We start from the raw sequence: 65,172 nt of genomic DNA, 5'->3' as shown, positions 1-65,172 counted from the left end.
TTCCCGGACCATGAAAGATGGACCACAGAAGCTAGCTTCATGATGAACCAGGAGGACCACTACTGCAATTTGATTTGATTTTTATTTTTCTTTTTCTTTTCTTAAGATGAAACTGCATTTCGAAGTTTCCAACGGTGGATCACAGATCTGTTGTCACATCAATCGTTGTATAGAAAAAAGAAAACCAATGAGACTAAGCTCCATAAAATGCCATTCATGGTCCTTGTACATTGCATCTCCATCTCTTCTCTCTGGTTGCCTCTTTCCTTCTTCTTACTTAGTTCATTAACACATTACTTATCAGAGTTCATTAATTTACTTGATGGGTTTTACCCATTTCTTTGATGTGTCCTCTTATGAACCAAACCCAGATATTGTCCATGAAATGTAGTGAGATATTCACATTTACAGGTATTTTTCATCAGAAGCTCATGTTTCTCTACAACCAGGCATTGCCTAATTGGTTTCATATACTCCCTCGTAAAGCTGCAATAATAAGGCTATGTTTAGTATGTATTCTCGGAATTTGGATCTTTTTGACTCATAATATATTCAATAATTTATATCAAACACAAAATTCTTCATCCTTGGTAGTAAGAAACTTTCTCCAAAACTTGGAAGGGTAAAGAAAAAACGTGAAATCCGTTTGAGACTTGGGACGTGACCCACCATTCGATTATCAATCAAAATTATAAAAGAAATATTACAAAAATTATTGTGTGATTTAAATAAGTTGCTGAAACTTCTAGGAAGGTGTCAAATATCCTTAAATATAGGAGAATCCTTCAAATAATATAATTGATACATTAATTAAATTATTAATCTACTAATTTACATTTACTTGTGGGTGGGTAAAAAAGAAGTATATATAGAGCCATTGTAGCATTAGAATAATTGATAATTTGTAGCCTAACTTCTAGGGTTTGTACCTTCCATTGGTTGAAATAAACACAAATGGAGATTAGGTTTTAAAAATAAGAAAAGGAAAAACCAACCAATCACAATGCATTCCATCTATTATTATTGATGATGGTTGCTTTAATTAATATATGGTGGGGCTTAAGGTTTTGCTATTTATAGTACTATGTTAATAAAATTCTTATATGTGCAGGAGAGAGAGAGAGAGCATTAATCTCGTGTTGTATCCTCCAATAATATGAAGATTAAAAATAGAGAATATATAATGTGGGCCTAGCTAGAGAGTTATGTTTACGATACAGAAAAGATATGAGTTTGAATAAGAAATTAGAAGATATTCATCACAAAGATTTGTCATTTATTAAGACTTTGTATATAAAAATGTATTAATGTATGAATATTAAAGTCTTATCCCAAGACATGTCTGGTACCTACGAACACATATAGTCCCATTCTTTGACATCGATATCTTTTAGTATCACTTGGTATTAATAAATTGGGTCTCAATCTTTGTTTTGCACACAAAATCATTGTTTTTATTCATATTTCTAAGGGGAAAGTGTGAACCCTTATCAACATTTTTCTCGCTCTCTCTCCATATGAGATATCACCATTCAATCGGTATTCCGACTATGGGTTGAAGCAATTAATGCACTATTGATTTGTGGTTTAATATCCCATGAACAGTGAGATTTCATGTGAAAGTCACTAAGTTGGAGAAGATCTCCACTTTTGATTATTTGAATTTTGAATTAACCAAAAGAGGATTTTATGAGCTGATTTGGATGTTTATGGACTCACGGTGCATGCCATGGGGCCTAGATAGGTCCAACAAAATTTTTAGGAGGAGAAATCAAATTAGAAGTTGTTGGATCCGATCCCTAATTAAAAAAAATTGGCCGATTTCTAAGGTTCAAGTTGATTGTAATTGATTTTAATGTATTGACTGACTCTGACAATAATGGAACTAATAGAGTCCAATCCCACTTCCTGGAATCTTACTATTTTTTTTAAACGAAAATGTCCCCATAATTATTTAGAGTGAGAATAGTCCCTCAAGGCCCCTTTTGCCGTTTCTATTCCGGAGAAAGTGAAAACTCTAGAGAATAAACAAGGATGATACCAAAAAGAATCAATAGTCTTCTATTTTTGCTCCTCCCAGTAAAGTTTTACAACAATCAGGGAAACTTGATGGACACTGCTCAAGATCCACATATCACTTAAAAAAAAAAAAAAAAAAAAACTTAACAGCAAATGATTGACGTGGCGCTTTAAACATCAAAAGTTTGTGAGGTTAGCATTTTCATTGAGAGAGAGAGAGAAAGGGAATGCATGGATATAAAAAGAGTGATAATTAGAGGATTACAGATAAGCAATGAAGGAAATTAAGGCCAAGAGAAGCTAATTAAAGGCAGCCCTTGACAATTAGGTTAGAGAAAAGATAAACAAGAAAATTGAGAAACTCCATTGACCTTCCGAGTCTAAAACAACAGAAAAACAAGCTAGTTTTACTATTAGTATACGTGTAGTGTAATCTAATTAAATGTTGATTTGAATGAGTTAGGTTTCACCAATCAAAAAATTCAAACCTCTATCTTGTCTCTTCTCCCATCCTCTCTCTCTCTCTCTCTCTCTCCAGTAGAGAAATTAAGAATGGGTGGGGTAGCTGGTAAGCTAAAAAAATGGTCGTCTTTTGCACGGTACCCTTTTGACTCTGCAGGAGGCTTTAAATAAAATAAGGAGAGGGAGGTCATTTTAAAGTTTTCATTTCCATCACGTCCGGGTTGTGTTTATGAATCTCAAACATGAACGGCATGGATGGATCAAAGGCAATCTGAGTCATCAAATCGGACGGCTATCGTTTTTTAACGTTCCATTCCAAGCTTTCTTGTCATATCAGTTAGTCTTAGTTGGACCCCACATGGATTTGCCACGTGATTCACACGTGCGCTCCAAGCAATGCAAACTTTGCACAGTCAATCAATCAATCAATCAATCAATCATTAAACTACAACCATAGTCATCATGATCATCGCTGTGATGTAAAAAGTGGAGAGTTTCAATTTTAGTGCAAACGAAGTCCACGACGCTGCAGAGATTTCATCCTGCCCCTTATCCGTGATTTTAAAAATCGGTGAATCAGATTGGGAATCGGTCGATTCGCCTCAGAATTGATCAAGTCTGATCTTTTTCTTTTTTAAATCCAAATATTCTTATCAAGGCTTAAGATGCTCTTGAGTCGGTGGATTTGAAACGAAATTATCGATTCTAAGGTTCTTGAAAAGAACTAATGTGGGATTCTCATACATATCCTCTTATGTTTTGAGTCTTTCAACTATATTGATGTATCATATACATTTTCCTTTGCAATGGCATTATTATAAATCATTCAAATCATTCATTGAAATTTGTTTACTATGTAGAGAAGTGAAAAGGGAATTGATTTTTTTTTTTAAATCTATAAATATGATTATTGTGTTGTGGATCATTACTTGGCCATGTGGCTTCCACGCTAATAACTAAGTCAATGCGGGAGCAAATATAGGTATACACCCAGGGGTAAAGCGCGTTATTTTGCAATGCTTTGTGAGATGGCATATAGGGTGACCAATAGCGATCTTTACCCCTTATTTAATATGTTTAAAACTTAGGTTGTTACTCATTAACAATAAAATATGATGTTTTTCATATATCACAAGATAAATTTAAGCCATCTATTTTTATAGGTTTTTTTAATCCAAGTACTTTATTCATGCTCAAATAATGCAAAATAATGTGTCGAAATCTAATCTACATGCATGAAGATACATGAGATGCATATCAGCACAAAGTGGAATTTGATTAAATTAGGTTCTAAAATTTTATATTTTGATTAATCTAAATTATGTCTTCTTTATTTAACAATCATAATGAGGTCATAATGAACAAATCATTTTTCCACATGGTAATAAATGATTTATGATGTTTGAAAAAAATAACAGGGATTTATGACATCTTAAAATTTTTATTATATTTGATGATTATATTTATTTAATTAAATTAAAAAATTGATTGTAAATCAAGGTAAATTTTAATAATTAAATTTAAAATGATTTAAAATTGATATTAATAAGTCAACTCATCCACTTGTCCACACTGATGTAGTAATCCACAATTGACAAGTTATACTGATTGGGATGCAAACATCAACTTTTCATTCTAATATTATTAAAATTAATTTTCTTATTTGTTCTTTTTCTGATACAGTATTTTTTTGTATTTTAGTTTTAACTTTGAAATTTTTTATTCATTATTTTCTTTGTTTTGGCTATATTGGATTATAATATAAGTGAAATCTGAAGAAATGACGTCATGAATTGCGTAGTAGGGGTCGGCAGAGAGTGTGACAGACATGACAGCCATGCCATCTCATCTCATCTCATCTAGAGAGAGAAAGAGACTGTGGCTGTGGAGACTCTGGAGAGAGAATCAAAGAAGCGTTATTTGAAGTAAGGCCGACTGGACCGCCGAAACGTGGCAGAAGGCCGCATGAGTGACCTTTGACCAATCAAATATTGAACAGTGACCACAAAGATATGTAAATAATAAAGATTCTCTTAGATCCCTCCTCGCGTCGCCAAGTTCAGTGTTAGGAATCCTCTCATTGATTTGTGGGCCCGTCCCCGTTCTCCCAAGGCTCTTCTCTGATTCTTCTCTTCGTTTAATTTGATTAATTTTAATATTTATTTATTTAAAACAAAAACGCTAATTGGTTTCATGGCTCCAGAACATCCTGTCGCATTGGTGAATCATAGGGGGTGGATATTTTGTATTTTAAGGAGGTGGAATCATCATTTCGCCCCTCTTCATCTATGGAAAGAAGTCGCACAATTAGGTATCAGTGTGTTTTTTTTTTTCTCTTATTTATCCCTAAGGATAAAGGCTACGCTTTCGAAATCTCTCCCTTTCCTCTCCTAATAGGGGTAATGATATCATTCCATAAGAGAGGAGAGAGAGACACACACAAGGGAACACTAGCATATGTTGCACTTTTGGAGACAACACATTATCCTTTATTTTTATTATTTTTATTATAGGACTAAATTTCCCTTCACCCATATTGACGGGCAATTCTTTCGTGGGTTTGTCTAGTTGTAACCTAGGTAGGTTACAAAAGGCTTGTAACCCACTTCTAGTTATCAAAAAGTCCTATAATATGAAAGAAATGATTGGTTCACGGGGATTCAAAAAATAATTTCATGTATTTATATTTTCAATAAAAACTTAAAAGTTGTTGCACCACTTTTTATGACAAAGTGTTTAAAAAATGATAGAAATGGAATTTTATCCCTAAACAGACTCATCGCTACATTTGAAATCTAAAATCTCAATTCTTATCCTCTCTAAAGTCCAACATGGGATTGAAAAAAATGAAAAATAAAAATTATACTAACCGTTGGGTGATTGGGTCTATTGCTTTGAGTAAGGATGTCCATTTTCAGTCCGAACGAGTTGGACTAATCAAGAGAAATGTGAAACAAACCTTTATCAGTTTGAGTTTTTATCAAATCGGTTAAAAATCGAATTGGACCAAATCAAGCAAATCGAAACCATAAAAAACCTTATAACAACTTTAAAAAATTACTAAAAGATAACATATTACCTACAAGAGGCTATTAAGTCAACTCAATAAAAACCGAATTGGTCTGAATTGAAATTGAACTTTGATTTCAGTTTGGCCTAATACTAGATAAAATCTAGCTCAAAGTGACAAAAATCGGAAATGGATCAAATCAATCACAAAAACCTTATAATCTGCCATTCTGAAACAGCTTGGATAGGTATTACTATGGTCGATTTGGATCGAAATTGGTTTATTCAACCAATGATTTTAAACTCGAAATTGAGTATCAAAACAATCCCTCTAGTGATTCCAATTATAAATTGATCATTCTATAACTGTCGGAGTTGGATAATTCATGACCAATTCTAATCCAAATCGGCTAATACCATAATTTTAACTCAAAATCAAAGAGTAAATTGGTCCATAATGATTCCAGTATAGATCAGATCCAAATCAATCACAAAAATGCTAGAATTGACACTAAATTCTAAAAACCAACAACCCAATCCCCAAAATCCTAGATATGTCATTCTATAATAATCGAAATTGGGGTTGATCCGAACTAGCCAAATCAACTAGGGATTTTAAACTTGGAATTTGAGATTGAATTGATCATGGTTTCAAGTATTGATCTGGGATCGGTCGTATCAGTTGAGACCGATCCTTTATCCATATCGTTTTAGGGGTAAAATAGGTAAAAAGTAGTACATTTTATAAAAATCAGGGGTAAAATAGGTCGATACCCACCGATCCCATCAGATCAGGATTGGTATTGAATCGACATCGACAGAGATCGATACCAATACCGATACCATCTCCTACATCCTTGAAACTGATTCTTATAAATTTTGATCCAAATCGAATCAAAATCGGACCCAAAAAAACCCTAGAATCTCTCAAATCTTCAAACCCACGATCTAGTCCTATAAACCTTATAATCGATTTTAAACACGGAATCAGATATCAAATCAATAGCTGCCAAGATCAATCCAAATCCAAATCAAATTGGAATTGATCATAATCAATCCCAAAACCCTTAGAATCAACCTATAAAATATATTATAATTACAAAATTTCACATGTCATTATTATAGTAGTACCAAGCCTACGATATTACTTTACAAAAAAAAAAAAAGCCTACAATATTGCCATTTGTCATCTTCTTGGATTTTTCTTTTCTTGAAAATACTAGCATGTTTAATACAATTGATTTCTTTGAAGAGAGAGAGAGAGAGAGAGAGAGAGAGAGAGATGATTAGAACTATCTTATCGACTTCATCTCTAATGCACAACAATAGAAATTATTGCAATATAATTGATACATTAATTTACGGAAAGAGGTTTTATTTTCTAAACTTCAAAAAACAAAAATGAATTTCACCAGAAGTTTTAAACCCTGAAACCCAGAAAAACATTGGACACGCCTAGAAGAAAGAGAGTCTTTACCTGACTCACTGGAGATGATCTCGCCGAACTTTATGCCATAAAATCCAGTCAAGGTAACAGAAAGACTTGCGAGGAGGAAGATGATTAATTGGGGCGAGGGGTTGTTCCGGTTATTTGGGAAGAGTGTATTCATTCTCAAAATTATCATTCGTTTTACCGTTTAAATCAAAGTAACGATCTAAAAAGTTGAGGTTGAATTTACTTTTTTAACCTTAAAAGCAATCACAAAATGACAAAATAATGGGAACATAGTAATTTACTTGTTTGACCTTAAAAGCAATCACAAAATGACAAAATAATGGGGACACAGTAATTTAGGTTACAAGGGTTTTGTAGCCGGGTCGATTACATTTAGACATACCCTTCTTTCATAATGAGCATCGATATCATTAGATTGCTAAGAGGAAAAAGTAATTTGGAATTCGTTGATACGAAATGAGAGTATAATGGTGACTTGAGAAGAAATGGTAGTTTGGAACCCTAATGGAACCTAGTTAACCTGAATCTATCTCATCTTGCTTCCATTTTCCCAATTATTAGATACGTCACAAATTTATTTATTTACTTATTTTATTTGTTGTAATGGTATGTCACTCTTTCACACACCTTAAGGGGGAAAAGTCACTCTCTTGATGAGTCATATGTTAAATTTGATGGTCCATCATCTCATTTGACAAAAGAAGAAAAAAATCACTCTCTTAATAAATTATATGCCAAATTTGCTGGTCCAAGTTAACTTGATGTATGAATTATGATAGTTTATTGATTTTTTCCTCCCTATTATTCCATCCAATGGACTTTCCATATTAGATTATTACTTTTATATGGCTATTAAATAACTGAAATATATTCCATATTCAACCCGTATTTTGATTTGTTATCACAAACATGAATACATGTATTCAATCTGATAAATACCCAACCTTTATTCACCATCCAATTGTTAATTGGTCGAATACGGAGATCTTTCAGGGAAAATACATCTTTGTATAATCTATAATGTATAATCAAAAAATAAGACTTTTTCTTTATTATATAATTTTTGTAATTTGTAGGGACCTTGTATTTATGCTCCATTCTTTGGATATTAAAATGAATTTAAAGACAAATCCATGTTTGTAGGATTCATCACATATTGATTTAATTATGTTTTAGATATCTAAATAATAAATCAGACTAAATACATAACCACCTACATCCGCTCACGATTAAGCCTTTCATAACACTACAACCATTTTTGTTTTTCATCATTAGCATACTTTTCAACTAATTTCTAATATTTGTTTTTCTTATAGAATTTTATTTTATTATGTATACACTGAAAATATTTCAAATTACTGATAATGATATAAAGTGTGTTTTTTATTTGTAGAAATACAAAATATCTGTTTACAAATTTAATTTAAGTAGCAACTAAACTATGTGGTAAAAAAATAAGATGTTGTGACTAAATTCTCTCAACTTCATTAATTGGTTGGGTAGAAAATATTATAATAGTAATGGAAAGTTAAAACTGAAACAAGAACTTCTCTTATAAATTAAATTGAAAATAAATCTAGCAATTAATTAACTTGAAACAATTTTAACCAATTAGTAAGATTATAGTAGAAAAATATGATAAAAGAGAAACATGTATTCGTTTTTCAACAGCTATTTAGATACTACCATTTTAGCTATAATTTTAGACATTTAACTTTAAGTTTACATCTAATCAAATAAAGCATCCTTAATTTAAAAATCAAAACACTTCGTCAAGGAAAAATTGGCACAATCACAAATGCAAACTACAAGCATGTTTTATTTTTTTATTTTTATTTATTTATCCATAAACTTCAAGCATATGATGTAATTGGAATAAAGGAATTGTTTGCTCACTTACATCGCTTTACACAGGACTAGGACATGATATCATTTCCTTTAATATATTATTCATGGAACTAAACATTGAAAAACAATCAATAAAGGAAAAGGGCAGAACAAACACGAATCTATGATCATTATTATTCCTAGGCTCCTCTATTGGTTAAAGATGAAATACCCATCATTGTTTAATGGCATCCATCCAAGGCTAATGATAGCGAATGGTGAAAGAATTCTAGTCTAATCCACTGAGCCTCATTTTATCTCGCCCTCTCCCCTCTCCCCTCTCCCCTCTTCCCTCTTCCTTTTTACAATGTAGTGATAGCCTTTGAATAAGCAGGAACTAATAAAGTTGGGCATAATTAATCACGATAAAGGTAATACTTGATATTACGGAATTTCTATATTTGATATCTTGCAAATGTTCTAAACCTTTAAGGCATATTTCTAATGTTAAAATGTGTCATGTATCTCATTTAACAAAATCATGATTCTCTAATGATTAGTGTAACAAGATATATCTGTAACTCACCTTTGAAAATAAAAAATGAATAAAATAACTATTTACTATCCCTTGCCCACATGAATAAAGGAAGATCTTTTTCCAATTTTTTGTATTTCCTCACTTTTATACTCCGACTTTTGTGAGATTTTACATCCTTGTTCATAAATAAAAGTTTTGTTCCTAAAAAACCAGAAAGGCATAAATCTCCATCCTGTGTTTTTGCATGCCACCTAAAAGGCCATGCGGCAAATATGGAGATCATCTTGCTGGCACTTGTGGTACTCCTAGTCCCTATATTGTTTTACCAAAAAAAAAAAAAATCCCAACATTGGTCTAATATCAAAGTCTATAATTTTTTTTTTTTGTATAAAAGAAAAATTCTAACTCCGAGTCTTGTAATCTCCTTTTTTTTTTTTATATATATATTTTATTTATCTACTATCCTATTGAGCACCGCTCCAATGGTCAGCTTACTGGCACTAGTAGGGCCAATGGCCACCTACTCCTACACACACCCACCTACTCACACAATGCATATGACAAAATTCGATCCTACAATCTCCTGCCTTGGACACCGGCTATTCAAGCCCAAGTTATCACTATTAGGCTAAGGTAATTTTTGTGATTCTTGTAATCTCTATTTCACACATATGGCTTCAAATTCAATGTGTATCACTTTTTATTGTTAAGATTGACATTTCTTGCCGTCATTTGAACTAAAGTACACCTATATATTATTGAATCTCCAAACGAAAAAGTTGAATTAAATTTAGAAATCCTTAGAAGGCTCCACCTATATTCATGGGTAGACTTCTAACATTATAAAAACAAGATACATTAAGTTAAGAAAACAGTTTATTAAAAATCCAACCAAAGTATTTCCCAATCTAGTTTTGTGATTTCTGTTCCTTTGCATAGAAGGAAACAACATTATAGCGATATTTAAATGCAAGTCATTGAGTTTCGATTTTGTTCCAAAGATGCAAAATCATCCATGGCTTGATTGTTTTCCTTCTTTTTTTAATAAATTTTAGATAATAATTTTGTAGGTTAAATAAATGGAGATAAAAAAATTTTACTTTCGCCACATAGCTAAATCCCTCTAGAATTATCTTCACAAATGAATTGGGGAAAATGGATATGCTTTTGTAATTCTTGAATAATCAAAGGGAAGGAAAAAAAAGAAAAAAAGAATTGATTACTTAATCAATCAACCATTTTGTAGCTAGCTTCAAAGTGCATTTATGTAAAACAATATATCTGAAACAAATATATGTTAGGAAGTATGTAAACACATTTTGGTTTAAGAATAATAGTGATATATAGATCATTGATACACTTGGCATCCATGGAGGACTACATTTCTATTGTTTGGTGGTTTCTTTAAACGTGCATCGTTGTCGTGTATGAGAAAGATACAAATGGAAAAATACAAAAAATAACCATTTTCGAATAAAGTATTTATTGTAAGCTTAAAAGCGATAATTATTATTATTATATAAATATAAAGATCATTAAGGTAATAAAGCTTTGATTTCATTAAAAACAAATTCTTGGAATATAAAAACAAAACTTATATACAAATATATGACTAGTTCCCTTCTTTCTTGATGGGAGGTGAATTTCCCCTTATATGTCAAGGGTTGAGATTAATTTTCTAAGTCAAAACAAATAAAAATGAAAGACTGACTTTTGCCACGTGGTGAGGTGCCTCTAAATTGGAAGTTGACAAAGAATATAAGAGAATGGAATTTGCTGTAATTTTTTTTTTGTATCAGGATTGTTAGAAAATATTGAAGGCTACAATACGTGTCAATTTTTTTTTTTTTTAAATGCCACCCTAATGGCCATGTGACAGATACATAAGCCATCCTTCCAATATTGATGCGATTATTAATTGTGCTATCCATCTCCATAAATGAAATATTTATATTATTTATAAAAATAAAATAAAATTATCTTTTATAGAGATTTTAATTTAAGAAACTAGTTTCCTTCTAATTTTTCCAGTAAGATAATAGAATTTTCTGTAATTCTTTTTTTTAAATTTGAGAGGATATTCATAGCCAAATTATGTATCTTTTTTTGTTTTTGGAATGCCATGTTAATGGCCATGTGGCAGATACAAAAACCACCATCCCTTTAGCATTGGTATGATTATTAATCGTGCAATCCATCTCCATAAATGTAATATTTATATAAAAAAGTTTATATAAAGTGTAAAGTCAGTTGCTAACATTGTAAAGTGTGATCTCTAACTTATATGAGCAAGGTCAATGTGTGGTTAATGTTATTCATTAAGACTTATAGACCTCTTACTTTAAAATTTTTTAATTTTGTCATATGGTCTACTAGGAAAAGATAGTTGAGAGTAGAACCATTTTGTAATTTGGGATGAAATAGTAGGAGTTGGTTTTGCTGTCAGAAAACTTATATTTGAATTTTGTAAGAGAGGATGAAAGTTATTTCATAGGTGTGTAAGTATAAACATATTATTAATTAAAGTTACTAATTATACTAAGTAATTTAATTAATTAAGTGCCCATCAAAATAAAAATTTGTGACTAATACATAAATTGAAGTTAAGTATCACATATCAATTATAATTTATGTTGTATGAGATATTTATTTGGTACAATATTATATGATATAATATGCCAAGAAATTGACTCTCATATCAAAATCTAATAAATTTAGTTAATTTGTCTTTCATTTTACATTATGAGGAAGTGATTGAACAACACTATAAATTTATTATTATCACAAGGTAATGCCTAGCCTAGGTTGAAATATCTTAAAATTTATCAATAAAATAAGAAGGTGAAGCCATGGTCCTAGTATATTTTGGGTTAAAACCGGGGATCATTATTTGATTACGACTTATTCGTAATTTAATAATAGATAAAAAGTCTTTATGAGGAAATTAACAGTGTTATCTATATTAGTTCTCTCTCATTTTATATCTATCTCTCTGTGAGAGCGGATCCAATTCACATGCGATAATGTATGAGAACGGTCCTGATTTGTGGATATAGAATCAATTTTCTCTCTCTTCGTTTAATATATTCTATATCTATGAATCAGGAGTGTACCAAAACATTCTCGTACGTGAACATGATCCGTTCACTCTCTTTATCCCTTATCGATGAATGGTGCTCCGTGCATCCCGTTGGCTGGTTATCCTACTCCATCGGCTCTACTCTTTGATCTCTTTATATTATAAAATTCTTTGACTGAAATAGTTTAGTTCTAGACTTCTAGTCAACCCCACAACAACTATTCCTGTTGGAAAGGGAAAAGTTGGGTTTCACATGGTTCAGTAGTCACTCAAAGAAGAATAACAAGTCCAAAGTGTTGAACATAAGCCATAATTTAGTATAGAGAAAAGGTTGGGTATGCCGCGGATATCAAGTATGCTAGCACCCATTGTGTCTATTTCTCTCTTCCCTTTTTCTGAAATGACCTTCATATCCTTCCTGAATGATACTCCATCATATGTTCCTATTGGTGCTATCTGCTAGCAAACTTGATATCGGCGGCATACCTATCCCTCTCCTGTATAGTATATATTGAAATAACTGTTGATTATGACTTATTCATAATATGATGTTTTAAATATCTTTAGCTATTCGAGGGTTGCTCAGATGGTTAGGGTGAATTAAGGATTGTGAGGATAGGCGCACGATATTTGGTTCGATTTTTCATCTGTACATCTACGATTTAAGTGGAGACCGTGGCATAAACCTAAAATATTCATGAGAAATGATTTAAAGAAAGAATTTAGAGTTTCATAAAATGAATCAGTCAAGATTGTTCGGATCGCATTGATATCGATCAAGACCGACTTTTGATATCAATCCAATCTTTATTAATCCATGGATAAGTTATAAGTATCAGTATAAAATGATTCGAAACCCCAAATTTGTTCTAAAAAAAATGCAAAGATAGATTCATCCAATCCATATTGATGTGGGTTGAGACTGATCCCATGACAAATCCTAAGTTTTACAACTTTGCCAAAGACCTATCACTTTTTGTCAAAAAACATAAACATTTAGTAGTAAAATCAAAATGCAAAAAAGATTCTGACGTGGTCAATTGATAATCAGATCTTCTTTAAGAGTGTCAATTGGTCTATTTTGATCAGTCTAATTGAGCCCTTAGCACATATTGGTCTCGACCAAAATAGACTGAGTCAATCAGTTTTTAAAATCAAAGTTGAAACTGATAGCTATTGGTCCGGTTGGTTTTGATCCCTTATTGATTTTTCTTTCTATCCCTCATTGGTTATCATTATATGTAATTAATATAGAGAAAGAATGTTACTTGGTCGCGTAGCCCATGTGCTTAGACTCATGAACATTCGAAATTATCACTCGACCTTACGAAATAAAAATATCCATCTATGTATATGTTCTTGCACATGCTCTCATTGGTCTATGCATTGGGCAAGGCTATGCCACAAGGCTGTGATCTCTTGTTGAATTTATATATACATCAATTATAATTCAATGGCTAAGTATGTAATCAATAGTTAATTAAATATTGATTGTTCCCAGTTTTTATCCATTGGATCAGTCTAATTAGGCTAGAACAAATTGGACCAATATTAAAATTTGTCAACAATTAAAATCCAACCGGACCAATAAGCAATTTGATCGTTCTGGTGTTGGGGGGCGGTTCGAGCAGTTTGGTGATATGGCAGAGACGTGGGGTGAGCATAACATACAGATATGATGATGATGTGGCTTGCCGGATACCTGTCATTTACGCTCAAACCGAGAACCGGAACACATGAAAGACTCCGGGTCAATTGGATCGACCAATGAACCGGACCGATATGTTTTTCATGGTTTTTTGGCCAAGCCATATATTCCGGTTCAGCCTTCAGTTCGCAACTCCCAGAATGGAAAGCCAGTGACAGTTTATAAAGAACTCAACAGGCACGAGCTTGCTGCCCTGTTAGCAAAGCAGAGTTTTGTCTAAAGCTTCGTCCGTTTAAAAAGGAATCTCGAGTCACAAACCCTATATCTGCGGGAAGTTTCTTAAACCTTCAATGCTGCAAATCCTCCCTCAATGCTTTCATGGCTACTCCGTGTTGCCTGTCAAGCTTCTCCGCTTACATTCCCATTAAGCATTACGTTTTTCATCGTTTTCAATCGCTCCGATTACACGAACCACTTCTTGAATTGCAAACCCGTCGATCCCCGTCTTCTTTCCCGGACAAATCACTTGTTTTTGCTTCTTCTGCCAAGAAACCTAGGTTTTTGTCATTCCTGTCGATCTTCTTTGTTCCTCTGCAAAGTTATTCTTGTTTTCTTGATACGATTTATTTTGCTGATGCAGGGTAAGAAAGAAGGTGAAGAGCAATGCAGAACTCTGCAATGATATTCGGGAGTTCATTTCCATGGTTGGACTTCCCCAAGGTCACGTGCCATCCGTGAAGGAGCTTTCGCAGCATGGAAGGTTAATTTGATTACTCTTCCTTTTGCTTCTACTTTTGTTTTCTTTCCTTCTTCCTTTTTCTCTTCGAGCGATATTTTTCTTGTTTCTTTGGACTACCTTTTACGCTTTACTTTGAAGAATCTTCTTTTAGAAGATCGTGTACCGAATAGGAATTACATTCTACAGTAGTAGTTCTTGTGCATTTTGACTCGTTGTTCTTTGAACTTGGATCGATTTTGGGGAGTTTCAGTGTTCTGGATTGATTGTATTGGTTTCGAATTTAGAACTGATTCCTGATGTAATTGAACTACCATGACTACCCGAGGCTGAGAATAGACGCTCGGACGGAGGAGCGGAGGGCGGTATTGGAATTTAGATCTAGCCGTTGTTTTAGTTGTCCTAACCCCGTGTTTCTGGAGGTAGAAGGTGTTGGTTTGTTTGGAGCTGAGCTTCCGTTGCCAATTCTGATTTCTCAGACACTCTAGAACGAGATATCATTTACCACTTTTTCCCAGAATTATAAGTTATGAAATAGACTGCAAAAAATAGTGAAATCTTTTTGGCAGGAGCTGAAGTATTATTGAACAGTTGCTGGAATGAGTAACAGAATCTTGAGTCTAACAGAGAGGAACAGAAAAATAATAGCCTCTTATGTAATGGATGATTCTTTCTTAATACACATTATTGTTTGATTAATTTTTGCTTACATGTTGCTGGTTCACGAAACCTCAAGAAGATAGCATCAATTGACATTTATAAAATATTCCTTCAACCTTTTTACTGGAAGATAGAAGGTCATCACATATCCTGCTAATCAGTGATGGATAGACCCACACAAGTAGCATGATGTAGGATAGCCTAGGGTGTAAGTTTTCTCAGACTGAAGTACAAGGGATTGGTGGTGGGAAGATAGAGTAGAGAAGGCTAGGGTTATAGGTAATAGGAATATTGGCAAGGCTGTAATAGATTTGATTCTGGAATTTTATTGAACAAGTAGTGGATTCAGTTGCTGAACTGAGAACCAATGAGTAGCAGCATCATAGGGTTCATTTGAAAATTGGCAAAAAAGAAAGATTGATGGGATAGGATTAGAATGCAAGAATAAGGTAATTGTAGATGGATGAATAGGGTTGGCAATATGGGGCTTGGGGCTGAGGTGGGTTTTGTGATGCTATTATGACCCTATCTTAAACTCCTAAATAACCACACGTGCTCCAATCCCAACCTGTCATGGTTTTGAAAAGAAACACCCATTACATATTAAATTACTAAAAACACACCCCATCCCCACTCCATTGTGTCTTCTTGCGTGGCACTGTGCAATGGAGTGAGTTTGGTACACCCCTGTCATATGCCAATTAGAGGATAGAGAGAGGATCACAAGGGAGAGTAGGGTTGTGAAACACAACTAAGGATTTCTAATTGTGGTAGTGTTTTGAAACGCAATAATGGATTTGTATTCTACCTCTATTTCAAATTTTCATTCCTTTTCTCTTTCAAACAAAAACAATGAAGTATGTATAGTTTTTGGGAACATGGATTTGTGTTGGTGGAAATGGATTTGAGTGTCATAGTTTCTTTTCATATGATATTGTAATCCCAGCCATTACCAAACCAATCAGTTTCAGTAAGGATTCAGTAAATTAAACTCTGTTAGGCTGATCACTTATGTCATTCCTACACCTTACTTGTTAACTTATAGCAATGTCCACCAGTTAATAAATAGATGGTCAGGTTCCTTGTTTTATATGATTTGGATCACGATACTTTCTCTATATTTAAGCATGGAGTAATTCATTCTGTCAATTAAAAAATGAAGCAGAAAAGATGAATCTTCTACTAAAAGGGACATCATACCCATATCACTACTGAACCGACATATCTTAGAGGGATATCATACCCTGGTTTACTACTGCATTGTACTTTTATCTTTTTATAAATATCAATAACTTGTTACTTATCAACAACAAAAAGAAGAAAAGTCTTGTACTATGGCAGTAGCTGAAAGCAATTTCATGACATACCCACCCCTCGACTGGAATCCAACTGCGAATTGTTGTGTATATTTCTTGAGAGCCAAGTCATTTTTATTTACCATTAAATACTTTTTTTTTTCTTTTTATTGCTTGCATTTCTCTCAAGATTTGTTTTGTACAATTTTTGTAGACAAGACCTTGCAAACATTGTCAGACGGAGAGGGTATAAGCTAATTAAAGAAATTCTCATGAACACACCAAATGTAGAATCCAATATGGCCGTCAGTTCATATGAAAATCGGAATGGTACTGATCTATATGAAATTGAATCAACAGGTATGGATTTTTTCTGCTTACAATTATTACTTTGTTGATATCTAATTTTACCACAACCTGAATTCTCTGATGGCCATATATATACTTTTAAAAGGTCTGTATGAAAAAGTAAATGAGCTGGCTGAAGGTGTGCCACTTTTGGAAGGTCAGGATGAAGATGAAAATTATGTACCAGCCCTCAAATCTGCTATACAAAGTTGGGGATCTGGAGAATCTTCAACAGGATCATTGTTACAGGAAAAGGCAGCAAACTTTGTCCAAAATGGAGAGTTGGATACAATGGAAAGTAAGTTTGTAAATACACAATATTGTATTCATTTTAGTAGTCATTACCATTTCCCTGTATACAATTATTAATGTCAATCTGGGATACATTTTCCGGCCCTCACATGATCAATATTTTATAAATAATTTATCTTAGATACCTAATATTTTAGAACACCTTGTTGTTTCCGTGGTTTCCAAAATATATTTTATGGCTTCTGATTGATAATATTTGTGGAGAGCTATATATTGTTAGATGTAATGCATCTTGTAGAAGAAAACCACCATCTGTTGTCCAATTCTTACAAATGGCCTCGTTCATTTTATTAAAATTTTTTAAACCAATTGTCCTGAGTTAATTTTCAAGTTGTTTACTATCAGGAAAAAAAAATGTGCTACTGGAATCTAGATCTAATCCAGACTGGAAACTGGAAAGGGAAAAAAATTTTACTCATGGGTGAGTAATATATCAAGTACAACTGTACAAGTTTAGGATGAAGTACCAGACAAATGTGTTTGACGAATTGACATATCCCTAATATTCTCTTATAAGTATACCAAATTTTTCCTCCATAAGTATTAGTCTTAAGGGAAGGTCCCTATAGTACTCTCTTTTTTTTTCTCTTAAAAGGAACAATAAATTTTTTGTAGCTTTGAGCTTGTGGTACAATGATGATCCACCAAATGAGTCAGTGTTTGCCCGATTGTACTGCTTCTAAATTTTGCATTCGGTTCAAAATTCTTGATGCTATTGTATAGATTTGTAAAACAAATTTGAGTCCCTTGTCTTTGAACATACCTTTTCACATGTTGCACTGCAGTTTTATATTTCATATCAAATTGTTCCCATTGTCTCTGATTTTGGCTATTATTTCCCTCTCTTTGTTATCTTCCATGATCATTACTTTCTCATTACTTAAATGCAGTAGTTTGATTGATTCTTCTTAATCACGTTTTCTCCTATCATAGAGGATACCTTTTTACTTCTATATGTGCCAAATTCTTGTGCAAGCTGGTCTTGTCTTCTACAATTGGGGAAAAAGTGAAAAAATATATAAGTAAACATTGCAAGTTGACACCTTTGATTGGCTGAGTCAGTTGGAATAGCCAAAGCCTGACATTTCTGAGTTTATGATGACCTACCAGTTTGCACATAATAGTGAAAGAGATGGGCGGTGGTTAATGTTTTGGGTCCAAATTCCTTTCTCATTATCGTAATCACATCAAGAAATTTAATTAGCTTGGGGTGGACCTTTCTACATCTGATTGCATTTGGCTGGTAATTAGAGTGTATCAAGCAGATATGGTTCTGAAATGCAGCGAAAGATCATTACACCCACTGTTAATTTCCACAGGTGCAATAGGCTTGTACAGAAAACATGATATCTTGGGTTCCATCCGAGGCTCCCAGCTTACAACCTTGTACGGAAAACATGATGTCTCGGGTTCAGTTCCAGCTTACAAACTTGGAATTTTTTATTTATTTATTTTTTGCAATGCCTTCCTTTTTCTTTGTGCTATAAGTTTGTTAGGCTTAATATGTTTTGGAATGACAGTTGGAATTTCTTTCTGGTGCTTTTGAAGTTGAAGATATGGAGCTGCTTACTGAGTCTCAGATGGGACACGGCATCTTGAGCAAGAGCACTACTGATGAAGGAAAAACATGTAACATGGAAAACAAAATGGATGTTCAATCAACTGCTTCAATCGAGGAAAGTTCAACTAAAAAGGACACTGGAAGTAGTGTCACATCAGTATCGAATCAAAGCACCTTGAAATCCAAGCAGGCTACTCCTCCCACAGCAGAAACAGACCTACATGGGTCAGTGCTATAGCGGAGCAAGTTTGCGCTTATAGTTCTGATTGGAAATTCCTGGTCTTTCTTGAAAGTTGAAACCAATTTGATTATTGTTAGTAAATTATAATTGATATGCTTGCAGTTTTATTCATTGTAGTCCTGCTATGGTAACTGCAGATGATAATTGCTTTGAAAAAAGAGCATGAGTGAAAGTGAAACATGAATAATTTCTGCTATTGTTCTTTATTCTTATAAATTTTCTTTTGACCTGAACCTTGGTTTCAGTTTCCTGTTTTCCTGCACATTACAGTGAGACAATGGGCTGCTATGCCTTGTGCATTGAAATACCTCTGATGTCATTTATTTTCTCGATAAAATAGAAATTTTATTTGCCGGAATTTCTTTCAATAATTTTCCTATTTTACTTTTTTTAAATTGCATGTTAGGAATGCACCCATTTTATTTATATTGATTTCTTTTATTGCTTGAAATCTTTTGTAGGAGTGACCTTTTGCCAACTGAAGGGCTGAAAGATACAGGCTTGGATGTTGAGGTCATCATTATACTTAAAACAGATTGTGCATAAAGTAGATGGCTGCTGATTTTGAAATTAATATCAGTTTATTATTTTATTTTATTTTATTTTATTTTTTTTATAAAATTTTTATTCAGGCATGTCAAAGTGAAAATGAAGTTGAAATCAACGGCTTGAAAGGATCGCTGGTACAAAATTTTACTACATATCCTAGTTTGCCCTCTTTTGGTTCTGCCTATTCCCAGGAGGATATCTTTTAGTGATCTAAAGTTTGTGTTTGATGATATGAGTGTGCTTAGCATCGGAAGGAGTTGGAATTGGCTCAATTGAAAGAACAGATTGAGAAGGAACAGGTATTTTAACAATTCTTATTCTGTTATTTTTTCTTTTCTGAAACATTCTTTGTGTAGTTAATGTTCAAATGCTTTTTCTCCCCTATGACAATGTGGACTTGGTCTTAATCTCTACTCTGCACTCCTGGTTCTCTTACTAAAATTATGGTGTGAGTGTATATATATAATTCATTACCAAAGAGAAGAAGAAGACAGCAGACCCTAAAAGAGGAGTTGGGGGGGGAAGACAACTAATCACACAAAACAAGACTAAACCCTTAGGAAAGAAAACAAGATAAAACCCTTAGGAAGCAGAGGAGGGTGCCTATAGAAAGGAAGTTGAAAGGCCCAACGAAACAACAATATGCCTATTCCTTGGAGAATCAATACAAATAGAGGAAACAGTAGAAATCTTGGCTTTAATATCAAAGGAAATGGAGTGCCAAATCTGCCAAAGAGATTGACAGTTGAAGGTATATTCCCTGAGATTACGTTCCATCCAAATCTGGTTCATGGTGGCACTAAAGGCAAGCTTACCTATAATATCAGAGACGGTAGAACCGGCAAATGACGTATCCACCCAAGTCCATTCCCTCCGGAAAGAGAGAATCCCGACTTCTAAGCCAACGTTTTGCTAGGAACCCTTTTCAAATAGAAGAGAGGGGGGCAAGCAATAAAGAGGTGTATATTCTTTTATTGGAAAGATGTGGAATTTGTTGAACTTTCTATAGAAACATGGCTAACCATCAATGACACTTTTAGGCATTTCTCTGTCTTATTTCAGTTAGTGTTTCAACCAATTTGATGTGCACATGTTTAATTTAGATGTTCTCTTCTTTGAACTTCAGCACCATGGGGAACAAGAAACTGCCAGTACCTGAGGCTTGGACTGGCCTGGACATCGAACTGGTTGAACTATGAGTTGGCCATGAATCAATGCATTTTTCATATCCATCCTTTTCTATTTATAAGAGAAGTTTTTCTTTTATGGTGTGAGAACTTGAGTTCAGGATGACTGAAGATATCCAGGTTTTGACGGAGCCCATTCACCTTCAAACCAGTCAAAATGTTTCAAGACCTAGGTTGAGTTTGATAAGTGATACCTATAAAAGAACCTTCTAAGGTTCAACTTTCTTGATTATTTAAAAAAAAGGAGTGAAAGGAAGCTGAAAGCCTGAAACTTTGATATATCTGGTTTCTTTACTGAGTGCCAATGTAAGGTGGGATGGATTTTTGGGATTTCTGTCATTATCTTAGATGTTTCCAATGCCAAAATGGTAGTAAACTTCTAGACGGCCGGAATCCATAAATATTGCTTGGGAATTTTTAGCTTTTGCACTCGATTCCTTGAGAACATCAACAACAACTCAGCCTTATCCCTACTAAATGGGGTTGGCTAAATTCCTTGAAAACAAAACTATTTAATTATAGAAGTTGAGGTTCTGATGAGGTAATGTCTAAACATGTTGTAATAGTCCATTATGCTACTATTTCATCTAATAGCATGATGAAAACAATTCGAAGCTAACTTTTCATTTATGCGTTTTCCCTTTTGGTTTTCAGGGTGCCTTGTCCATTTTGCAGACTAAGGCAGAAACAGAGATGAACAAAGCTCAAAACCTTATTTCAGCAAAAGATGTAGAGTTACAAGCTGCCGAGGAAAGCTTATCGGGTCTGAAAGAGGTATTTTACATGCTTTTGTCATAAGAAATCTTTCATGCAAAGAATCAACTTATCTCTTCTCTTTCCTTTTCTTCCCCCTCCTTTTTCTGTACCTCTCTCTGTGCCTATTTTTTCTCCCTGGGAGCAGTTGTAAATCGGTTAAAGGATATCCAAATCTGACCCAAAATGACAGATTCTGAATTCAGGAATTGGAATTTGAATCCCTATTTAATTCAAATACTGTATCCCATTAGCTCCGGTGATGGGATCTTAATTTAGTACTGGATTGAAGACCCAAAGCAGTAGCCAAATAGCAAGATCTTTAATGTAGGACTAGATTTGAACAACCAAACTAGACCCAAACTGTAGGGACTTTTAAACCAAAGAACAACCATAAACCAGCCCCAACATCATAACAAAAAAAATCAGAATAGTATATAACAGTCCAGCAGGCTATCGAGTTCAATAGGGAAGCTAACAACTCAATCGATTTCAACAATTCAGCAATTCTATAACTGAGTAATAACCAGTGGATTAGGGACATAAATCACCCACTAATGATACTAAAATAATGGAGAATCAAATCAGTAACTAATCAGCAATAATCTGGACAAACCAATCCAAAATTCTGGGCAACAAAAATAAACCAAACACAATCGGCCAGAATAGGGAGAAACTTCATAACTCAAAATCCCCTAGTCTGATTGGTCCCAAATTAATGTCGAGCCTCTCTCTTAATAAACCCAAATTGGCTGGTTGGATCTTCCAGAACAGAGTAGGGACAGGAGGGAGAAATCTGGAGATTTCTAGAACCAAAATTCAATTACAGTTTCAGATCTCTTACCTGATTTGAAGAACCTTGCAATTACTTTGAAAAGAAAGAAAGAATAGTTGAAGAGACCTCTTGGACTTCACGCCGCAAATAGTCAATTGGATCAAACACCAATTCCTTCAGCCTTGATCAAACACAAGACCACCACTTTGATCACACACAAAGCAAACTCAGAAGAGCAACAACAACATAGCTTTTTTCATTCATAAAATCATGGCTCTACTAATGAGAACTCTCATTTAATGATGGGGGCTTTACAAAATAGAAACTAAGTTTAGTTTCCAAAACTGAAATAGGAAACTAAATAAAAAACAACTCCTCTAGTTTCTAATTCTGAAAATAGAAACTAGGAAAATACAATTATTGAAATTAGAAGCTAACTTTTGACTGAATTTAGAAACTAACTAATGACTGAAATTAGAAACTAATTAACCCCATCAAAGCCCAACTAAAAAGGAAACCAATGAAAAATAGAAACTAACTAGTAATCCCGTACTCAATCTTAGAGCCTCTCTTTTAGACCCATAAAAGTGGCCCAATGCACTCAAAACACATGGGATCAAAGGCCCAACATGTATGGAACCCAACCCTAGGCTTATTCCTAATAAAACAAACTTATTTTGATAATTGATCTGCATCAACTCTCCCCATCTTGAAAAAATTCGTCCTCGAATTTTGCAGTGATAAGGGGGAAACAACATATTAGTAATAGCCTTGACCATTCCCAAACAAAATTCTAGTTGGTTGTAGACTTTTGGAAGGTAGTCTTCAAGGCGTGGAGCTTTCTCTTCAAAGAACCATGGTAGTATAACAAATTCTATATGTTCAACCTCTGAATCAATACCAACTGTGAATGTCATGTGCATAGGGTCGTCAATGTTGGTAACCTTCTCGTCAAGGATTGGAACAAACTCTTCCATCTCATCATGAATCTCAAAGACTTGTTGTGGAGTGCTTTCGACCACTACATCATTGTCCACCGCTTCAGTCTTGTCTACTAAGCTCTCTTCAATGTAGAATCTTCAGTGGAGTCTTCTTCCATGGTTTTAGCCACCAAGACATTACTAATCACAAGAATGCCATAAGTGCCATCATCATTAGTATCTCCTTGGTTATAGTCATACCTACCATCGTCATCATCATCCTCCAAGGGGTATGGATAAAGAGCTGACTCGTCTTCCCCACTGGGTTCTTCAATTTCAGCTACTGTATTAACCCTCTGCTTATGTGGGCAAGACTTAGCAAAATGTCCTACCTCTTGACAATGGAAGCACTGTACCTTATTACTACCTGTCATGGGTGCCTTTCCTTTGTAATCAGCCCGTGGAGGAAAAGTGGACTTTGGAGGTGCTGAGCTACTAGGTTTAGTGGCTGAAAATTTTTTCTTGACCTCTCCAGCTTGATAACTGGCTGTGCTATAAGCTCCTCTACTCGTAGGGCCTTGTCAAAGCAATCCCTCACTGAGTACACATCAATAACTCCGGTTCCCTTGTTGATTTCAGTTCGCAATCCCAGTCGAAACCGAGATAATAATTGCCTTTCATTCTCCCTTATGCCTATGCGAGAATAAAGTGTATCAAACCTGTTCATGTACTCTGCAACAGTCATAGTCCCTTGACGAAGGGAATTTAGCTGGTCTTGTATGCGAGCTTTGAAGTTGTGTGGAAAGTATTTGTTAGATAGCTCAAGTTTCATCTCCTCCCGTCTAGTAGGTTCTCTACCACGGTCTTCCAGTTCATGTTCATAGGTCCTCCACCAATCACAAGCAACCTCCACTAGCTTAGCACGAGCTAGTTTCATCTTCTGTTCCTCAGGTAAATCATAATAATCAAAATAATCATCCAGTGCCACTACCCAATCATATAACAGTTGGGGGTCATGTCTTCCATCAAACTCCTTCAGATCGAGCTTGACCTTCTGTGAATCTCTAGAGTACCTCTGATATGTGGGACGATCAGTCTCAAAGTAACCCCTTACATGTTCTTTAAAAGTAGGTTGCACTACAAAAACCCTCTGTGGTGGTCTTAGATTAGAGTTTGCTTTCCTGTTAGCCAATTGAGCAGCTACATTCAATGGAGCTTCCACTTCGGGTGTTGTGTGTGAATCACCGATAGGCTGCTGTGGTTGGGTCTCTACAGTCAACAACGTGGCATTCAATTTAGCCTTCAATTTAGTCCGTAAGGTTTGCTGTTCAGCCTTCATCTCAGTCCTCATATTTTGTGACATCTCCATAAGAGAAGCCAGGGTGGTGGTGTTGTTCTCAGCCATGCTCTGATACCACTTAATGTAGGACTGGATTTGACAACCAAACCAGACCCAAAATTGATATGCTGGTATTCTGAACAGTAACAGATGCTTGAAAATAAAACTTGGAAAGAAGAAAAATATAACTTGAAGAGACCACTCGGGCTTCACACCACAGAGTGTCGAATTGATCAAACACCACTCCCTTCCTCCTTGATCAAACACAAGGAACAACCCCAACAAAGACTAGCGGTAGCAGCAGCATATTTTCTTCAAAACTAAAATCATGGCTCTACCAATGAGAGCTCTCCTTTATTTATAATAATGATAGGGGGTTTACAAAATAGAAACTAAGTTTAGTTTCCAAAACTGAAATAAGAAACTAAATAAAAAACTACTCTAGTTTTTAATTCTGAAAATAGAAACTAGGAAAATACAATTAATGAAATTAGAAACTAACTAATGACTGAAATGAGAAACTGATTAACCCCATCAAAGCCCAACTGAAAAGGAAACCAATGAAAAATATAAACTAACTATTAATGCCGTACTCAATCTTAGAGCCCATCTTTTAGACCCATAAAAGTGGCTCAATACACTCAAAACACATGGGATCAAAGGCCCAACATGTATGGAACCCAACCCTAGGCTTATTCCTAATAAAACAAACTTATTTTGGTAATTAATCTGCATCAATCTTTCGTAGAAAACTCTTTTCTATGCACTGGTTTGGAGTGGCCAATGCTGTTAAAGTGCTGAGTTGTGGTGGTGCCTGACCGTGTCCCAAACTTCCATACTCTTCAATTTGAACTTGTACAATGATCCTAAGTGAGGTTTCTCACAACCCTTAAGAGCCATTTTTCACTCTATATTGAAGGCCCCTAGTGAATCTAGGTAAAAAAAACGAGGAAGAAGGGAAGTTTGGAGAGTCTCTGTTATGGGCCAGAAGCTGGTTTTTGTGTTTTTCACTTTTGAGTTGATAAAATGAGGCATGTGTGTCTTTTAAGAGACGTATCCCCTATATTGATGTGTATCGTAGTGTATCGCACTGTATCAGTAGTGTGTATACTGTGCGATACACTGCGGTACACATGTTTAAAAAAAAAAGATATGTATTCTCCTGTATCATATCGCATGCTATTGATACTGATACGTATCGGTCGATACAATACGATATGGTGGGATACTTTAAATTATGGGTACACCAATAGTCAGACTAATCATACATTGTTCATTTGACAAGGTAGTGGTAATATCACAACTTTATTTGTCTATGTGGATGATATTGTAGTAACTGGGGATTATTGAGAGGAAATAAAGAATCTCAAATCCTACTTAGCTTAGCAATTTAAGATTAAAGACCTTGGTCCCTTGAAATACTCCTTGGGAATTGAAGTGCCAAGATTAAAAAAAAAAAGGATAAATATTTGTAAGAGAAAGTTTGTGTTGGACCTTTTGAAGGAGACAGGGATGTCAGGTTGTAAACCTATTGATCAAAATCATAAACTAGGTGATGGTGGACACACTCTACTTGATGTAGGGAATCATCAGAGACGGGTGAGGAGGTTGATCTATCTCTCCCTTATTCATCCGGATATTGTTTATGTTGTTGGGGGTAGTGAGTCAGTTTATGCATGCCTAAAAGCGAGCATTTAGATATTGTGTATCGTATTCTCAGGTACTTGAAGTCCAATCCAGGAAAGGACTGCTATTCACTAGAAATGACCACTTGAAATTGAGGGGTACATTGATGCTGATTGGGAAGGTTCTGTTGCCAATAGAAGGTCTACATTAGGATACTACACCCGTCTCTATGAATGAGGGAGAGATAAGGGGCACATTGATCTCTCTCTCCCTTGTTAGAGCCATGGCACATGGAGTATGTGAATTCCTATGGTTAAAGAAACTAGTTCAAGAATGGGTGGGCCTGTGGCACAACGGTTAATTTGCACAATTGCAACATGTTGGTCACAAGTTCAAAATTTGAAAATAGCCTCTTTTCCAAAACGGGGGGTAAGGCTGGATACATCTGCCCTTCCTAGACCCTACAATAGCGGGAGCCTTGTGCACTGGGTTGCTCTTTAAAGAAGCTAGTTTAAGAATTGGCACCATAGTTGTCAAGGCGTCACCTTATTGCACTGCATGTCGCCTTATATTTTGGCACTTATTGAGGCCAAATATCATTTAAGTAAATGTTTATTTAAAATATTATTCATAAATAAGCAAATACCTCCTTATTTGAATCCAATAAATATAGTTTGAAATCAAATTCCAGAAGGATAAAAAGTCAACCCCCAAGTCCAAGAACAAAAACTGGATTTCCAACTTTCAAATGCTGAGGTTTTTCTCAATTCTGAAAATTTTATAAATCTTATCATGATTAAATATTGCTAAAAACCAAAAGTCCGGCAAAATAATCTTTTGTTTTGATGTTCATAAATTTATTTTAATTCAGGTGATTTTAAAAACATTCATGCACTTTAAAATAAGTTTGACTAGAACATAACTTTGTCATTACAACTCAGATTTAAGTAATCTTAGACTTGTTGGAAATCTGATTTTTGCTATCATAATACAAAAACTCTCATGTAAAAATAAAATCATTTGACCAATCAAACTTATTGGAGAACAAGGGCATTTCTCTAAATGTTGATTTTTAATGACTTAATATTGATTTTTGATGATTTGATATGGCTTAATGTTGATTTTTGATGATACAAGTATATGTAGTATACTAAATAATTTTAAAAAAGAAGGAAAATAAAAAATAACACTTGGTCACGTTGTTCCCCTTAAAGAGGGGGGTAAGGGACTTGTCGCCTAAGCGCTTAGGAAGCCCTCCACCACCTTGGTTCGCCTCGTCGCCATGACAACTATGATCGGCACTTCATCAAGGAAAAAATTGACTCCGTTTACATTTGCACCCCCCTTGTGAAGATTGGGAATCAACTAGTTGAAGTTTGCACCAAAGGAATCAACTCTCTCTTGTGAAAACTGGGCATGTATGACATTTATTCTCCAACTGTAGGGGAGTTTTAGAAGTATATATTGTGAGGGTACAATGGAAATAAATATGCATATTACATGTTAGTAAAGGGGCATTTTGTAATCTTATTTTCTATCTCATGTTAGTGAATATAGGGGGTCGACCTGAGCTCCAAAAACTCTTGTCTGCGCTACCTCTTCTGCTTCCTCTTTCTCCCTCTTTCTCTCTTCTCTTCTTGATTTCCATTGTTTCTTTAGCATACTACAAGTGCAGACTTTTTCAGTATGAGGGGACACTGAGGGGGGCCTTGGTGTCAGCATTTTCCCTGTCCATCTCTGGCTGAGAGAAAAGTGAGAGGAAAGAGAGGGGGAGGGGCAGAATCAGGAAGAAACTTAGGGGCAGTATTTGTGTGTGTGTGTGGCCAATCAATTTGAGTATGTGGCTGTTTTTTATTAGTTAGCAATAGGATGATCAACAGCTGATCCAAATTCCATAATAAGACAATTAAAATACTTCAAAAAAGTTTAGCTATACTTTATTTTTGTTATATATAGATTGTGGTAAACAAGAATTTAGTTTGATTGAAAAATCAGATCTGAGTTAGTTGAATTGCATGATAATTAGATCTAGTTATATCTGGATCCACTCTAATCTGATCAGATTTGGATAAAGATTCAACTTGTTGACAGGGCTTGGTGTGTGTGTTGGAAGTAAACATTGTACTAAATGGAGTTAAGTTATTTGATTTAACTAGGTTCAGGTTGAGTACTGGACGAATGGAGACAATGTGGAGGTGGCAGGCAGCTTCAATGGATGGGATCATCGAATTAAAATGGATCTACATATTTCATCTAGTGCCATAAACTCCCTCGAATCAAGGTTTTTGAAATTTCATTACTTATTAAATATGTTTCGTAGAGTTGCGTTTCCTTTTGTCTATTCATCGATCTTAGTTTCTGTTATCTCAGTTAGACCTGTTATGTTGTATGAATATTCAACTGCATCCAAATGACATTTTGGTTGTGCCCATGTGTTTCCTGCTTTACCATGAGGAAGTAGCCTACTTGTTTTTTTCTTTTTAAGTTTATATACTTATGAGATGACTTCACTTCAATTGTGTTTAAAACTCTAAGCGTAGCTTGGGGTTGGGGCTGTAAATGGATCGGATATGAGCCCCTATTCTAAGACCCAGCCCTGGGCTGGTTCGATCAGATGAAGTCTGGCCTGATGGGCTGGTGGTTCAATTGGTTGGCCTTCTTCTTCTGTAGCATAGAGCAGCATGTCTATCTACATCAATGGGAAAATTAAGATTGCATTCGACCGTCTAGTATTCAGATCTGAAGTGGTGAAACGTGTGGGAAGCAGAATTTTTTTCCGTTGTATTTCCTCACAAGCAGGGAAATTTAATTTATTACTTTCATGCGCTCCCGCCTGTTCTGGATTTAGAAGTAGATTCAGCCTTGTTGGCACAGTTATATAAATTCATAAGTTTTTCTAAACCTGCCATGCTACTTATCCTATGATATGCTTGCAAGTCAGATATTCATTTCTTATGTAAGCATGTTGAAGAGAGCATTAGTGGGCAACCTTTTTGTGATACATCTCTTAAATTTGTTGTCTGTTTGGGGATGAAGATTTGAAATTACCATATGACTGCCTACAGGCCATTGTATATATTACATGCCAAGTAAATCTGAGACTTCATCGCTATTTTTACTCATCCACCTTTTATGTTTTAGTGTTCAGTTTTGCATGTCATGAAATGGATTGTGCATCCTCACATTTTATTCAGCTTTTGTGGCCTTTTCTTTGCTCCATCCCTTTCTTTTTGCAATTTCGGTTAAAAATATTATTGAAATTCTAGACTCATTTTCATGTTAATATTATTAGAATTCTAGACTCATTTTTCTTAACATGCTCCCAGGAAATGCAGACTATGGTCAACAGTGTTATGGCTATATCCTGGGGTTTATGAGGTGTGAACATCAACCTTCAATGCTGTGCATTAGTAAATGTTCTTAAAATTAAGCGAATGTTAACAAAAGCATACTTTCAGAAACACTGACACTACATCTCCTTGAATTTTCAAATTTTCCTGTGAAAATTTCCCTGAATAGAAGTGCATCTCTATAGACCTCAAGGTCCCTGCTCACATGTGAAGTTGCAGCTAAATCGGACTTTGGCCACATGGTAAACAAAGCATGGAAATCCAGGCCTACCAACAGGATGCATGGGACTAGAGGGGTTGCATGGACATATACGAGGAGATGCCATTGGATGGAAGGGTAAATAATTGAATTTGAGGTTGAAATTTGACATGTGGCCACTTTAGACCATTTCCTAGATATCCAATGGTCAGAATTGTCACATCACTCTTCCATGTAGCGGAGCATATGCACTCCACCCACCAATTTTGTCTGTGGGTTTCCAACCTCAAAAACCTTCATTTTTTTTTAAAATTGTTATTTATGAGTTTCGACTTTGATTCATTTTGGGAAGTTCAAGTTTTGGTTTATTCTATGAAAAATGCAAGTTTTCATTACAGTTGTCATGTTTTCTTGCATGCCAACTTTGGGTGGGCATGGTTGGGTCCAAATGATAGAGAACCACTGACCCCTCTCATGTCAACGGTCAAATTTTCTGCCTGAAATAAGCACCACTAGTGGTTAAAAAAGTGAGTTTAAAGTGGCACTTCCAACTCACTGTAATGAAATGAAGTGGCATTTCTGTAAATTTGACACTTCCAACTCCTCTTTTAGGCACTCCCATCCTTGTTCTGGGCTGAAACTTGACCAATGAGATGGTTGCGGACTTTTGGGGTACTCTATCACATGGACCACCCATGATTACTGATGTGGCAGGCTGTCATAGAACGACCTGATTTGGGTTATAAATACTTATTGGTATAGTTCACAAGTTTAATTTCAGTCTTGTTTATAATGGGTTTAATTTGAGTCGAAATGCAATTTAATTTAAGGAGTCAGTTGGAATGGGATTTAATTTTAGAGTAGGAATTGGCCTTTTAAGTAAATGTGGCTTTAATGTGATTGTAGTCAGTTTATTTCAATATAGTGTAATGGTCTCCCTTTCCATGGCAGCTGGTCTTTTATTCTGCTTGTCTACTTCCTCAATGGTCCACCTAGTTTGTGCCACTTGGAAGGGGGATGTGGCAATTCTGACCTTTGGATATATATGGGAAACTGTTTGGATTGGGTACATGTTAGATTTGAATGCCAAAATCAATAATATACCCTCCCATATATTGGCATTTTTCCTTTGTAATTTTTAACCATCCATTGTCTTTTTAATTATTTTTGGTAAGTTTCAATTTTCTATTGGATTTTGAAAGATTTATTTTGCCACTTTGGGTAATTCTGTTTGGGCTGAAACTTGACATGTGAACAGGGACGTGTGGCAGATGTTTGGCGGTACAAGGACTTCCTAAGTTGGTCATGCAGGAAACAGCTGGCTTTCTTTTTATTATTTTGGTTGAGAATGGTTCTCTCCCTACAGTTTGATGGTCAAACCTAGAGGCTTTTGCTGTGGGCAGTCTTGCCTATCCTTCCCTTCGATTTTCTGTATTTATCTGTTCCGTTAATCTCTGTAGAAATCAAGTCCATCTCTCTAATTTATGTTGGTCAGTTGTGCATTAGTCTTCAATTTGCTCGCAGATTTCAGCATTCACTTCTAATCAACTGATTCAGTTTTGGCACTGCCTTTATTCCCTTTATGTTTTTCTGGGCAGCATAGTACTTCCAGAGTACCATCCGATCAACCTTGTCACAGCCTCATCATAAAGCATCTGAAGTTCTGTTTAAAATTACTGTGTAACTGTTGTCCAGCAATTTTGCATTCATATGTTTCAGTATCTTCCTGCTTCTAGTACTACTACTACTGGGTAGGCCTATTACCTGCAGCTTTGTTATCAGCCTGCATCAGTTTTGCAGATTGATGTTATAAGTCCCTTGTATCTGCCTGCAGAGGCCATGACTTGTCCATTGCCGTTTCCTTTTGGATTGGCTGTTTCTAGGATGACCATTCATCATGCTGTGGAAAACAGTTGCTTCTTGTTAAAACGTGTGTACCATCACTGATCCTATGAGATGTCATGGTTATCACTTCCTAATTCCAGTGACCACCCGAATATGTAACAGATACCACACTTAAGTTGACACACTCATCTTTATATGTTACTCATATGAGCAGCACCAAGAAGCTTTTTCAGACATCGGTATGTGTGGTCTTGGGCCACAGCCGAACAAGCATAATTAGTTAAGGAGTCTAATTCAGGTGATGAATACACAGATATTAGATGAGGAATCAGAATGAGATATTGTAGTGCTGATTTAGTACAGTACATGGAACCTGGAATCTGACACTAAAAAGCTTACCATTTGGGAACTCTTATGTTCACCTCATGACTGCCCATCAAAACCTTCACTTTCACTGGTTCCTAGCTTTGTTGAATGTGAATAGGATTAAATCCTGTATGAGGTTCATGGTTTTCTCAAATTCAGGTGAAAATTTTTGTTGTGACTGCATGTTGTTGCCAATGCAGATAAGCCTTTATTTATGGTGATTTTTTATTTGGTACTGCAGATAAAATTCATTGTTGATGGCCATTGGATGATTGATCCCAAGAGAGAGACCATTACCAGAAGTAACATACAAAACAACATCCTCAAAGTTGACAACTGATATTTCAGATGAAAGGACGCTTGCATTGATATTTGTCCTACTCCGGGTGGGGTAAATCCTGTTAGTCCAGAACCTTCAACCCTAGAAAGAAATAAAATCTATAGCAAGCACATTTGTTGGCAATTTTGCTTTTCGTACCTTCAGTTAACATGCTTGCCCATGGTTGTGAGTTATGACTTAATAACTTGCGATAGTTCTTCTTAAAACAATAAACCATAGCTGTCACTTGTATAATACTTAAAGCCTTCATGTATCACACCCCCACTAGACACATTCATATTATTAGTTGATTTTTGTGAACAGGTTAGAATTATGGATCTTCTATGCTGTCTGATGTTAAAGATCAAGCTCAATTTCTAGCATGCATGAACATGTCATCCACTGTCTAGCGTGAGCACGGCCACCACGACTGCAGGACCTTGTACAGACTACAGAAAATGAATTTGAGAATAAATTGGCATCTTGGATTCCCCTGCTCTCTTTTATGGCTTCCATTGCGTTATTTCCCCCTGTTTAGAAACTAGTATATACTGCTTTTCATTTTACGGGGCTTTAAGAGTGGCTACGTTTGAAGCTCCACTGCAACCTAAAAAATGAGTGACCTGGTTGTCTCATGCATCTCTTTGGCCTATTGCTGCGTCACATTTAGTTCACCATCCAAGGTAGCTATTAATTCCTTGATTCTTTAAATATGTTTCGTTTTGAATACTCTGGATGCAAAGCTCAAGATCTACACCGTCTGTTTCATTCTTGGGGAAAAAGAATCCACACTGAGGAAGCTTTGTCGAGGAGACCGTTCTTTCTTTGTTTATTTATTCAATAGAAGTTGCGTGGAAGAGATAAAAGAGGCAGACATGTTTGGAGTCCACATTAAGATTGTGGGACCCCATCCCTACATTGTCACTTATTTTTGCAATTGCTTAATCGTATGACTTGAGTTGATATGGTCATTTTAATCATTCGATAAAATTACCGAAAAAAAAAGCCATTTGATAAATACGACAACTTTAGTGAAGTCACATGTCAAATTTAGTGACGGATTAAAATTGGTATATACTTTTAGCATTCTAAATTTTATCGAACAAAATTAAAATGTTCCTAAGCTGAGGCATAATTAGAGGCAGCATTTTTTGGTAGTTCACCATTTTCTACCATGTGGAATAATCATTTGATCATATTTTTTTTTATTAATATTAAATATTTTCACTTTTAATGTTAAGAGAGCTTTCTTGCATAGTTGGTGCAAGAAAAGTACACTCATCAATGGTCATTACTATGAGCTCCTTAAAATATGAAGTTGATGATACCTCATTATTATTCCTGATAAGCTCAACATCATTCAAATGCCTCAATTCTCCCTTGAATGTGGGTGAAGGTGATTTGTTTTTACGTGGGAAAGACCCACACTGGAGCCATACTTATTATTAACTTGATGAGAAATTAAAAAAAAAAAGAAAAGTTAATGGATAACAATTGTTTAAATGATGAATACATAAAAGTAAAATATGGTGAAGCAAATATTTTACTTCCTCTACATTATTCTACAGATTTAGATGGGGAGCAATGGATCCTAGAGTAAGCTCTTTGTTTGTTCTTTACTTCCTAAGAAATTCTACCAAAAAGGGAAAACTTCCCAAGAAACAAACTCTATAATTAGATATTTCCCAACTTCATTTATTTTCAGTGTTTTTTTTTACACTGAAGCAAACAAAACCTTAGGCCTTTTCAATTGTAAAATTTCCTTGCAAGTAAAATTTCACTTTATGTAATTTTCATAGTTTTTTTTTTTTTTTTTTTTAAATTTTTGGTAGAATGTAATTTTCATAGTTCACATCAAAACAAACAATGAAAATTCATTTTTGCTTTACAAGAATATTTCCTGGCCGAATGGAACCTTTTGCCCATCCATTGCTATGATTTCTTTCCTCTTTTCACTGGAGTTGACTTGTGTAAATTTGAAGTTGAACAAACCCACTCTGATGCTGCTGATGAAACATCATCCATCTTCGCTCACTCGCTAGCTCTCTGTGAGAATTTGCGATGAGGGAGGAGAGAAATGCTCGAGATCCCACTATCCTAACCACCAAAACCAGAGAACCCATGCCCTACTTTACTGGTATCGTCTTCCTCCTTTTCTCTCTCATTGCAACCACAACAACAACAGCAGAAGCAGCTTCCTCTCTTTCATCTTCTCTCCCAAAACCTCCCCCTCTGCCCATTCTACCTCTGCCCTCTGCGGCCCAGCTCTCATGGCAACTGGGAGATATGGCTATTATCCTGCATTTTGGGACCAACACCTTCACCGATTCTGAATGGGGCACAGGCCACGCCGACCCCTCCATCTTCAACCCTACCAAACTTGATGCCCGCCAATGGGTTCGGGTCGCGAAGAACGCTGGCTTCTCCCGTGTGATTCTCACTGCCAAGCACCATGACGGCTTCTGCCTCTGGCCCTCTGCCTACACCGATTACTCCGTCCGTTCCACCTCTTGGAAGAACGGCAACGGTGACGTTCTAGCTGATTTGGCCGACGCTGCTAGGGAGGCTGGTATCGATTTGGGTGTCTACCTCTCGCCTTGGGATCGTCACGAGACTTCCTATGGCAGGACTTATGAGTATAATGAGCACTATATGGCCCAGATGTCTGAATTGCTCACAGGGTAAGAAATCGTTGAATTTTTCTTTTTGTCCCGGTTAAATCATGGGTTATTGACTCTGTTTCTGAATCTCTTCCCTTCAGAGATTGATCTTGATTAAGTTAATCGTCTGGGTGTTTTAACTACCTGTTTGATTGATGGGATCTCCTACTCTACCCAGTTAGGGAAAATTGGATACTTTTTGAGTTGAAATTCTGAACTTTTGAGCTGTTTAGAAGGCTTTTAGTGACTTTTGATAATGGAACAGATATGGGGAGATCAAGGAGGTATGGTTGGATGGTGCCAAAGCAGAGGGAGAAAAGGATATGGAATACTTCTTTGATTCTTGGTTTGCTCTTATTCATCAGCTGCAACCTGGGGCTGTCATATTTTCAGATGCTGGTCCGGACACCAGGTGGATAGGGGATGAAGCTGGTGTTGCTGGCTCCACTTGCTGGTCCCTTTTCAATCGAAGCTCTGCCAAGATTGGTGACACGGATCCCCAGTGAGTTAACCTCTAACGACTCCACATTCATGTGATGGGTGTGTATTATTTGGTGTTTTCTTGTACTTGAACACAGTATGATGAAATTCCAGCAATTTCTATTAGTTTATGGCTTTCCATCTCTCTCTCTTTCCTTTGCATATCCCCCATTGGGATTTGGAAGTGCAGATTGTTCAGGTTTCAATCTTCTATTCATGAACTGAAAGCATATCATATTCTGTAGGTTTGAATCATTTTAATATAGTGATAAAAATTTACTCCTTAACCTTATTATGAAACCACAAAATCACAGCTTAGAGTGATATTCCCTATTGACTGCCCTGACTTTGTCAGCTTGACAATTGTACTAGAGCAATGGGTGAATTTATCCACTGAAATGATTTGGAAATCTTATTTTCATGTTGGCTCTGTATTAGCCCAATAGTTTCATGTCTTCATTATCTCAATTCTCAAGCCACATTATATGAACAATCATTGATTTTATGAGTGTCATTCAGGAGTGGCATGAGTTCTCAATCTTTCGGGGATCTGTCCCTAATTTTGTGGGATTGCATCAGGAAGTCTCAATCTTTTGGGAATGCTGAGAACTTTGTTCACTTTCCCTTCTATGTTCGACAGGTATTCTCGTGGAGGAGACCCGTATGGTCATGATTGGGTTCCTGCAGAGTGTGATGTATCCATCAGGTCTGGTTGGTTTTGGCATGCTTCGGAGCACCCAAAGTCTGCAATCACTTTGCTTGACATATATTACAATTCAGTGGGACGAAACTGTCTCTTTCTACTAAATGTCCCCCCAAATTCATCAGGTTTGATATCAGAAGAGGACATTCAAGTGCTTGAAGAATTCACCAAAATTCGACAAACCATATTCTCCCATAATTTGGCCAAGAATGCCATTCTGACTGCAAGCAGCCAACGTGGAGGCAAAAGTGATTCTCGGTTTGACCCAATCCATGTCCTTGAAGAAGGCATTTTCACTTATTGGGCACCTGAAGAGTATCAATCTGATTGGGCAATAAATCTGGACTTTGGGGAAGCCTTATCATTTAATGTGTTGCAAGTTCAAGAGCCCATCCATATGGGCCAGCGGATCATTGATTTCCATATTGATATTCATACTAAAGAAGATGAGTGGAAGACAGTAATAAGCGGCACAACTGTGGGATATCGAAGGGTGCTTCGGTTTCTCACTGTAAAATCACAGTATTTGAGGATTGTCTTTGACAAGTCCCGGGCAGATCCACTGATTTCTTTTCTGGGGATTTACTTTGACCCGTTTTCCATTGTGAATGATGCATCCGTTACAAACTCAACGTTGTACTTCAATGGCACTGAAGTTATTCGACTGACAGCTTACAACCATTCTCTCAGTGCCAAGATGTAGATTTTGAATTTGAACTCTATGAAGACATCATTTTTTCTCTTATCCGGAAGTTGTAACACTGGTGCAGTGAAGAGATAGCAGCTCAAGTGATCTTATGTAATTTGATTGTAGTATATCATGCCATTGTTGTTGCCTGATAGGCTTTTTTTTTATTTCATATCAACCATGCAACCATGTTTAATGAGCTCTATTGTGTTAAAATCCTAGGCTTGAAGACTATGAGCTCTGAGTCTGCTGTACTGGAACTTCCATTTCTGTTTTGTTACATTATTGAGTTCTGCAACTTCCAATGGAGTTATCTAATGCAAATCACTTCTAAAAATTATAAATAGATTTTTCACAACAATTTTCTTATAGCATCCTCCAAGAGAAGAGAATCTTTTCCACTTATTGGTGGTTTAGCAATGGCTGCAGGATTCCTTCCCTGAAAATTGACATTTAAATTATGCAAACATTCAATCATACCTACCATCAGCATGAGACTATTTCACTTTTTCTTCACAACCTATCCATGCCATTTCAATCAGTTTCAAGATTTGGAAAAAGAGTTGACATGTTCAGCATCTACCATCTTGAGGCTTTGATAATATGTTGGATATTGGTTAGCAGCATTTGAGTGTATAAAAAAAATCCAGGTTACTAGAAGAAAAGAAGTTTTGAGGGAGTTGCTTAATCAGATTGGATGTTACCTTCAAAAATATAAATAGAAGTAGGATAGTGTAACTAACGGATGTTGGACCTACAACACCAGACAACTTAAGTAATGTGTAATTACACATAATAATGCAGGGTACAAATAAAAGTTGGCTAATATGATGGATTAAAACTTTTAATTGAATAAAATTAGGGCATCAATGGCAAACTACTTGGGGCAACTCCCCACCCCCACCCCCACCCCCCAATAAAAAAAAATAAAATTGAAAAGATTGCAGGATGAAGTCATGACTAATGAGTTAGAACTGTTGGTAATGAATATCACAAGGAAACATTCTTTCAAGTACCTATTGACAATATAAATATGGTATGAAAATACATTCTATAAATAGTTCCAAGAAACTTTTCTATTTTTGCTACTCTTTCATTCTGCAATAACCATTTTCTTTGAAAAAAACCTAAGGTTTAAGGAAGAGTGGTTAAGGCATTAAAAGCCCTTGTTTTCCAAAATTCTCCTTCCATTGACTTGGGACAAAATGCTTTCAAATAGTGTGGAAGATTTCTTTAGAATCTAATGGATAAACAATTTGTGACAACCAAAAAAGGAAAGGACTATCTTTGCGGTGGAAGTAGTAAGAACCCCTAGTTGTATGGTAAGAGTTAGGGTTGAATTTTTTGGATTTGGTGGCTATAATTGATGATTATTTGACCCAAGTGAAACTGTAATAGAAATGATTGGTAATCCTCCCGATTTACTCTGAATGATTTCTTTTGGTATCTCCTGCTAATTGTCAACACCAACATTAGTCATAGTCAGTCTATCCTGGTTCTGGTGTAGAATCCAACATATTGCTCCTCATAAACATTAGTAGCAATTAGTAAGATCAATTATCATGAGCATTGCTACTAAAACCAGCTAGCATACAATGTTGATGCTTGAAATGTTGGGGTTCCATGTAAAAGCAACAATCCCGTATTAAACATGAATAGCTTGATGTGAAGGTTTATAATAACTTGGGCATCTTCTCCTTAATGACTAACTAAAGTTCAACTATTGTTGAGTTCAGTACAATTGAATTGTAGCCAAGACAGTTTTAAAAATAGGTGTCAGCAAAGACCGATTCCATCCCAAATATTCTGATTCGAAGTGGCAGAAATCAGGATCGGTCCTGACCGATTCCCAATCCGATTCAATGAATTTTGTTACCCTGAGCCAAGGCCAATCATGGCCCAATAATAAACTGCCGATAAGAACAGCAAGACCAATTCAGGGCCAGCCTTGGTTGGATTTGGGTCTCCTTGAGGTGGGTCAGAGTTGGGCTCGGGGTCAAGAACATCTTTAAGCCTTGAACGGTTGAGCCCACACCAACGGAGAAAGTACAGTCGTAGAAGGTAGAATAGCAGAAGCCAAGGAGTGAAGGAAATCCCCCTCTCTCTCTCTCTCTCTCTCTCTCTCTCTCTCTTAGCCCAATTCTGTTTTCTGCAGTTGTCAAATTTGGAGCGAGTGTCTTCAATAAGCAATCGTTGCTGGAGGGAGAGTAGGAAAGGAGAAAAAGATGAACCCATCAAATTCCAGTCAAATCCCGGAGCAGAACCAGATAGTTCTTCCCATCCCCATGGAGAACAGTTTCCAGATCATCAACTCACATCCAAACCCTAACCAGCATAATTCAGACCCGATCGCTGACCCTACCCATAACCCTAACCCTAATTCGAATCTACTGCCCTTACTCTCAATCCCCAGAAAGCGAAAGCGAGGCAAGGTTAATCGGAAGCCTTCTTCTTTTCTTCTTCACAACCAGGTTTTCCCGCCACTTTCCTTTCTCAATGGCAACAACGTTAACGGTAATAACGAAGTCGTTTCTTCTTCTTTATCTTCTTCTATCAAATCCTTACCCATCACTTTCGTGGAGAGCTCAACGACTTCTCAAGCGCCTTCTGTCGCTCCGGACATCTCCGAGGAGATCATCGTTATTAACAAAGAAGCGACGGCCGAAGCTCTCATCGCTTTGTCCGCAGGCTTCCCCGCCGATTCACTGACCGACGAGGAAATCGAAGCCGGGATCGTTTCTGTCATCGGAGGGATCGAACAGGTTAATTACATACTAATCCGAAACCACATCCTCACTAAATGGAGAGAAAACGTGTCCACTTGGCTCAGCAAAGAATCCTTCTCCGATTCTATACCCTGGCACTGCGATTCCCTCTTGAATTCCGCCTATAACTACCTGGTTTCTCATGGATACGTTAATTTTGGGGTTGCTCCGGCAATCAAAGAGAAGATTCCGGCAGATGCAACCAAGCCAAACGTGATTGTGATCGGAGCTGGGCTGGCTGGTTTGGCCGCTGCGAGGCAGTTAATGGCGTTTGGGTTTAAGGTGGTCATCTTGGAAGGCAGGAAAAGGGCCGGTGGACGCGTCTACACCAAGAAAATGGAGGGCGCCAACAAAAGCGCCGCTGCAGAATTAGGGGGCAGTGTATTGACTGGTACTCTAGGGAACCCACTTGGGATTTTGGCCAAGCAGCTTTTGTACCCTATGCATAAGGTGAGGGATAAATGCCCGCTTTACAGCCCAGATGGGAAACCAGTTGACCCTGACATAGATTCCAAGGTGGAGACAGCATTCAATCGGCTCTTGGACCAGGCAAGCAGACTTAGGCAGTTGATGGGGGAGGTCTCTGTAGATGTCTCATTGGGTGCAGCATTGGAGACCTTTCGGGAGGTCTACGGGGATGCAGTGAATGCCGAAGAGATGAACTTGTTCCATTGGCATCTTGCGAACTTGGAGTATGCCAATGCCGGTTTGCTTTCGAAGCTCTCATTCGCCTTCTGGGACCAAGACGACCCTTACGATATGGGAGGGGATCACTGTTTCTTGCCGGGAGGAAATGGGAGGCTGGTTCAGGCATTGGCCGAGAACTTGCCCATCCTCTACGAGAAAACCGTGCATACGATCCGATATGGTAGTGAAGGGGTGCAGGTTGTTGCAGGGAACCAGGTTTTTGAAGGCGACATGGCGCTTTGCACTGTCCCACTTGGGGTTCTCAAGAGTGGTTCAATCAAGTTCATTCCTGAGCTGCCTCAGAGGAAGCTCGACGGGATAAAGAGATTAGGATTTGGATTGCTAAACAAGGTGGCTATGCTGTTTCCTCATGTGTTTTGGGGCAGTGATCTTGATACTTTTGGGCACCTTTCAGATGATCCCAGTCGTCGAGGAGAGTTTTTTCTGTTCTACAGCTATGCAACTGTGGCTGGTGGTCCGCTCTTGATTGCTTTAGTTGCAGGAGAAGCTGCTCTCAAGTTTGAGAGCATGGCCCCTACTGATGCTGTGACCCGGGTTCTTCAGATCCTCAAGGGTATGTCTTCTTCCTTCTTCAACCCAGGAAAAGAGGAAAAATTTAGGAGCTGTGCATGATTATGATAAAACAGTATAACACTTAAGAATTGATGCATGCAGGTATTTACGAGCCTCAGGGAATTGATGTGCCAGATCCCATTCAAACTGTCTGCACCAGGTGGGGTAGCGACCCCTTCAGTTTAGGTTCTTATTCAAATGTAGCAGTTGGGGCTTCAGGTGATGATTATGATATCTTGGCAGAAAATGTTGGAGACGGGAGGCTCTTCTTTGCAGGGGAGGCCACAACTAGGAGATACCCTGCAACCATGCATGGGGCCTTCCTGAGTGGTCTAAGGGAAGCTGCTAGCATGGCTAACCATGCCAATGCTCGATCCTTGCAAAGTAAAGTTGAGAGGAGCCCCTCCAAGGATGCTCAGTCTTGTGCTGATTTACTAGCAGATTTATTCAGAGAACCTGATTTAGAATTCGGCAGCTTTGCTGTTATTTTTGGACCCAAGTCTGATCCCAAGTCCATGGCTATCTTGAGGGTCACCTTTGGTGGCCCTAGGAAGAAGAACAATGAAGTATCAAAGCCTGATCAACAGCACTCCAACAAGTTACTTTTTCAGCAGCTCCAATCACATTTTAATCAACAGCAACAGCTCCATGTCTACACATTGTTATCAAGTCAGCAGGTGCTTGAACTGAGAGAGGTGAGGGGAGGAGATGAGACGAGATTGAATTACCTAAGCGAAAAGCTTGGAGTGAAATTGGTGGGCAGGAGAGGTTTGGGATCCGCTGCAGATTCTGTTATTGCTGCCATAAAGGCTGAGAGGGGTAACCGCAGACCCACTTCAACTTCTTTAGCTCTCAAATCAGGTGGGTTTATCAGTTTGTCTAAACTGCAAGGTTTGTTGTGACAGTTACTGATATGGATTAAGGCCAGAAATAATACTTGTTGGTTTCTTCTATAGGAACACCAAAGCAGAAGAAACCCAGTTCTTCCAAGCTCGCATTGGTCAGGTATGAATTGAAAATTTTCATGTAGTTTATTAATTGCTTTGATCATTTTGATACCCTCTTGTACTGATTAATTATTCTGGGTTTCCTCAGAAGGACTAAAGTTGTGAATAGTAACAATGACTCAGCTCCAGTTCCCAGTTGAAACATGTTAGGTGATTCTCATATCAAAGCTAAAGCAAACACTTCCATAAACCATATTTATTAGGTATGAGCAACTTGATCTTTAATCTGTGAAGGACGTGAGTTGGGCCGTGCTAATTTTGAATTGAATTGCAAAGATGAGGCAGCTGTGCAGTTGAGCGGAAGAGTGTAAAATTGTGGTAAAGATGCAGAGGGCTTAAGTTCTTGTAGGGTGCAGTAATAAGCATCTTATTGATACTGAGATCGGCAATGTACATTTAACCATTCAGTTTGTATATCTGTAATCATAAGAACTGTCATATCGATTTTACTCACCAGATAAATAAATGACATTCTTTTTTAGTATTGAAATTGGTAGCTTTAAATTAAGCAAAAGAATGCATGAGCGTGATATTTATATAGCTCCTGGAAGGAAAATGCTTTGACCTCTTCCTGTGGAGAGATGAATTGCCATATTAGGTAAGAATTAAAAAGCTATGTTGGCTGATGTTAAAGACAACTTTGTTATAAACTCACCTCAATCAAAACTTGTTAGCCATTTAAATATCAGAAACATAAGAATGTAAAATGTTAAAGATGCAACACCAAAATTTTTAAGTTATCTTCACATCTCGGAGAAGCCGTGCTGCCATGGATCCATATCTCCTTGCTTCCCAGTCACTGAGCTTCTCATTATTGGGAGCCACAATTGGCTGGCTGTCCTCATTAATTGCCGTAGAACCAGTATCTTCTACTTCCTCCACCTCACTAGAGCTCTCACCATTCTCTTCACTTGCATCACTACCTTCTGCTCTAACCTCACTACTCTTCCCATCAGACAACTGGGCTGTGTTCTCTGAAGACCCTAGTCCAGGCTTTAACCCCATCATAAAAAGTTGGATACTGGCATGTTGATACTTACTATCCATCTGCAAAGACAGAAGTTATTTAGTTCCAGGAGACGAGGCATATGTTTCTGGAAATCAATCTAAAAATGTATATGAGGTTCTGGTCAACTACCTTCCCCTTCGGAATGGTCTTCACGTCAAAGTTGTTCTTCCACATGCGAAGCATTTGTTCATGGACAGTTGTAGACCGAATCTCATATCCCAACTGAATGAAAATTCCAGTGACAAATGAGTGCATCCATGCATATGCTTCTCAAAGTCCAGAAAACAAAACTCCTAAGAAGGGATTACCAGGATTGTGGTTCTAGGTCCAGATAATGATATTATGGTCTTCAAGAGTGGTTCCAAGAGATACTCTGCATAAACCTTAAAATCCAAATTTGAAGAATCAATTTCTCTGCCAGGAGAAAATACTAATATCTGAAGTCGAGATTTTAACCACTGAGAGAGAGAGAGAGAGAGAGGGTGGGGACCCAAAGTCCAAAAAGTTTTAACCACTTTAAGATGATGAAATGACGGAGTAAAAATTCAAGAAACTAGCAATTGGACAACTCGAAACACGTGGGCTGAAGTAAAACAGGCAAGACAATTTTAATGCCTTTGCGACTGTGGAAAGCAGAAGTTAAAGAAAATCAGTTTCTTCTTTTTTTTTTTCGGGCGGGTGGGCCGGAGGGGGGGGGGGGGGCGTAAGAACTAAGAAGTGTCTGGTTGGAGGATTAGAGGACGAAGGGTGAAGTTGAGATTTGATTCCAAGACCTGGCCTGGCCACAACAATCCAAGGTCCTTACCACTGGGGCAAGCAGTACCTTCCACATGAAACCTGTCTAAAATAGTCGTACCATTTAGCAGGATTTTTCAGCTCTATTCCATTTACACCTACAAAAGGAACAGAAATCTCCTGACTTGGCTCTCCAGCAGTGTCTTCTAAATTCATGGTTACCAATGAGACACCCTCACAACTCTACAAAAATTCTCCAAATGCCTCATGCACATGAATTCTTAGGAAATTTGATGAATCTAAAAAGAAAATTTCATGTAGATTTAGCAATTTCAATACCAAAATTAGGTCTTATAAAAACTTGTTCCTTTTCCTAATTTTAGTTTATACACCCAAAGTATTGTGCTTACTGTTTCGGTAGTACTGATGCAATCAATCTCCATGTGTACTTTACAAGATATTCTAGCTACATTATCTTTAAAAAATCGATGGATGCACTAAATTTCACGTCTAAAAACCTACCAGTTTTGAATATGCCAAAATATTTACAGAATAAATACCAATAACCCATGTGGCTAGGTTGCAAAAGGACCAATATGTTTTCATAGAGTGAAGTGGATTTTCCTACCCATTTGATTATTTAAATTATTAGGTGCAATTACCATGCATGCAGAAAGAAAAAATCCAAATTAAAAAAAAAATGCTGATTATTTTCTCAAGGCGTTACCTCTTGACTAGTTAAGAAAGGTCATACCCAGTGCACGACGTTCCTGCCACTGTGGGGGTCTGGGGAGGGTCATAATGTATACAGCCTTACCGCCTCTTAAAAGAGAGTCTGTTTCCCGACTCAAACCCCGTGACTGCTAGGTCGCAATGGATTAACCTTACCATTGCGCCGAGGTTTGCCCTCTCTCCTGACTAGCAAGTTAATGGTGATATATATGATCGGTCTTAATAGTTTCCTAGGAAGGTATTGAGATCTTGCATATTCTAGGTCACCAATGCACAAAGCCTATTGCATGGCCACGCAAAAATCATGGCTATGGCCTGGAACAATGACATGGAACCTCAATGGATGGAGCCAAATAATAGTACAGAACTGAGTTCTGGTTCGAGTAAAATGAGGAAACATAACTCGTGCAATGAACTTACAACATCAGTGCCAATGATATAATCAAATGGAGGATCGACAGTCTTTATATGCTCCTGATTGCCCCAATCCAACTCCATAACTTGAATCGAACCAAATGATGCTACAAAGCAAAGAACTTCAATATAAGCTAACTATATCAGTACCATAACATTCAATGTAAAGCATTTCAAATAACATGCATAACTAAATACTTCTACATTTCAATCTAATTAAAATATGGTTAACCCTTGAAAAACTAGTCCAAGGAGAATATGAAACTATAAATGCCCGATTATAGCAAAAGCTGATTGATCAAAAAGGGATTCAGTTTTGGTAAAACTTTTCCAAATGACAAGTTTCAATGCACACCTGAATCAGGGTTTGTCTGCATGACTCTTGAAGTGTTCCGCTGGATGTTCTTCATTAGTAAAGGCAAAACCTCAACTTGATCCGTAGAAATAACATCACACCCTAGCAACGCCATGCCTGAAAAGAAGAACTCTACATTCAAATCCATTCGGCACCATGCCAAGTAAACTTTTAACCTAGTTCAAGCTAAGGATATCACAGAAATGAAACAATAGGAAGTACACTGAACATATTTGAATCTGAAGACACATAGACATGATCACATAACAGTCATTTAAAAGTAATGAAATGATAGAAGAAGCTCACCAAATCCAGCAACTCCACAACCAGCTCCAAGTTCTATAACACGTTTCCCCTTCAATTTAGTTGGGCAAAACCTACCCTTCCTGCAATTCCTTTCCTGAGTAATTGAAAGCAGATAATAATAAGTGGAACGGTGCTAGCTCACGCTAAATAACGTAAAACTTCTATTTCCTTAGCTCAGAAGGATATTAGCTGATACAGAATATTGCAGGGTCAATTTCCTAATATATGAACAGAAAAAAATGAACCTGACAAGATCATAAAGAACATGGCAGTACCAGAAACTTCGCAAATACAACTGATGAGTCCCATACTGTAGTTCCCAAATGTTTGGAATTAGGATCCTGCCACCAGAGAAATCAAACATCATAAATCACATGAATTTACTGCGGTCAGGGAACAAGATATAAAATAAGAGGAAGAGCAAGCTAACATGCAGAACATAATATTAGATGTCTAAAGGTAAATGAATTTCCTATTACTGGGAGTAAAACATCAATTGGAAGTGTCATTCTAAGAGATTCCATATACACTATAATATTCATAGGAAAAGATGTAGGACCATAAATAAAATAAAATTTCTAACCAAATAACATTAAATCTCACCACTGAAAGTAACATTCTCAAGAGTACCTGGTTAGTTAACCTGTTAATAATGAAGTGTTCTGTGCATATACTGCATAATGCATAAAATCCCATCATGGAAAATCAAGTTGATGGCATGCTGTACTTTAGAACTTAACCATTGCACAAGGGTTTGCTCCTCCACTTTGTAATAGTTTTAGATTGAAAAAGGTGAGAAATTTTCTGCACTTATTACAAACCCATAAACAATAAAAACAAGCCTTGTTTATTGAAACTAAGATCACGACCTTATCATTCATTTTGTATAAATTCTGTAGATGCCTTGTTTGGTAATATTACTATATTATATGCATATGGAGGATCTAACCAGACAGGCTGGTATCATCCAGAATATCAGCTGCAAGGGTTGCATCTCTGTAAAACAACAAACTCCAATGCACTAAAATTTACTAAAATATCTGTACTACTAAAATAACAGAACACCATCCCTAATTTCCACCAAAAGGAGAAACAACTTTGTACCTGAGAAAAATGTAATTGATGGCTCAGAATTTCAAGTATAATTGCCGAGGTACTTGGAGAATTTAACCTAGAAATCCACATTCCATCATAAATTTGAAGTTTAGACAGAATAACATAAAACAATATGGGATATTAAAAGAAAAGAAATTTACATAGAAGAAGGTACAGGTTCATGGAAGCTGGTTTTGCTTCTCAAAACATCGATTTCAAAATGAATGATTCCAACCCAATCAATCATGAATCCATTAAATTAACAGGAAATGAGGATAGAGCAAATTTTGCAGGTATCGCTAAGTAATTACAGAAAAGATTTATAAGTTCGGTCGAAATATAGGATTGGCAGATTAGGATTCGCCTGAGATTTCGTTTCTTGATACCGTAACTTTTGAAAGGTGAATACAGCATATTACCTGTCAGCATCCATTGCAAGCTCCAGTTCTCTTTGGTAGTGAAGAGTGTGAAGGAATCTACGAATCGGAACTTCTTTAGAGCTCGCACTAATTTGAACACTTACCTAGCCCTTTTCATAGTTGCTTTCTGAAATCTTAAGGGTTCTGAGTCGTAGTCGTGTCTCGTTGCCAGGTGTTTTAAGAATCCGCGACTCAGAATTGTTGATCCCAATTACTGGATAAAAACACAAGAATCGTTGGGATATTTTTTGAATCTACCGATTTAAAGCTCTTTACCGATTCGAATGAGATTAGAATCGGTATTGATCGCTTCCGTCCCCAATCTTGTGTTTTAAAACCCTGCTCGTGAATCGTGACTGCAAGAGCAGCAGATCGATCCGGACGGTCCAATGGGGTTCAGCCATGGGCTGACGATTCCAATTGATTCATTTTGAGCTCTGGATGTAGCACTGCCTATAACAAAACTGGAGACAAATCATTCAGTTTGTAGGAAACCACAGTTCAATAATTTAAAACTTGGAATCTAGGATTGAATCAGTCTCTTCTGATTCTGGTTCTGGTTCTGGTTCTGGTTCGGATTGGATCAAGTTAAAATAGGTACAAAATCCTAGAATCTGCTTCTCCAAATCGATCGATCATGACTAAATCCACCAATCCAATTTCAAAATTTAGAATATTGATACAGTTTGGTTCAAAGGATTCGTTAAATTTTTTATTTATTTTTTCACACATTTTGATGAGTCAATATCATATATATTATTTTTCAATAATAAGCCAATATCACATTAAATGGTCCTCTTTCTGGTTCAATGTCGAATTGATCTATGCGTAGGTTCTTTCCCTTCCTTGGCCCATTACGTTTGATGAAACCCCAATTTAGTGGATATAATTTTTCCACCTCCCTCACTCTCCGAGATAAGATTCAATCCCAGGACTTATAGTGGTTACGAGTCATGTATATTATAATTAGATTGCTTAATATCTCAAAAGTTTAAAAAGATTATTTAATCAATCATGTGATACAATTATAGCAGCAGGATGATACTATATAAGGATAAAGGATCAATCTTCCATCTATGCATGCTTCATCATGATCTATGAATCTCAAGCATGGATTTAGTTATTGGTATCGATATTGATATTGATCTTTGTTGATACCAATTTGATCCGGAAAGGATTGGTGCATATTATTCATTTTTGCCCTCAGCTTTTCAGAAAAAGAATGCATTTTACTGTTTTACTCTGAAACAATATGAGCAAAACATCTGAATCGATCAAAGACCGAGAATCAGTCTCAACTAATACAGCCGATACGATACTGATAGTTTTAGAAGCCATGATCCCAAGTCTGATCAATGATTGACCATTCCAATCAACTCTCAGAGTCAAAGATGCTCAGGCGCTTAGATGTTACTGGACGGTTAGGCAGACGTTGCATGCAAAGCCACTTCTTTTGTAAGAATACAATACGGAGTACCGGAGAGTCGGGAGACGGAGAAAATCTTGCGTATAATAATATCAGAGTGGAGCTTATTATGGTAGCTGACAGCCAACATGCAGCACACTCTCTCTCTCTCACACTCACAAGTCACAACTAACCTACACCTGCTTCTTTGCTTCTTTCCTCTTTTTGAGTTGACACCAAAACCAAAATCCGAAAAGGCAAATACCCAATTTCGTACCAAACACTTCATAATCCAGATCGGAAGTCCGCATTAGAAAGGTCCTCTGGCCAACAGAGAAGGAGAGAGGTTAATTATTAGGTATATGGGATCTGTTTCAGAGTCATCATCGTCAAAGACAGCGTCTCTGGATAAACTACTCCATATGTTTGGGTTTGAGATAGAGGAAGTATCGCCCAAGAGGCTAACGGGACATCTCAAGGTGACCGATAAGTGTTGCCAGGTGAGTGATCACTCATATCTTATAACAATTCATCACCTTAATTACCCCCGATCGATTCCTCTTTTTTTCCTTCTCATCTTCTGCTTGAAATTTGAAAGTCAAACCCAAAAACTCTTAACACCGTTTTGTCTGGTTTGATCAATCATTTCTCGCTCTGATGATGATGATGATCTTAATTATGAATATCAGAGATGGAAGGTGTTGCACGGAGGCATAGTGGCACTGATTGCGGAGTCACTGGCAAGCATGGGAGCTCATATGGCGTCGGGATTTCGTCGGATCGCCGGAATTGAGCTGAGTATCAACCATTTGGCCGAAGCTCACCTGGGAGACGTGGTTATGGCCGACGCCGCACCGGTCAATCTCGGCCGAACTCTCCAGGTTAGAGACGTGAAAGACTTTATTTCCTAAGTCACTAACCTAACCTTTGCCAAAACCAAAAATAATAAAAAAGTCACGAACCAACATCTCCTAACAGACCCTACCAATGAAGCCCTTCCAATATTGGGAGCATTCGCCAAGGGGTTGAAATCCTCTGTAATTCCGATCTTGTACAATTTCGTAAAATACCATTTTCAGGGAGTGACACGTGTATTGATATCAATACAATGGTCTAGATTTGGTACAACTAATAAAACCTTAAATCAGTGAAGAGTCATTTAAATCAGATCTGGACCATTGCATTGATATCAATACACGTGTCATTCACTGACAATGATATTTTACGAAATTGTACAAAATAAGAATTACAGACGATTTTTTTTCTTCGTGAAGGCATCCAACATTGCTAAAATGGTCATTTCGTTAGCAGTTCGACTATGTCCTTTTCTAATTGATTAATAAGGGTGAAGATTTTTTTAAACAAGTGGCATATAGGGACCACCGAGGTGGTAGTGGAATGGTTTCTTAGGACGGTAGTGATGTCATTTTGTCCGGAAATTGGAAAGAGACAGAGACAGCTAAGATACCTTTGTATTAGAAAGTGGAGTGGATGAGCCCGATGGGTATCGGATTTTGCTCCATTTATAGTCAAATTAGTTCGTTTATGGTCCGTTTATCCTTTATAATCCAATTAATTTTTTTATACCTTGATTAACTCATGTAAAGGCCTGCCTATAGCCCATTTATATTCCAATTATCTCTTTAAGGATCGATTGAGGATCGATTAAAACTTGATTCATTTTACTTTTATAACATATTGGTTATATATGTCTATGCCTAACATCTGAGGTCTGATTAACTAAACGATTGAGACCGATTATTAACACTAGCATTATTGGCGTTGTTAGAAGAATCTCATCTCAATTGTATATCCTATCATATGTACATTTTTTTCCTCTTGATTTTCTAATAATTTCTGTTTAGTTGTTATTGAGCACACTTCTTGGACATTCAAACTTCTTTTGGACTTTTTAAATCTTATAATAATACTTAATATATCTTTTCCTATGATGGATGATGATATAGATAATAGGTGGAGCAAATATATAGCACAAACAAATTTCCACATGGCAGTTATTTGTCCAAGTGTGTAGGAACTTTGATCCTAAAATATTATAAATTGACAAAATGAGAAAAAAAAATAAATATTAGAAAAATAGAAATAGCAACTTAATTATTGTATATGCTTTTGGTTTATTAAAATTTTATGGAATTCAATCTATGGAGTTGTATTTAAGATTATAAGTAGCCTAGTTGAGTCAAATTAATGATATGAGTAGTGTTTCAAATTTACATATTAATTTTCAAGAGTATCCATAATGTTATGAATTTGTTTGTTTGTTTGTTTGAGAAGGTATGGAGGGTGCAACTATGGAAGATCAATCCTTCAGCCCCTGAGAGTACAAAAGTTTTGATATCAACATCCAATGTTAGCATTATATCAAACTTGCCCATTCCAGTGAATGTGAAAAATGCTGCTGTGCCCCTCATGAAGTATGCAAAGTTATAAGCGATTCTAATTATGATTAGCATTATTCTTATAATTATTAATTATTGAAAACTAGTTATGCTAATGCAGCTAGTCCCACACCAGTGTATCACTCTCTATGGGGATACTTTTGCTGAATTGTAAAAACGTAGAGTTATTATGTCAGTTCTACCTTCTACTTGTTTTTTTCCCCATTTCTCCGTGTTGACATTGACAATGATGATGAAAATGAGGGTATTGCACGCATGATGTGAAGTAGTTATCCATGTAATAGTGGAAAGTTGTTTTCAAAAGTTACAAGACAAATTCGAGCTTTTTTTTTTTTTTTTTCATCTGAAGTATTTATTCCCTCGCCCTCCCATCAGAGTTAGAAGAGTACACAATAATACAAAGAGCAATATCACACATGCATAGATATACACAAGATACGTGGATATACAAAAAAAGGTATTTGATTGTGTTAGACTAAAATTTGTTATGTGACTAATCTAGACCATGTCCTCTATATCCAATGGTCATAATGAATAAATCATGTATCCGTGTGTGGTAAAATGAATATCTTGTAACATTTGGTAAAATAACATACCCTTGTGATAATAATAATTCAATTCTCTATATATCTATCTTTTCTTCCCGACTTTTCACATAATTAATTTTTGGGGGGCACTCGTTATCGAATTCTAAATGTCCTTTCTTTTCATTAACAACTTAGGTTGTATTTGATTTGCATTCTCTTAATAAATTTTGAATCTAGAATGCGTTCAACAATGAAGCGAGAAATAGAGAAGAACGAAGTATCAAGTATGAGAATAAGAATGCATACCAATACAACCTCAAGTTTCTCCCTTCCTTTAGTTCTCTTGCCATGACAACTAAGTCAGTCTCTTTTTTTACCAAAAAAAAAAGTCTCTTTTAAAAACACATAATCTATGCTTTTAGCCTCATCAAATGATCATGTGGCTCAAGTCTCAGGCAAGTTGGAGTACGTCACTGTGTGTCGCACACTAGCAAGTGTTATGTCTATGTCACTCTTTCGTCATTTTGAAGTGATCCCCTTTGCCTCCCCTGAATGATGTTCTATACCTTTAATGTGGGCCTAAGGCTCTGTTTGGTAGATTAAAAAAAAAAAAATGTTAAAAAAAAAAAATTTTTCGTCTGTGGGAAAAAAAAAAAAAAAAAAACAGAATAAAGCGTTTGGTGTCAACTTGGTATTTTTTCCTTTTTTTTGGAACAAAACGGGGAAAAAAAAAATCGCTAGAAACGCAAAATGATAGAACGACAAAACCTTATTCCGTCATTTATGTTTTATTTCAAATACAAAAAAAAGTGAAAACTAGAGCAATCATTCCTGAAATAGGTTAACCAAACATCATTTTTTCGTTTTAAAATCGCATTTTGATACAAAAACTGAAAATTTTGACACAAAACGTTGTTTCTGGAACTGAATGACTTTCAAACACAGCCTAAGTTTGTTTTCATGCTTCCTTCATAGTTCAAGGTAATTTGACGTTTTGATTAAACTATTAGATAATGAATGTGATCGTCAACTACCTCCCCATATTGTCAAGATTCCAAGGATTAAGAGATTTTCTTTTCATGGTGGGAGATGGTAAGCTTGGTCCTAAATTTATTGATGGGCCATTATGTTGAGTTAAAAACCAGATCAAGCTTAGCTCTTAAATATTTGGGTTCCAATTGGCTAAACAAATGGTGCTAATTTAAGGCCAGGGTGATCGGGATTGGTTGACCAGGGGTGTCAAACCCTAGCTTGAAACATTGAAATCGATTTAAATTGATCTAAAAAGTCAAAACTAAAAAGAAACCAATTTTGTGGAATCGGCAGAAAATCACACCAGATAGAAACGGTCAAAACCACATCAAACATGAAGATTGGAATGAAACTGAACTCTAAACAACCTGAAAAAAAAATCCCATAATTATGTATATATAAAATAAATTATAAATCAAACATAATATCAAATCGATAAGAGAAAATTGAACTAAACAGAATCCAAACTAGAACAAAAGTAGTCAAATCCAAAACTTCCCTTATTGATTTGGTTTCAGATTCATCTCTTCTCATACCGAAGCTGATTAATCCTGGCAAAAATCAAACTGAATCAACTGATTCGGAAGGTTTGGAAACATTTGTGTAAAAATGCTCATCCTTCTTTTTTTTCTTTTAATGTGAGAAAACCCTGATGAGGGAAGGGGGGGGGGATTTACAGACCCACACCAGAGCAGAAAATTGGAATGCGCAGCAATATTTTGCCATTTAGCAATTTCTTTGTACTTTTTATTTTCCTCCTCCCATCCCTACCCATTCTGATGTAGCTTATTCGGTCATTGTATGAAGATACTGCACCCCTGCTCACCCTATTTAGAGTCAAAATCAGATTGCCAGGTTCCAATATGTGAGAGAGAAAGCGAGAGACTACCAAGGCCACCAATTCGCAACAACATTGAAGTTCTCATATATCTTTTTCACTTAAAATGATAGGAGAAGTTTTCGATCACGTACCCCTCTGATGTCATCATTGCTCATTTGTTCACATCCTCCATTGATGAAGGTCCAAAATGCCCTTTCTATTACTCTATGAGTCTCGTTAAGCGTCAGAATCTATGGGTAAAGCAAAACTCAATCCATTGAATAGTATTCCGCTCTAAAATAAATATCTCATGTGACTAATGAATTGGGTCGAATTTTGACCTTACATATAAGATGATTTGGCCTATTTCCTCTCCTTAGTTCATTGATTTATATAATCAGGATGTTGAGTGTTACACGTGTCCTCCCTATCAATAATATTTCTTCTTACCAAACTTTTTTTCTTAGTTAATTATTCTAAAATAAGTGGATTGTTGAACCAAATGTGGTAGGTCGGATTTTGACTCTATATGCTCCATTTTTTCTTGTTTAATTATTAGTGGATATGTTATAGGAGAAAAAGGTACAAAATGAAAGAAGGGAGTTGGTAAGAAGGACTTGGAATCACATATGTATTTTTTTTTTTTTTTTCTCTTTTTTTGGTAAAACACATATGCACGATGTAAAATTGTGAATAAGAATGTCTTGAAAGGAATATGTTGTAAGGTAGGACTGAGTGTCATCAAATGGTTGGTTTCGTTCAATTTCAAATGATTTCATTTATTACATATAATGTCACTTCTGATTTTGGTCTAAACAATGGGTTGCATTGGCTGAAGTTGGATCCAAATAATCCGTGGAGGATCTATCAATGACCCAGCTTCAGTAAGAGGATTTAGATCAGTCCAATTGATTTTGATCCGAATCAGATCAGAATTGACCTGGATCAACACTAGAATAGGCCTATCCATTGAGGCAGTTTCCCGGATCGGCTCAATCCGGATCATGGATCGGATCGGATCCGATTTTATAATCCTTGACACAAGATGAAACGGGACCGGGGTCATGCTGATCAAAGTGTGGTGGTTGGTGAGCTTTACCAACCATAGGAAAGTTGGCCTAGAAGTGGGAGCCCACATGGCTTGAATTTATCTTTTATTTTGGCAAATTTATGGGAGGTTGAGTGAAAGTGACAGGGGCTCTCAAATCCTCTACGGATATTAATCCTGCGGAAACCATGCGGAAAATCGGTACGGGTAAGTTGGTAACCATTGTGAAATCACCGCACGCTTCCGCAAAACAATGATACGTAGAAGTTCCACACCGACTGTACAGCAGGACCAGAAGGTGGGGTCAAGGCGAAACGGGAGAAGAGAGAGAGAGAGAGAGAGAGAGATGAGTGAAGACGAGATTGCGTCTCTGTTCAAAGCTTACCTATGTCTTCGGATCCCTATATAAACCCTATCGCCATTCCTCGCATCTTCGTACTCCTTCCGAACGAGTTCTTCGAAGATCTCTTCTGTAAGACTTGAGCTCTTCCATTTCTTCTTCTTTGTCAGAAAAAAGGGAGAGAAAGAGGTGCGTATTGGCTTATTCCATTTCTATCTCGTCTTTTTTTCTTATGTAGGTCAGATCTTATTTGGTCTCTGCTAGATCTTGATACTCAGTCGCCATTATGGTTCTGTGTTGCTTAAAATTTTGATCTACCTATTTGGTTTCTCAAGATTGATAACCTAAACAGTTTGTTTCGTTTTTCCATGATTTAGGATCAATTTAGGGGTTTTCTTTCTTAAGTTCTTTCTCATCCCATCGTTTTCGTGTTTGGTTTCTGAAAGATTAAAATGTCTCTCTCAAGATTCCCTTGAAAATTTGTGGGTAAATTCAGACCTACGAGTAACCATCTGTTTCTCTTATCTCATGTCTTCGTTTTTGCTTGAATCAGTTTATGTGATTTGATTTGGATCATGTCGGTAATCCGGTCTTCAGTTGTATTTTGCGAATCTATGTTACAAAAGTCATTTGACAAATATTGAGACGTCATTTACTTCTCTGAATTTAATTTCCTTCGGATACTGCAGATCCATCATTTGGTTCCATAGATGGATGTGCTTGCTCTGCTCTATCCAAAAAAAGATGGATATGCTCTGTTTCTAAAATTGTAAACTATAGTATGCAATAATATAAATAAATAAATATATTAGTAGGTTTATAATCGATTTCATATGTTTCAATCAAAATCCTTCAGACCTTCACAGAGTCAAGGTGACTCCAATTCCGGTGGTAGACCAAATGGCTTTAAGTGATTCTTTCATTCTGATTTGAGACCAAATTATGTGTCAGTATCACGTCTGGGTCACCACAGGTTCCATGTTTGGCCACCACAAATAGTTATTGTATTAATAAATGGTGTTAACCTTGTTCAATCAAACTGATTATAGTTTTATCTGTTTTCAAAATGATATTTCTTTTGTTGAAATTCTCTTGCGTTTTTACAACCTATCTTAATTGATGTGAAGAACTGACATGTTTTATGCAAACAATCTTCCTTTTCTATAGACTAGAGATGGACACCTTCCTATTCACCTCAGAATCTGTCAACGAGGGCCACCCAGACAAGCTCTGCGACCAGGTTTCTGATGCCATCCTTGATGCCTGCCTAGAACAAGATCCTGAGAGCAAGGTTGCCTGTGAGACATGCACCAAGACCAACATGGTCATGGTCTTCGGTGAGATCACCACCAAGGCCAAGGTGGACTATGAGAAGATTGTCCGAGACACCTGCAGAGGCATCGGATTTGTTTCAGCTGATGTGGGTCTTGATGCCGACAAATGCAATGTTCTTGTCAACATTGAGTCGCAGAGCCCCGACATTGCCCAGGGTGTTCACGGTCACCTTACAAAGAAGCCTGAGGAAATTGGAGCTGGTGACCAAGGTCACATGTTCGGTTATGCCACAGATGAAACCCCTGAGCTGATGCCCCTTACCCATGTCCTGGCTACAAAGCTTGGGGCAAAACTCACTGAAGTGAGGAAGAATGGGACCTGCGCGTGGCTAAGGCCTGATGGCAAGACCCAAGTGACTGTTGAGTACAAAAATGAAGGTGGTGCCATGGTTCCTCTCAGGGTCCACACTGTCCTCATTTCAACTCAACATGATGAGACTGTCACAAACGACCAGATCGCCAAGGACCTGAAGGAGCATGTGATCAAGCCAATCATCCCAGCCCAGTATATGGATGAAAACACCATCTTCCACCTCAACCCATCTGGTCGTTTCGTCATTGGTGGACCTCATGGTGACGCAGGCCTCACTGGCCGCAAGATCATCATCGACACTTATGGTGGGTGGGGTGCCCATGGTGGTGGTGCTTTCTCTGGCAAGGACCCAACCAAGGTGGACCGCAGCGGTGCTTACATAGTCAGGCAGGCCGCCAAAAGTGTTGTGGCCTCTGGGCTTGCTCGACGCTGCATTGTGCAGGTCTCTTATGCAATTGGTGTTCCGGAGCCTTTGTCTGTGTTTGTTGATACTTACAAGACCGGTACGATACCGGACAAGGACATACTTGCTCTGATCAAGGAGAATTTCGATTTCAGGCCAGGGATGATTGCCATTAACCTCGACCTGAAAAGGGGAGGCAACTTCAGGTACCAGAAGACTGCTGCTTATGGGCATTTCGGCCGGGATGAACCAGATTTCACTTGGGAGACTGTGAAGGTCCTCAAGAATGCCAAGGCTTGAGAATCATAATCTCCACATGCGAACTTAAGAAGCATATTTGTATCTGCACATTGTTCCTGACAACATACATGGTAAAGAAGCATAGCGGAGTGAAAGTTTTGGATTTGAAACAGTTTCTACATTTGAAAGAAAAAACAACAAACAAAGCTGGTTTGAAAAAGTGAAATAAGGAAGAAGAAAAAGTTGGAAACACGTTTGAGTATTAGAATTGATCTTTTTTTTATTATAATTTTTGTGTGTCCTAAGTTTTTGGGTGAATTATTCTTCACTCAAAATACTTGCTCATTATTGTAGAATCCCAAAAAATTTGAGGAATTTATAAATTACTCAAATTCATTGTATGTGGTAATTCATAACTATAAAATAGTGGGAAAATACTTCTATCAGCCTTGACTTGAAAGCTTTCTCTCATGGGTTTTTTGTTTACATTTATTTGGACTGGTAGACATATTATTAAATAAGTTGGGAATTCTCTTGACAAGCCATCTCTCTCAAATTTGGCAATATATTTCAATTGAATAGCTCATCATGTATACATGTTCTCCTTTGAATTTTTAATAGTTACTGTGGAGTTGCCATTGAGCACACCTTTTGGACTTTCAAACTTCTTTTATCATAAACTGAGAAAAATTAATGTTAGAAAAACAAAAACAACAACTTTACTATTGTATACGCTATTTGTTTTACTACCAAAAAAAAAAAAAATGCTATTTGTTTCTTGAATTAAGTTATCAGGTTGAGTCAAATGAAATTTTTTTTTGGTAGAAAATGATTCTATTGAAATGAACGGATTACACACAAGTCGTCTAGAACCACTGTGGTAGACACACAAGGATTGGAAATATGGCAAATAGTCCTATCCGTAACGGACTGAACCCTCCTAGCAAGTGTATCGGTTATAACATTAGCCTCTCTTGGAATATAGAAAAACTGATAGTTATCAAAAACTGAAATTAATAGTGCCTATTCCAAATTTACCCTATTAAGTTTCAAAAGTATCATTTATTTGATGAATTTGAGGGTTTGAGAAGGTATGGAGGGTGCAACCATAGAAGATCAATCCTTCCACCTTAGAGAGTACAAAGGTCTTCATATCAACATCCAATGTCAGCATTATAGTTAATTTTGCACACCTGTGTTTGGATGCGAGCATCATTCTTTTTTCTTTTTTTCTTTTCTGATACAAGCTTTATGGGGGTATTGCATGGGAATGATTTGAGGTTTTCTCCGTATATCTGCTTTTTTTCCCTCACTTTGCACAATATGACATTTTGGGTACGAAGTAGAACTGCCATTGACAATTAACTCAAGCTATGTTTGGTATATATTATCAGAATAAACTTTGGGTCTAGAATGCATTTTGGAGCAAAAAAATTAGAGGAAAATAAGATTTCGAATGTGTCGTTGTTCTAAAATCTATTCCTAAAATACATACAAATACAGCCTTGGTCTCTTCTCCTCCTGTAGTTCTCTGTCGTATTGATGATGAGAAACCTTTAATATTCATTTGGCTTTATTGCCATAAACAGCTAAGTTATCAGTTTCTTCTTGCTTTTAGCCCCATCAAATGATCATGCAGCTTAGGCCTCATCATACAAGTTGGAGAAAGTATTTAAAAAATGGTATTGGAGACAGGACCATTGTCCTACCAAAAAAACAAAAGAGACAGGACCTTTGGCATTGAATAATTCATATGGATTAGCTAATCCAGCTATACAGGAAAAAAATCGTCTGCAATTCCGATCTCGTATAATTCCGTGAAATACCACCTTCAGAGGGTGACACGTGTATTGATACCAATGCAATGGTCTAGATCTGATTTAAATGCCTCTTCACTGATTTAATGTTTTATTAGTTGTACCAGATCTAGACCATTGTATTGGTATCAATACACGTGTCACCTCCTAAAGGTAGTATTACACGAAATTGTACGAGATCGGAATTGCAGACGATTTCAACCCAGCTATACATCGATGGATCTGCCAAATAGCTGTGTACCAGCCAGTATTTGCTGGATTAGTGGCTGCAGACGTTGACTAAAGTTGACCAAGTTGACCAAGTTGATTTTTATTTTTTTTAAACGAAAAGAAAAGTTATCCGACCCAACTTTTGTAAGCTTGATTACTAGGCAATTGCCCTATGAGACAAATTGATTGTTAATAATTAAAGAAAAAAAGGCTAGGCACACCGTTTGTGTACCACATACTCGTAGCTGTAGGTATTGTGTTTATCTAATTTTTTCCTTTTTAAATGATCCTTATGTTGTACTATGGAGACAGAAGAGAAGAGTCAAAAAGGAGATAGCGCAAGAGTTTTGGGGCTCCAACTTATTGATTAACTTCGTATATTTTCCAACTCTTTTATAGAGTCAATAGATCCGTTGAAAAACGGCTCTTTTCCAATCAACGGAATTGCCCCCAAATTTCTCCTTCTTGTGACCGTTATCATTCTTATAACCGTTATCACAGTAATTCCATGATGAGGCCGAATGGCCACCTCACCAACATCTCCCACTTGGCCATTCTGGCCGAATTCACAGTTTCCGTTCTCGTTTTTAAGAACCAACATTATGAAAAATTCCATTCATGTTTCTCAATTTCTAGGATCATGATGATATTTTTATTTCCGTTCCTAGATATCCGTTCCTATTTCTAGGAACGATCTATCATGATATTTCAATTTCCGCTTTCATTTCCAAGGGCATCCATCATGATATTTCAATTTCCGCTCCCATTTTCAGGGGCAATAAAAAACATTGTCATGATAAGGAACTTTAGTTCCTATTCCAAACTTAGAGATCTAAGTCCACTATTTATTCCGAACATATAGTTCAAGTTCCATTTACATTCCCAATTTTCAGGAATTACTTTCACATTACAGTTCCCATTTCCGGGAACATTCGTCATGACATTTCTAGGAACCATTTCCATTCCTATTTCCAAGAATTATTTCCATTCCCATTTTCAAGAAACATTTCCATTCAATTTTCCATGAATAATATTCATAAAATTTTGATCGTCATGACAAGGAACATTCAATTCCAATTCCAGACTTAGACCGACCTAAGTCCTTTATATATTCGGAGCACTTGGTTTCAATTCCAGAATTAGATAACCCTAAGTCCGATTAAATTTACATGCTTAACATAAGCTTCCGCATGAATTCCCTTTGTGGGGGGATCGGCCCAATATCGCTCGTAGGTACATAGGTTACTTTAATTTCACCTTTTCCTACTATATCTCGAATATAGTGCCACTACAAATTTTTATATGTTTCCCCTTCGAGTTATTACGGCTTGATTATCACAGAATATTTTCACTAATCCATTTACAAGATCCAGCCCAAATTCATTTATTTCCACTGGTCCAATTACAAGATCTTGCCCCAATTTATTTCCACTGGTCTAATTACAATATCCAGCCCAAATTCATTTAACAAACGTCTTATCTAGACTGCATGAGTACCATATTACAAGCAACATACTCAGCTTCCAGTGGGTGCCTAGCAACACACCCTTGTTTCTTGCTACCCCAAGAAACTATTGCACCTCCATATATAAACACATAACCAAAGGTGGACTTAGAGTCATCTCTATCACCTCCGAAGTCATCATCAGAGTATCCAATAACCACAAGCTTTTTCACTTGAAAATACAATTTCAAGTGTTTAGTTCCTTTAATATATATCATAATCATTTTCACAGCTTCCCAATGGGCAGATCCAGGATTTCTTTGGTATCTATTTACCAAACCAACTGGAAAAGCCAAATCCGGTCGTATACACAACATCGCGTACAAAAAACTACCTACTGCCTAAGCATAAGGTACATTCAACTTTTCCTGTCCTTCTTGAGGACCACCTTTTGATAATGTCATTCCCAATGCTATTGGAGTTACTAATGGATTGCTATTCTGCATCCCAAATCTTTTCAACACAGGTTTCCTGACTCAAACACAATCTTCGTTATAGATGTTTCCCCATATCCTTTATTTCAAATTGATCACTGAGTTCGTACTTGGTTCTCTCCAAGTCATTTCCAACTAGTCCCACTCTTAAAAAAAAAATATATATATATATATAGACAACTTTGCATCCTAATTAAAGGATCATTTAAATACCATGAACATTAGGACAAAGTATATACCAATATACAATATTTTCCTGTCCCATTCCCCAAAAACCTTTAGGTTGTCGCATAAGTGTACAATTTCTTCCAACTCACCATTGAGAAAAGCATTTTTGACATCCATTTGGAACAACTCTAAGTCCAGATGTTCAACAAGTGTCAAAAACAATCTAATAGAGGCAAATTTCCCTACCAACAAATAAATATCCTAGTAGTTTTATTCATACCTTTCTGTGTATATCCTTTTGCAACTAACTGTGCCTCGAATTTATCAACAGACCCATCTTCTTTGTACACATTTCAAACTATGAAATTTCTACCTCTTGTAGGTCATAAGTTTTCATAAAAACAATTTCCTCCCACATCGCTTCACTATAGGTTACAGGATCGACTACTTCTTCCACATCTGTGTCAATTGTATGACAAGATGATTGACATAATTAAAGGTAATAGTCATCTAAATAAGTTGGGGGTACTCTATTTCTTTTACTCCCACTTACCCTCGGCTCCGGGTCTTGTCCTTGATGATCAACTTGATCTTCAAAGCTTGGATTCCTTGATAGAAAAAATTATTGGTTCCTCTTGATGGTCAACATCGTAGTCATTTTCAATGACATGCAAGAGTTCTATATCCTCCTACAGTGGTTCCTCTTCTAGTTTCTCTAGAAATTCCGCATCACGACTCTCAATTACCACTTTTCAGGGTGATAGAAACTAATCCCTTTATCATTTAGGATATCATATGAACTTGCATCTGGTCGTTCTAAAATCCAACTCTTTCCTTTATGACACAGGCATTTGTACATGGGCTACTAATCCCTACTTCTTTAGATTTTCTATGTTTGGTTTACTGCCTACCCCTAATTCATAAGGTTTAATCTAATTATGCAATAACATAAATCCATGGAAAAACACTCCATAATGTTGGGCTTTTCCGAAATCAAAGTTCTATATGTCAGCATAATTTCAGATCCCAACCACCTTCCATTGCATATTATCAATTTCAGATCTCATATCATAAATAATCCCATGCAAATGCACAAAAATAAAACTTTAAGCATAATCCACAAGATCCGTACAAAAATCGGATCGTCAGGCTCATTTTGCTTGAACAACCATAATAACTAAGCTTTAAAAAAAATTTCCAATACAAAGATTGCATTGATTACCAGCCTTTTCCTGATGTCCAAAGTCATTTTGTCAACTTTTAGTAACATGTCGATTAACTCATTTTCGACATCAAAAAAAAAAACTTAACTGGCATTGGAAGTCCATAAGTCATTAGCATCAGGACATATTTCATGTCAGACCTTCCATTGATTCACTAGGTGAACAAAGATTGGGTTCAACTGAACAAATCTCCTCAATTCATTCACAAAAATCCAAGGTAAATCCAATAACATAGCTAACAATGATCATTTACCAAAAATGATACATAACATGACCCATCATTAACTTTGATACTTCCAATACCACTTGTAATGAAAAGCTAATATATATTCAATATATTAGACTACTAAGCTTGTCTTGCTAAAAGTAGACAAAATAAACTCGGACAGATCATATGAGATTACCAACTAAATATATCAATAAGTTCCAAAAATTCCATTGAGCATATATTATCACTGAAAATGATGCAAGAAAAAATAACATTTAATAAAATGATTGCATCGATATATTATCATTGGCATACCAAGACCATGTGGTCTAACAATTGGTCCACTTGAATAGACTATCAAGCAATCACGTCATATGGTTCTAACGGATATCAAGTCCAGTCTAACCTCAATCATGACTGAGTATTTTTCCACCATCTAGTTAGTATAGAATACAAATATTTTTCCCACCAAACCAAAACTATGGCTAGAGGTGATCATCGACCAAAACATAGTACATTCCCATAATAAGAGTCTACCTTGACTCAAAGTACTATAATGGAAAATAATTGCCAATCCATAAAGCCCATGGAGGTGGTGTCACGTAAATGACCCAAACCAACTCATCAAACCTTTAACATATATATATATACTCCATGAAATTTATAAATATGCTTAAAAAACCAAAAGGTTTGACACTTTCCTTTTGGGTTGAATAATCCAAAAGGAAATACATCAGAGACCTATTTTGGGCTATAGATCATTTTTAATAAGATCCATGATCTCTAGAACATATAAAACATAACAAGAATACATTCAACATGTAAACTCTTAGTACACAGTATTTTCACAATTCCAAAACATATCAACCTATAATACGGACATTATAATGCCAAGGTGATAACGAAAAACAGGAATTCAAATTAAGATTGCCATTCAATATCTTGAATGCAACCACTTATGCATGTGAAGAACATTAGAAGTGCGTCTCCACTTCAGATATAAAACTCTAATAGCAGCATATTCAATATTATTTTAAAAAATAATAATAATAAAATATTAAATGAAATTGTAAGTGGACAGACATTATTATATATGACCGAACTAGTAAAAATGGCACCATTATGATTGTAAAATAAATTACAATTGTTCATATAAGACAAGTTACCGGGCCATTATAATATTTATAATAATATTGTATAAATAACAAACAATACAATAGTAAGTGAACCCATGTGATCATGCATATTTAATATTATATAAGTAACAAACAATATTATATAATTATAAATTGTAAGTGGCCCTATATAATGATAATTAAAGGTCATCACTTACCTCTGGCGTGTTTGGAAAAACAAGACATTGTACCGACCAAAATGTAGATAAAGACGACGGTCGGCAGTGGCGGTCGGCGACGATGAGATTACGTTCACAATAGCGGGAGAAGCAAGAAGATGCTAGCAACTGATCGATCCAGTAGAGGATAGATAGATAGTCATGGCAGTGCCGACTCCGGTAAAGACAAAGAGGAAAGTGTAGATGCACTCGGCGACCAGGATTGCCTCTCGATGAGTGTCCAAAGTGATCTTTGCATCTAGATCTACCGATTCTTCAGATCTGATTTCTGCATCTGGAAGCACCAGTTTCTCTTTTCGAAGAGGAGTTGTAGCTTTTGTAGACCAACGCCGGCCGTGACATCCTTTCCAGTGACGGAGCAGGCGGTCTGTTGGTAGGTGGGATCGATGGCGTGACCCTGAGAATACACGACCTCTGTCTTCACCACACCTTCTAGGCACTGAAGCTCCAGTTCCACTCCCCAGAATCACCCTACGCCGAACTAGGCAAACTCAAGACCTAGCCAGTCTATTGGATCTTGCGGTGAAGTTGTACGATTCCCCATTGCCGTGGCACCGTTCGACATTGTTGATCATCCTTAGCTCTGATACCATTGTTGTATTATGGAGACAGAAGAGAAGAGTCAAAAAGGAGATAGCGCAAGAGTTTTGGGGCTCCAACTTATTGATTAACTTTGTATATTTTTTAACTCTTTTATAGAGTTAATAGATCCGTTGAAAACCGGCTCTTTTCCAATCAACGGAATCGCACCCAAATTTCTCCTTCTTGTGACCGTTATCACTCTTATAACCGTTGTCACAGTAATTCCATGATGAGGCCGAATGGCCACCTCACCAACAGACACTTGGTGATGCAGTTTTCTGCTCAGTTCGGACCTGCACAACATAGATTAGAAATCATCCTGGAGGAAAATTCGGGGTCGAGGCTCAATGCCTATGTCACGTTTCAGATGAGAAAAAAAGAGGAAAGGTATGTAGAACTCTAAGTGTGTTAAGAGTCTTACCCCTGAAATCTGTTAAGTGTCCTTTATATAGAGGTCGTCGGTGGCTCCCACTATCAACTAGCTGGTTTTTTTCCTTGCTAATGTGGATCTTCTAGCTATTGGTAGGCTAGTCACTATCTAGGTCGAGGTGGTAGATCTTGTAATAGTTAACTTAACTATAGTAAGATAACCACCTAACCTATCCTTGGTTAGGTTTGTTAGCTATGGTTAGGTCTAGAAACAGCTATGAATGTCATTGTCCGATGATCAAGTGCATGATCTAGGTTTTACATGGATAATTGACACCACACGTGGGGGCAGGGTATAAGGCTTACTTAAGCTA

At 36.6% G+C, this 65,172-nt stretch overlaps 6 protein-coding genes across 14 annotated transcripts; 5 read left to right on the top strand and 1 right to left on the bottom strand.

The window, feature by feature from the left end:
• The first annotated feature begins 14,279 nt into the window (after positions 1-14,279).
• Positions 14,280-33,405, top strand: LOC122073265 (protein PTST homolog 3, chloroplastic). Of its 9 annotated transcripts, none has more exons than XR_006138716.1 (14): positions 14,280-14,595; positions 14,679-14,798; positions 16,944-17,089; positions 17,184-17,375; positions 18,709-18,798; positions 18,938-19,175; positions 19,653-19,704; positions 19,824-19,874; positions 19,986-20,039; positions 21,582-21,701; positions 28,497-28,621; positions 29,667-29,718; positions 32,342-32,491; positions 32,744-33,405. XR_006138716.1 is itself a non-coding variant. In XM_042637818.1 (13 exons), exons 1-13 carry the CDS (start codon positions 14,417-14,419, stop codon positions 32,438-32,440), a joined length of 1,518 nt encoding a protein of 505 aa, XP_042493752.1. In that variant the 5' UTR covers positions 14,280-14,416; the 3' UTR covers positions 32,441-32,563. The 9 variants fall into 9 exon arrangements, 6 of the variants coding, with proteins under 6 accessions (XP_042493752.1, XP_042493753.1, XP_042493750.1 ...); XR_006138717.1 differs by having other exon boundaries at positions 32,342-32,500; XR_006138718.1 differs by lacking the exon at positions 32,744-33,405 and adding an exon at positions 29,910-30,027 and having other exon boundaries at positions 32,342-32,563.
• An 896-nt stretch (positions 33,406-34,301) lies between these two features.
• On the top strand, positions 34,302-37,274 carry LOC122073264 (alpha-L-fucosidase 1). The gene is made up of 3 exons (XM_042637815.1): positions 34,302-35,100; positions 35,345-35,581; positions 36,200-37,274. Exons 1-3 carry the CDS (start codon positions 34,481-34,483, stop codon positions 36,963-36,965), a joined length of 1,623 nt encoding a protein of 540 aa, XP_042493749.1. The 5' UTR covers positions 34,302-34,480; the 3' UTR covers positions 36,966-37,274.
• Positions 37,275-38,999: 1,725 nt separating this feature from the next.
• LOC122073893 (protein FLOWERING LOCUS D-like) lies at positions 39,000-42,472 on the top strand. The gene is made up of 4 exons (XM_042638583.1): positions 39,000-40,976; positions 41,078-41,836; positions 41,932-41,980; positions 42,071-42,472. Exons 1-4 carry the CDS (start codon positions 39,176-39,178, stop codon positions 42,120-42,122), a joined length of 2,661 nt encoding a protein of 886 aa, XP_042494517.1. The 5' UTR covers positions 39,000-39,175; the 3' UTR covers positions 42,123-42,472.
• A 133-nt stretch (positions 42,473-42,605) lies between these two features.
• Positions 42,606-47,327, bottom strand: LOC122073892 (protein-lysine methyltransferase METTL21D). Its single transcript, XM_042638582.1, has 9 exons — positions 47,048-47,327; positions 46,638-46,704; positions 45,809-45,874; positions 45,534-45,627; positions 45,228-45,344; positions 44,879-44,979; positions 43,300-43,374; positions 43,121-43,213; positions 42,606-43,029 (listed from the first exon to the last, which is right to left on the bottom strand). Exons 1-9 carry the CDS (start codon positions 47,059-47,061, stop codon positions 42,715-42,717), a joined length of 942 nt encoding a protein of 313 aa, XP_042494516.1. The 5' UTR covers positions 47,062-47,327; the 3' UTR covers positions 42,606-42,714.
• A 1,303-nt stretch (positions 47,328-48,630) lies between these two features.
• On the top strand, positions 48,631-51,128 carry LOC122073518 (1,4-dihydroxy-2-naphthoyl-CoA thioesterase 1-like). Its single transcript, XM_042638110.1, has 3 exons — positions 48,631-48,952; positions 49,142-49,333; positions 50,748-51,128. Exons 1-3 carry the CDS (start codon positions 48,815-48,817, stop codon positions 50,901-50,903), a joined length of 486 nt encoding a protein of 161 aa, XP_042494044.1. The 5' UTR covers positions 48,631-48,814; the 3' UTR covers positions 50,904-51,128.
• A 3,543-nt stretch (positions 51,129-54,671) lies between these two features.
• Positions 54,672-57,375, top strand: LOC122074596 (S-adenosylmethionine synthase 1-like). The gene is made up of 2 exons (XM_042639488.1): positions 54,672-54,828; positions 55,807-57,375. Exon 2 carries the CDS (start codon positions 55,814-55,816, stop codon positions 56,987-56,989), a length of 1,176 nt encoding a protein of 391 aa, XP_042495422.1. The 5' UTR covers positions 54,672-54,828; positions 55,807-55,813; the 3' UTR covers positions 56,990-57,375.
• Positions 57,376-65,172: the final 7,797 nt, after the last annotated feature.

The sequence above is a fragment of the Macadamia integrifolia genome, chromosome 3 (genome assembly GCF_013358625.1).
Source record: "Macadamia integrifolia cultivar HAES 741 chromosome 3, SCU_Mint_v3, whole genome shotgun sequence".
Lineage (NCBI taxonomy): Eukaryota > Viridiplantae > Streptophyta > Magnoliopsida > Proteales > Proteaceae > Macadamia > Macadamia integrifolia.
This window is presented reverse-complemented; position numbering and strand designations above follow the sequence as displayed.

Bases quoted from the DNA above. Each gene is read 5' to 3' on its own strand.
- LOC122073265 (XM_042637816.1), top strand. From the start codon at position 14,417: ATGGCTACTCCGTGTTGCCTGTCAAGCTTCTCCGCTTACATTCCCATT. The intron at 19,705-19,823 runs GTCATCATTATA...ATTTTTATTCAG, and splicing joins ATACAGGCTTGGATGTTGAG to GCATGTCAAAGTGAAAATGA. The intron at 28,622-29,666 runs GTTTTTGAAATT...ACATGCTCCCAG, and splicing joins ATAAACTCCCTCGAATCAAG to GAAATGCAGACTATGGTCAA.
- LOC122073892 (XM_042638582.1), bottom strand. The intron at 45,628-45,808 runs GTACTGCCATGT...TCAATTACTCAG, and splicing joins TTGTATTTGCGAAGTTTCTG to GAAAGGAATTGCAGGAAGGG. The intron at 43,030-43,120 runs GTAGTTGACCAG...CTGTCTTTGCAG, and splicing joins AGACCATTCCGAAGGGGAAG to ATGGATAGTAAGTATCAACA.
- LOC122073518 (XM_042638110.1), top strand. From the start codon at position 48,815: ATGGGATCTGTTTCAGAGTCATCATCGTCAAAGACAGCGTCTCTGGAT. The intron at 48,953-49,141 runs GTGAGTGATCAC...TATGAATATCAG, and splicing joins TGACCGATAAGTGTTGCCAG to AGATGGAAGGTGTTGCACGG. The intron at 49,334-50,747 runs GTTAGAGACGTG...TTGTTTGAGAAG, and splicing joins ATCTCGGCCGAACTCTCCAG to GTATGGAGGGTGCAACTATG.
- LOC122073893 (XM_042638583.1), top strand. From the start codon at position 39,176: ATGAACCCATCAAATTCCAGTCAAATCCCGGAGCAGAACCAGATAGTT. The intron at 40,977-41,077 runs GTATGTCTTCTT...TGATGCATGCAG, and splicing joins GGTTCTTCAGATCCTCAAGG to GTATTTACGAGCCTCAGGGA. The intron at 41,981-42,070 runs GTATGAATTGAA...GGGTTTCCTCAG, and splicing joins TCCAAGCTCGCATTGGTCAG to AAGGACTAAAGTTGTGAATA.
- LOC122073264 (XM_042637815.1), top strand. From the start codon at position 34,481: ATGAGGGAGGAGAGAAATGCTCGAGATCCCACTATCCTAACCACCAAA. The intron at 35,101-35,344 runs GTAAGAAATCGT...ATAATGGAACAG, and splicing joins ATGTCTGAATTGCTCACAGG to ATATGGGGAGATCAAGGAGG. The intron at 35,582-36,199 runs GTGAGTTAACCT...TATGTTCGACAG, and splicing joins ATTGGTGACACGGATCCCCA to GTATTCTCGTGGAGGAGACC.
- LOC122074596 (XM_042639488.1), top strand. From the start codon at position 55,814: ATGGACACCTTCCTATTCACCTCAGAATCTGTCAACGAGGGCCACCCA.